This window comes from Larus michahellis, chromosome 2 (assembly GCF_964199755.1).
Source record: "Larus michahellis chromosome 2, bLarMic1.1, whole genome shotgun sequence".
Classification (NCBI taxonomy): domain Eukaryota; kingdom Metazoa; phylum Chordata; class Aves; order Charadriiformes; family Laridae; genus Larus; species Larus michahellis.
The window spans coordinates 146496727-146568815 of NC_133897.1; the positions used below are offsets into that span (position 1 = coordinate 146496727).

Below are 72089 nucleotides of genomic sequence, written 5' to 3' on the forward strand. Positions count from 1 at the left end.
AGCTACAGCCTCACCCCATGATCGAAGAGTCCTCCCGCACCAGCCAGCGCTCACGGGATGACTAATACCCCTAAAATGCCCCCTCTCATCTCCAAAGCAAATCTACACCTCTGAAATAGTTCATTCTGCTTCAAGCGCCCATTTAAAGACGGCTGGGCTTTGCACCCGCTGAAGCTCCGTGTCAGCCCTGCTGAGGAGAGGGTAGAAGATAACTCGACCCACAACTCCAACAACTAAAGACAGCGCAAAGTGCCAACTCCAGTAAAATCACGCCAACCCGAGGTGGATCTCCCACCCGGAGCCCAAATCAGGAGAGCAGCCTCAGCTTTTCTGCTTCCAGCTGGAAGCTGAATTACACAAAGTCTTTGTTTGGAGCACTTTCCTGTCACTCATCTGTCAAAAGCAGAGCTTGGGGACAGCAAGGTACAATGTAAAAAACACAGAATTGAGCTTCGTTTTCTGGATTTGTATTGTCTTGTCATGAGTGTTCCTGAATTTTTTAAAAAGCAGGTAGTTGTTATGGCAATTTGCACTTGGCAGGTTTAAGATGAATTTTTTTTTTCTTTGGTATTTCAGACTAGGCTACAAGAGGACACAAAAAGAAAAAGAATCCTTAAAGCAAATGGTTTTGTTAGATTAAAACAGAAGAATAGACGAATCAAGCAACCTTTACTGTATAATTCGTAACCTCAAGAGTGGAAACGCATGCTCGGGTCTTACTCGTCACAACTAGCAGCTCCTACTACTACAGCTAAGGGTGAGTTAAGCAAAAAATTCTTTTCAGTTATTTCCACCAGATTAATGCAAGGCCTTTGATTACAGCTCAAAGGCTACAGCGACTGTTTAGAATAGTTCTCACTTTCAACAGGTTCCTTGCCTGCGTTTTGAGGCACCTTAACGCCGCATCAGCAGCAAATTCCCCTCTTTGAAAGGGTACTTCGAGTAACCGTTTTCAGAAAGGCCGGGATTCCCCATCTTCCAACAACTTTTAACTGCACCTTGGAAGAAAATAAAGCTACTTACCATAAAAAAATCCCAAGAGAGAATTGGGAACAGAGGCTAAATCTTGGACTTCCAATACATTTTCTTATCCATATGGCTGTCCTTCCTTCCCTCCTCCGTTCAGAATCTGGAAGTATCAGCCCGCTGGGTTCTTGCTGAGATGTAAGTTACTGGAAATAAGGAAGCAGACCCAGTCACGCGCTGCCAGCTGCACGGGCGGCTTACCGAGGGAAGGCGTCGCTAACTGAGCCCCCTGACTTCCAAAAGGACCCGAAGCAAAAGGCAAGGTGAGTAAAAGGTAGGTGCTTCTGCAGCGTCTCAAACTCACATCTGTAGTTTCTCCGTGCCCACGTCGTCACTCTGGAAGTCTTCCCCTCCAGGAGCACAAGGCTGAGGTGGGTGCTGGGCTGCCCGCAGGGCGGCACGCGGTTCAGTTTAAACAGCCCCAACCTCTCCCACTGTTCTGCCCCTTCAGCCTGCGCTGGCTAGTCCATGGGTCTGTAAGCACTATGCAATTCCGCATTGCAAATGGGCACAGTGCTACGACTGCACTAAAGGCTCAAAGAATTCCAGGCCCCATGAGCCTTTTCTGCTCAGCAAAGCAGGAGGCTACACCACAGAACGGGATATGCAGCGTGCGTGAAGCAACACTGCCACGTTTTAGGAAGGTCTTCAATGTCAAAACAATGACTAAAAATACATTAAAATATGCTTGTAGTAAGAGGATGTTGATCATGCAATACAGGAAATTTTTTTCATGATCAAACACTGTACATCACTCTAGTGGAGGAATGGAGGAAATGTAGACTTAGCGGTGAACCTTCCGTGATATTTAAGAGATCAGCTTAGGTACTGAAATAAGAGAAGGCTTCCTTAAAAAACCAAAATGAAAATACACCAAAAAAATCCAATGACCCCCTATGTAAAGATACCATCTTATTTTGTGTTTAAAGGCATGAGAGTAAAGTATTTCTTCTGCTATATTCCACTGGTCCTCATTTGATTATGTGCTTTTTAATTTTCAGTATACCTTGATTTCTCCACGTACATGGAGTAACTATACAGAACCCTATTAAATCAAAACTTTCATAAACAGTTAGATAAAGGCTTAAAAAAAAAAAAAAAGGCATTTTCAGGTCACGTTATTTCATATAGCTTACATTTAAATGCTTAGAGTAAAGCGGTTCACCATGCAAGTTTAAAGTCAAATCCTTTCAGTAAGGGAAGCAGGCAACATCTTCATTAAAGCCTTTCCGAGACAGAACTCACATTTGCTATAGGGTGAGCTATGGTCTTTCCTTTCTAAAAGTGGATCCGATATCCCCAAAGGAATTTTTTAGTCATGGTCTGCCAACTTGCCTTGTCGCTTCCAGACTGGAATGTAGCCCTTTGTTTTGTAAATGTATTTGATTACTGCTTTTTCCTTTTGACAAGTGCTTTCATGTATTGAAGTAGTCATTGTTACTTTTTTCAGTGGTAATTGAGAGATACACTAAGTTCTCCCTTAGAAAGCCTCATTAACCTTTGCCCTCCATATTCTTCCCTCTTCTCTGTTCTTAATCAGATTTAATTTCTATTACCTATTATAACAGATTATTAACTTTCCATTCTAGGAATGGTGACTAGTGTCCCTAACTACTTTTTTAAGGTTTAAGATTATCCTACCCACTTTTTCTACCAATCTTGATCATTAAATTCTGGGACAAACATCTCACCTGCTTCTAGAAATGGAGCATCACATTCTGAATCCAATGATCATATGTATTTTAACCCCTTTTTTTTTTTTTTTTAAATACAAGAAAAAGCCTATACTGAACTTCTAAAATGTCAGACCTGTAAGTTGCTCAGGTCAACTGCATATGCAAGAGGGTAAAGCAATGGAGTTCACATTCAGTGACTTTGTTCATCTTATTATTCCAGGTATCAGATTAACCTGGTGACACCAAGATTAACTTTTCACCCAAATAAAAGATATCTAAAACGAAGAAATAGTTACACTCTGCTTACAGGTGCAGCTCAATCAAGAAAAAGGCTACTCAAGCTTCCTTTATGTTGACTACATAAATACAATGAGACTATTTTAATACAGTTCAATTATTTTCCAAGAGTCAGTACTTGACAGAGATGTGATACTGTTTGAAGTTAGTCTCAATTTCCCTGAAATCCTTTCAGTTTCAAACCAAATTCCTACAAATGTCATAGTCATTCTGTGACTACCATCAGTGGGGATGAGGAAAGGAATCACAGAATCACAGAGAGTCACAGGATGTTAGGGGTTGGAAGGGACCTCTGGAGATCATCTAGTCCAACCCCCTGCCAGAGCAGGGTCACCCAGAGCAGGTTGCACAGGAACGCGTCCAGGCAGGTTTTGAATGTCTCCAGGGACGGAGACTCCTCTGGGGAGCCCTTCCACAAACTGAGCTGCAGTGACTGAACCCCCTGAACTCTATGGAGGCTCCCGCTCAGTGCTCTTTTACAGCAAGCTATGGGTTTCCACATAACTAGACCTATTCCAAAGGTCAGCTCTTTAAGAACGTATGCCTTTTGCCATAAGTCTGGGGACCGTATGTTTGTTAAGGTATCTCCAGAGTACTAGCTGGACAGTCAGAAAGCTGTAGGCATCTAAAAGCTGTAAATTAATTAATTAGAGCAACCGTAAAATCAGATGTGAAACATTCTATCTTGACTTCCCTGAAATTAACTAAATGCCTACATGTGTATTAAGATTTTCCATAACAAAAATACTTCCATATTAAATTTGTGTATAATACTGCCATTGCTGTAAACAGTGTGGGAAGACAGATCACATGAAATCTACAAAGGTAGTTGAAAAGTCCATTCATAAAACTTTTATTCCACTTACATCAACTTAATACACATGTTCTGAACAGTTATGCTTGGATTGTTCATGAAAATTTCATAAGACATTAAACAAAGCTAGCCATCATCTCAAGTTATTTCCCTGTTAACTATTTTTACAGCACATGCATGTTAGGCAAGTATCAAAAAAAAAATCACAAAAGCAAAAAACCTAAAAAAGTTAAATACATGGGTTTTTGTTTTACTGCTGTGCTCGATATACAGTGTCATTATGGATATCAAGCAATTCATTTTTTACTGCATCTTTACTTGTACATTTGTTCTTAGGTTGCTTAAACCATTTAAATACAAATAAAATGTGTAGCAAAAATAATGAAAGCAACAGCAGGTAACTTTACAAATAATGGAATGTGAACCGTTTCTCTGTCCTTCTCTAGAGAAAGTTGACTGGGTTATCAAACTGTCTTAAGGAACACTTCAGCTGCAATCAAAGATGTACACTTGATCGGTATATTCCACAGATTTCACATGTTGACTTGACATGCAATATCTATGGGACATCAGTTTATTCACAGCCCTGCGTGCTCCAGCTGGGATACTCATGCTAACTACACCTGTGGCTGCAACTGATTATCCCTTTTTTTTTTTTTCCATCGTGACAGACCAATATGCAAGCAGTTGTCTTTGCTTGACATAGAAAGCTGTTTAAACACTGGCCTTGTGGGAAGCCACAATGTACCAAAAGTACTATGCCAAACATGTAAAACTTGTATAAAAATTTCACAACCCTATATTGGCCACCTCAGATGAAAACAGATAAGTTCCCCAAATGTTAACTGGCTCTATTCCCCTAATATTAAACAAAACCACATGGGAAATATAGAAATCCAAATAGAAGTAACATAAACCTGTCAAATCGTAAACAAAAACTATTTGTGGGACAGCATGGATGACAAATGGTCTACTGTGTAAATTTCAGAATGAGGCAGACGGAAGTTGGAAGGCTGGTTAATTCTCCCCTCCTTCTCCTGCTTCGGCTTCATCTCCTTGGGTATCCGATGTCCACAACTGTTCAGAAAAGAAAACAGAGTAAAACATGTCAGACATTAACTTTTATGACTAATAATTAATAAGGAATTACTAGAAAGAAAGCCTACTTCTTAAAAAAGAATTTTGTAAGAGGTCCTACTAAGCACCATGCGGAAAAAAGCACACATTAACATGAATATATTTCTGGGCTATTACTTCTACACAAGACAAAATGGGAATCTAGTCCTAGGTGCCCCAACCCTACGCTGCATTTAATGAGGAAGTTCATGAACAGGCAAAACCAGAGGCTCATATCCACAAGGCTCACTAAAAGCAGGCAAGAATCAAACCTACAGAAGAGATACAAGAGAATCAGGAACTAAGAATACTTGGTTTCCTGTGGATTTATACCTTCTCCTCAAGTGAGCTTTACACATCGTTCTGAAGGAAGAGCCTCAGTAAAGGTCTCTCTCCACATCCAGCATTAGAGTGAATGCTACCTTTTCTTCAAAAAAAGGCAGCTGAAGTTTATTTTTGTTTTTTAAAAACAAAAGCATTTCACCAAAATCTCTACCCCCTTGGCTCTGTTCAGTCAGTTGTGCTCCCCTTCAGCTCCCAAACTTGGAGGGCAGGGCAAGGAGGGAAGAAAATCAGGCTAAACATGCAGTATGCACATAATCTTGTTTTCAGCTCCCTAAAAATCATACTAAGGAGCCATATATCAAGATTAAGTACAACTAAGGAAACTAAGCATCGGTTCCAGAGCAACACCCAGGGCAAAGAAGTTATTTTGTGAACCAAGTGTGTCACCGCGCTGGTTACTTCCAAACTATTACCAGCCCAGTATGATTTGTAATCTCTCGCTTTATGGAGTTATAGCAGCATTAACCGAATCCTTCATGCTCTATAGCATAAGGTGGTAAAACCCACATACAACTAATTCTCTCTGCTACACTAAAGTCTCACAAGACACTATAATAAATGAATAAATTTTAAAAATCCATCATCAGAAACATTTTATCCTTTCCAGGAGTATAAGACAATAAAGAAACTTGCACAAGACCAGTAGCCTTGTTCTTGCTCGGAACGTAATACATGATATCTGCACTAAATGTTCCTTGCAGAAGGCATTAAGCAACAAGTTTGTTTACTGGAGACAACAGCATATTCGTCAGTGCCCAGCCCCTGCATTACATCCTGTGCTACGCTACATTATTAGAATACTGTGTTATTCTCAACTTCAGTACTATTCTTGTGAGGAACTGTTAGTAAGAACAGTTTTATTAGAATTTTATCAGAGCCTTCTATCCTAAATCCTCACCTCTAGAGTACGTACAGATATATACGTATATATATTTTTATTCATTAAATAAAAAGGGCCTGACTGGTATGAAGGGAGAATTACCAATTGAAAGTATAGTTTAACAAATCTGCTGGGGAAAAAAAAAACCCTTAGGGCTTTTATTTTTTTTAAAAGAAAAAACAATTCAATAAAAGAGCAAAGAAGGAATTATCTAGCAATCCCAGTAAAACAGATTTTGACTTGATATATTGAACAACCCTCTGAGCACTTCTCTGCCTTCAGTCCCTGCTGAGAATAAACACAGACTCTTCTTCAGCCATACAAGGCTCAACGTAAAACGAATCAACAACTGAGGAAACTGCTCCTGCACAGAACTGATCAACATGCTGAACCACTGTCTAAAGCCTTTGTAACAGACTTGCGTAACCGGCAAAACAGACCTTTTTTACATTTATGAAATTCATTGCAGTCTTTCTCAGTCACACATACATCGAAACCTATTTTTCTACCTCAAGAAGCTGTAGAAAAACATGGAATCCATGCACTTGTACAGGTCACGCTAAGCGTTTAAAGCAAGTCATATCATCCATTCAAGAATACGGAATCCTGCAGCTGTCCACAGCTTTCTCCCTTATAATGGAAAGCTCACATCAATTATCAGGCCTACTTCCATAACTCACACACTATGGCAGCTCAGTCCAACTTCTGCTCTTGTATGAAACAATTTGCTTTCCAACTGCTATGACAAGCTTTACATTATTTTCACTGGGAAGCTAGCAATTAAAGTCAGCTTCTATTATCTATTTCAATACTGCCATTCAAAGGACAGCTCTTGAGCAATCTCACACAAGGGGACAGCACACAGAGACACTGAGAGCAATGCCAACCCTGTATCTGTCTCCATTACAGAGTTTGAGAAATCTCTTCCATTTGTTTTGTAAGCAACAGCTGGAACAATCACAAGTAGTTTTTTTCAGTAGTGTTAAGTTGCCATTCTAGTGGAAAAGGTTCCAAGGAACAGAGAAATAAAGTGTTAGAAACAAAAGCAGAAAATACGGCAACTCCAATTTTACAGACCTGTACAACTTTACTTCTAGTTATGTTAAAAGAGGCCCAGCTACTTTGTAAATGTCTCTGATATCAGATGCACAGAATGTGAACAAGGGGTTACATCTGGCAACAAGAAGTGCTTATTTTTTCAGTTCTGGCTTGCAGCTCTCCCTCCCCCAGCCTCAAAGACCGGGGAGTGAACTATGCCATTAATTACACTATTGCATGTTTGCTTACATTTACTGTTTCATTTGCTTTAGATGTTTATCTTTGCCAGTTTTAAAGTTCAAAGCAGGTTAAAAAAACCCCACACACAAGATGAAGATTTTGATTACTCTGACAGAGCAACACAATCTTCATCTATAACTTACACCACAGACAGCTGTAAGTCCAAGGAAAGAAATAATTAAGACAGTTGTTCTACAACTGCCACGGAAATAGCCTGGCTAGCACCGATTCCAATTTCAGCTTTACCAAAATTAAAGCCAAACAAAAATCTCCTAAACAGCTAGTAAGTCCATTTAAAGGCCTGTTATGTTTGTAGTTTTCAGTAGGATCTATTCCTTGCACATGCAATCACACAGAAAAAGCTATATGCAATTTGACATAAGTTTTGACGAGGCAAATGTGACTGTATTCTCAAATGCTGTTTAACAAAAGACAATAGCTTTGCTAGTCACAGTCCAAACTACGTCACTTACTTAAACAAGCTTAATTTCTTGAATAAAAAAAACAACTGAAAAGTTTGGTCAATTTGTCATGTCAGAAAACTGTGTTAATTAGCATGCAGACAAGAGAGACTAGGCAAGAGAAAAAGATGTAGCTCAGAAAGATGGTGTACCTGTAAACTCATCTGTAAGTAAATGACAGGCACAGTTCCACAGCTGAGAATGAACAGGACAGCTCTGGGTGCCACAAAGACCAATCCCATTATTAACAATACGCAAACTTTAATAATACTCACTGTCAAGTTGTCTCTCAGTAACTGCATTATTAGCGTGCTGTCTTTGTATGACTCTTCACTTAATGTATCAAGTTCAGCAATTGCTTCATCAAAAGCCTAGTGTTATAAAAATAAACAACAACTCCATTGGCCATGCGACAAAAGGTTATGAAAATAATATAAACGGATTTTCCCCCCTCCTTAGACTTACCGTTTTTGCAAGGGAACAGGCTTTCTCCGGGGAATTAAGAATCTCATAATAAAACACGGAGAAGTTTAGAGCCAGACCTAATCTGATAGGATGTGTTGGCTGCATCTCCTTTTTACTGATTTCAAAAGCTTCTTGATATGCTTGTTGTGATTGCTCCACTATCCCTTTGGGGAAAAAACAAACACACACAAAACCCACAACAAGTAAGTAATTCACATACTGTTTTCAGACATACAATCAGAACTGTGTTCACGCTTGCATGAACAAAGTATGTTAAGACCAAACGCCAGCGAGTGAGCACTTTACCTAACAAGTTCCTATTTTATGAAGATTTTACTAAATTACATTTTTAAAATATTCAAAAAGCCAAAGTTGTCACTGACTAAATCACAGGTTTGAGTCTCTCCCTGACACCCTGTGACTACTTGTATTTACGAATGTTTGCAGCAGTTTTGCAGCACCTAAGGAATATAAACCCCACCACCTACATGAAAAGGTAAAAAAAAAAAAAAAACAAAACCACAAAACCAAAAAACCAAAAATGGAAGTTTTAACTACACATAGGTTTGATATAGTACCACAATTTCAATGCCTTTAAATGCTGCAAAGCATTACAGATCCACGTTTTAGTCACAGAAAACAAAGGTGACCTTTGCCTATAATGCTGAACCCTTTCAGTAACAGCCATCTATGAATTCCCATTCAAATTGCTTAGCACAGACATTGTGGCATATCTCAACCCGAATTAAATATATTTATTTTTAAAAAGCTTCCAACATAGTTCCATTTCCAATGCAGATATAGAAAGCATTTTTACCTAACTTTAATGTTCTAGTACCTACAAATTTTGAAGGAGAAAAATTAACAATTGGTCTCCTTTTCTAGAGATTAATCGTTTTCCATTCTCTTAATTGATTCAATTGTACAAGTTATAAACGTTTGGTGGAAAAAAACAGCTCTGTGGTGTACTCTAAGATTGAAGAGCTCAACAGCTTCCGTTCTCGCTGAATGCACTTGAACTTATGATCAGACTATGCCTGCACAAGTCCGAGATCCTGGCCCAGCACAGCCCACAAGCTGGACGATGCCCTTGATGACTGCAGGAGGCAAGAGATGCACTAGACGCTGAGCAGAAAGGGACCATTGCTCCTGCACCCTCCAAGGCTGTTAATAGCATCTGAGAAAAAGGTGGGCACGAAGTCATTCAATTCAGATGCAAAAGGATCCCAACCCTAATGTTTCTGGAGCAGACCAGAAACATATCCAGCATCTCTGCAACAGCAGCAGTCACACATATTCAAAAATAAAGGAAGGAATTTTAGGCTAAGGACTTAAAAAGACATCACTGTTTAAGTCAGAATTACTCAAAGTCCGAGAATAACCGAATACCAATATTAAGGATGTCTACCTCTATTTGTTCACCTTTATGTATTCACAAAAGTTAAAGCATTGTATTTTTCTCTTCAACATGGGAGGACACTCACTGCACAATTATTCTACTCTTTGTCCTTTCTACACTCATCACTAATAATGGAGTGCTTCAGAAAAATCAGACAACTTCCTAATACCTTGGAAGTGACCAGAAGTTGGTATATTATGGTTGAGAAGAACCAGATTTACTCTAAGTTCAATTTAGAAATAGTGAGAAGTGTTTCGCTGTTCCCATAATGGAAAAGCTTTAGAAAATGGCACTGTTCAGGAAAGGCAAAACAAGCAAGGTGAAAAATAAGTAACTTCAAGGAATGAAGCCGAGCATTTTATTTTTTAATCATTTTTCTTTAACATACATAATTTCCAAAAGAAAAAAAATGGTCTATTTTTTCCTCATTTGAGAAAATACAGTTACCTTTTGAGCAGTGATTTGGGGAACTTAGTGCACAATTGCATGTATTCTGTTAATTTTTAAATCAGTCAGTATAGAAAAAGTTGCAAGATTTTTAACCTTGAATTCTTTAGAAAGCGTTGTACAGTTCCAAAGTTCAAGGCTAAAGTAGTAGGGTGAAGCACCTGCTTGACATTCCTGTCCATCAGATTGCTGTACGAAACCTCAATTGATAAAATAAACAATGTGGTTTGTGAAGATAAAAATCCAATTCCTACAGTTGGGAGCTTTATACTGTTGCTGTATTTACTGCAAAAGGCTGAAAGAGTACTGTCCACCTAAATTGGCTGTTATTTCCTGAACAATAATTATCAACGGCTCTTCTTCAAGGTCACAGACAACATACAGGAAAAGCCTGTGAGCTGAAATGCCTGGGGGGGGCGAAATCTTAAATTCAGGAGCCATAGCAACTATGAGCTAGATGGGCTTTCAATACATTTTCTTCATCTGGAAACACACTAAAAACTGCTCTGCCAGGAGACTGGGTTACATAAAAATGAACTTCAAAACCACTTTAAACAAAGATTTTCGCAATCTAATTTTAGAGTCTGTAACTTAATCCTCAACAGAAAAAGAAACTTCGGGACTCAAAATATTGTGCCTCCTATGCATGTGAATAGAGATTACTAAAAGGAAAATATAATTACTCTCTGTACAGTACCAGATCTAAAACACTAGTTACACAGACAATTCTGCCACCACCAAGACTGGGTCAGTTTGTATGGAGTATCAAGCATCACAAGTCAAATCAAGCCTTATTATACTAAGTATCTTTATGCAACTCCCTATTATTCAGCATACTGGGGAAACTAGGCTACCCTGTGTACCGTGGATGTAACACATATGCCACAAAGCTACAGCAGACACATCTATGCCCTTGAAATTATTCCAAGTCTGTTTCACCTCTATACCAAGTTTCTGTGAAGTCGCACAGAGGTCTTTCTGTATCATAGTGAGAGAGCAGCACAAGGTCACAGGGGCACCACAACTTCAACAGCACCGCATGGAACCTGTAAGTCCTACAAAAGGTCAGAGTGCTAACAGGCATAAACCACACAGCTGAATGGCTCCCCAATAATCCCTGAAGTTCCAAGTCCATGCATCCAGACTGCCTGCACACTCCCAAGCATCCCATGCACATGGGCTAGCAGAAGCTACCAGACTGGGCTCTGTGCTGCCCTTCAGGGCTGCTCTTCAGGGCATGCCACCACCAGTCCTAAACTGACTCGAGGAAACAGCTTAACAGCTCATTGCAAACAGTGCTATCTAAACATGATGTGTCATTTTGAATTTTGAAGGGTGTTCTCTTCAACTACAGCAGTTAAGCCACCTAATATATTCAGTGCTGTATATTAACTTTTCTAACTAAATTTAGGTGAAGGCAACTTACCTGCAATTATGACAAGCTGCTTACAAGATGATAAAAAAAATTTGAGGAAATAAAAAAAAACATTTGGACATTAAAACTACCATGGTTATGGAAGAAATTTTCCTAACAGTAAGATTAGTTTTATTAATCCTTTTCTTCTCCAGGTGGTTTCTAGTCTCTTTGCTCACTGAACCTATGCAGACTTTTTGTATTCTGTAGAAACGCAGGAGAAACAGCATGAATAAGACTTCAAAAAGCTACAAGACTTTGTTCCCCTGCAAAGAGGTAAAAACCCAATACTCATCCGGGCAGAAGATGCATAAACCTACACTTCAGTGATAAATCAGATGCACGCACACACACATAAGTTGGAGTGGATTTCAAGAGTTTGTGACTGAACATCTGCTCCCTGCTTGCAATGGCAGAGGTACATGGAGATTTTTATAACTCATTTGAAAGCCAATGACCAATGATTTTTCTTCCAAAACCAGAAAGCCTATTACCAAAGAAATGTACATCTAAATCAGAATTATTCTAAAGTCAGTCATGTCACCACCCCACCAAAAGCAATCTAATCTGACAATATTTATCCACAAGCTAACATACAATACCTTTCTTGTCATCTCCAGCAGCAACCTCAGCCAAGTAACGGTAGTAGTCTCCTTTCATTTTCAAATAGAAAACTTTACTTTCTGCTTGTGAAGCATTAGGGATCAAGAACTTTTCCAACAGAGACTAAAAGAGAAAAAAGAACATAGTGTTTTGAACATACATACTTTTACAGAGCACTGAACCAACAATTCAATTATACTACAATCTATTTCAAACTCAAGACAGCTTTACTTTTTGCTTATTTTCTTCACATCCTACATAGCATATTCAACTAAGGAGAACATATTCTGGATCACAATTCCAGCTACAAAAAGGAATGCTGCATGCTGTGACTCGACAGGAGGAAGACTGTGTTAATTTAGCAGATGAGACTTGTATGACCAAAGCAAGGGTTTCTATAAACTGTTGTACAGTACCCTGACAAAAACAAGGTAATCCAAATTGTCTTGGCAGAGGGTACACAATGGAAGAAAGTCTGCATTCACAGAAGATAGTAAAAGGATCTGAAGTATCAGCTGCCAAATCAGAGACCCAAATATCTTACATACACAGGCAATAAATAGGCCTCATTAACCTAGTTCCCATTAACTGGAACACTGTACTGGCATCACCAGCAAGAAACTGCAAGGTGAACCTGGATTCTTGCATTTCCAGACACCCGACAGCCTGACAGTCAGTTGTGTGGCACTGAAAAGGATCATCTATTTGACTTTATGTGCTGCCCTAACAGGTGTTTCCTATATCTTCTGAAACAAGGGTTGCTCTCTGGAGTCACTCCACCAAATCCTCCCTGTGGGCTGCCTGTTAAGACCAGGTTTTTCTAGATTATTCTAACTGCTTATTAAATTAACATAGCAAGTTCCCAGCTGAGGCAGTCATGTAATTTAGCAAGAGTTCCATTATGATGAAAAGAAAAAAGGAAAAAAAATAAATCACCGACTCCAACACATTTAGTCAAATTAAGGTACAAGCTTGTCAAACTTCTTGATATAGAGTGCTTTAAGTCAGACTTTGAAAGAAAAGCCAGTTATTTAAAAGCCAGAAAAAGTGCAGAAGTGCTCTTGAATACTCAAAATTAAATGAGAAGCTGTTACACATACAAGGCTACATAGCAAATAATTTTTTAAAAGAAGTTTTAGTAAGAATTTTTGCATGTCTTTCTTCCCCTGTAGATTAGATGACTGACGTTTCAGTTTTGTCTCACTGTTTTTAACTCATATTTCCAAGGACACCACAGAAATGGACAATCTAATTCAGTTCCAACCCACAGGACGATGGCTGCTTTACAGTACTTTAATCTAGATAGCACCCTGCAGGCTGTGTATCTTACACGACGTACTCCTGGGGCAGGCATACCCTGAATACAGTAAGCTGTAACCACTGTACCGTGACAGAGGTACCTGTGGTACCTGCTCTGCTTAACAGGCCAAATGACATAAAGCTACAGAAAACTATATTCAGTTTTCAGAGAAAATTCAGAGAAAGAGCAAGAAGAACGAACAGGTTTGGTTGGTTGTTTTGTTTTTAATTAAAATACTGCTAATTCATTTTATATAAATCATGAATATTTAGCCTGGTAGCCTCAGCCTTGTGTGAGACCCTTCAAAATGAAGTGACCTGTTGTGACAGCTCTCTCTCATTCCTGTCTCAGCAGATAGGGTAATGCAGAAGTTTGGCTGACAGAAACCAAAATCAAACAAGGTTCGGCCATGCCCATGCTCCAAAGAGATAAAAACCTGTTAATGGACTCTATTAGTTTCAACATAATGGAATGTATTTATTCAATCATCTTTACTATTAGATATTTTCAGTATTGTGGGGGTTGGTATATAGCTTCATTTTATGCAGGGAGACATGGAAAAATACTCAGTGTCCTTGCTTCTTCCCATCTGAACAACAGCAGAGACAATCCTTTGGCAACAAAGAAAACACAACACAAGCATGTCGGCAGCAGCAGCATTTTTATGGATCCTATCAAAAGGGCTGATGAGCTGCCTCACGTGAAGGGCACCCTTCTGGAGGACGTACCATTATGCAAGAAGGGTTCAGAGCCACCTCTGCCCCAGTGTGGCTGGAACGAAGCAGAAGGCCGTAAGGTATATGGGTCACGCACTTCAGCTCTCCGTAACTACTTACACACTCTGTTCTCACCATTAGAGAACTTCAAGATTCACAGCTATGACATTTTTCATCAGTGCCAAGAAACTCTGACTTCAATGTCAAATGAAGGTTCCCAGCTACTGAGAATAAGGCTCCTTATTAGTTTTTCTCTGTAGGGCTGCAATTAAGTCAGGTGTGTCAGTCTGCACCTACCCTTCTGGCACCACGGGGAGTCGCCCTCCTTCTGTCCCCTCCATTAATTGGTCAGACGAAAATATTGTCAGTGATTCTAGAAACTGAAGTCATTCATCATCCACATAGAAGGTTGTTCAATTAAGAAGTACAGCTCTGCTCGTTCCCATAGCGGCAACCAAACTTCCAGACTTAAAACTTCACTTAGGCAACAAATGAGGTGAAGTTCTTTGCAAAACACCTAACTGAATGGGTGAATTGGACCAGCAGACAGAGAAGAGGAAAGACTACCAAATGAGATAGTCTTTCTAATCAGATAGATACTAACAGGGCAACAGCAGCTCGGACAGTGCGTAAACCTTGTATTGAAAAAAAGTTTTAAACCCATACCTAATTTAGGAGACGGACAAACTAAGAAAATCCTGTTGAACAGCTATTCATAGAATATAGCCTATGCAAAGAGGCTCTGACTCTGAGACTGCGCTGGTAGCTTGCTCATATCTGGATGAAAGGCTCTATTCTATACAAACAACACGTAGGACTGGTAGGCCACATATCTTTGGAAGAATTTTATTTATGCCAAATACTTCATAAATAGCAACAACAAAACCTGAAAGCAGATTAACATTTAAAAGCTAGCATGTGAAATTACTGAAAGGAGATCTCTCCCCTATTATTTATCTAGTACTATATATTCAGTTTCTGCTGTTTGTACCAGTCTTTTTAGTTCAGGATATATTTTCTTTTACTGGCGTAAGCAAGCATAAAACACTCCTTTGAAGTTAGCCTGAAGATTCAGGGTACTCTGATTTATCCTAGAGATTGGCTGTGAAAGCTGCAGTCTGTATGGAGGTGGTGTGGCTACAGAAAGGCATACAGATGAGACCAATAAAACTACTGACCTTTTGGAGTTCAGTTACAGAAGATAACGTAAAATGCTAGGCATAATGAAAGGCATAACCAATCTAACACTTTGTTATCTTATGGGGAATATCTTTTTTTTTTTTTTTAAATAGCTTTAACCGCAAGGCTCCTCTGGAAGACACAATTTTTTCCACATGGAAGACTATCTTTAAGACTATATTTAAGTCCTATTGATGGCTTCTGTTTGTCCAAAGCAGAATAAACAGAAACAAGAACGGTTCCGATAGTACCACTAATATATGCCTACCTTCTCTCTCCATTACCAGTTGATATGACAATGATTATCAGTACAGAGCTGATAACCATATGGCCCACTAAAGTGCTAACAGCTAGTCCAAGATTGTACCAATAAGCTGATCTGTAATGACTAAGTTTGTTGGGTGATCTGCATCACTGCGATGCATACAACACCCTGACAACTGGAGTCCACTCAGCACGGGTATATTATAGCTACATGGTATGTAGCTAAGCCCTCATGCTCATTCATGACATTCCTGCTATCGTGCCAGATTCCCGTCCATTTTTGATATATACTAATACGCACTAACTACAATTCCATGGGCAGTAATTACAGTGCCTCAATCAGAATCTAGTAGAAACAGCTTTTTAAACAAAATCAAAACACCGCTCCCTGCCCCCAAAACCCCACAACTACTCAGCCGTAACTGTCAGAGCTTTTAATTTGACAGCAAGAATCTAACTGCTGTGAAACAAACCATAGCATTGTAGTCAATTAGGCAGATGCAGCAGCATCTCAGAGCACTTTTCAGCCAAAATCTGTAACAGCTTGTACGACTGCTTCTAATACTTTTCATAGCAAAGTCATACACAGTCTTTCCAGAAAGACTTAATGGAAAATTATTACTTTAAACACCCCCCCACACACACACACACGCATGTACTAAATTTGAATACCAACTCTTACTAATATGTTGGCCGTTAAAAGATCAGGCTTCAACACTTCACATCTGCCAATTGTGATTACGACTAAGTTAACAGCTTTCTGGTACCCTGAACTGGGAGAGACAGCACATTCGAACTCAGGAGATGTCACCTATGCTCACACATACCTAGATAAGAAATCTCATAGATTTGGTATGGTCCCCCATCCCCAGCAAGTATGCACTAGAGAAAAGTCTTTGTCTCCAAAAACATAACAGAGGTTGCATGCACACAGCTTCGTTATTCTACTGGCAAACTTCAGTCCTGGCTTATTTTAAACACTGAACTGGTACGAGATTTACTTTCATCATTCTTACACACGTTCTTTTGCCAGAGCAGGACACAGTCAAGAGATGGCAACATTAAGCACACTGCATTTGGTGCCTATTTTGATGAAAGGCCCTATGGACTTGTTCCTGTGGTTTTGCAAGATGAAGTCTGAAAGCTAAAGTCAAACTCAGTTAGGAGCGTGAAGGAAGCACAACAAGCAGTAATTCTGTGTTACAAAAAAAAAAAAAAAAAAAAAAAAATCAAACCCCAACACCCAACCCTCTACAAAAAGTCTGCCTGCTTCTTACTACAAGTAGACATGCTTCAGTTTGTCACGTTGTGGTGACAACTTCAGTTGAAGACAGGAAGCCAACCCACAAAGACTTGAATAGTCCTTTCCTGACACTTGAAGCCTACAACTACCCTTCTTTTAAAAGCATTTGCTTACATCTTTGGCAAATGAATTGTGTGGGTCAGAACACTATTCCCAAATTCATAAGAGCATTAAAATCAATGCCTCAGTTTTGCCTTGTTGCTTATAGTTCTGTGCGTATTTCCCTTTATTAAAGGCTCAGCCTCAGCACATGTTATTATTGCCTGGGAACTTTAGATAATTATTAATAGACTTGAGGATTGCAACAGCGCCAATTTTCTATTTAAGATATTTCTCTCCTGACAAACAGGAGAATAAGAATAAATTCACCAGATTCTAGAAAGATGTAGTTTTAAATAAGCAGGTATATATGGTTAAAGTACTGAAAGCAAGAAACTTTGTTTTTAAATACCAAAAATTGATTATTAAGATACATTTTTGAGTAAAAACTCTAGAACTATCGAAGAAACAAAACGATATTGCTCTTGCACGGAAGAGCCAAGCCGCAGAATGGCAAAAATCTAGAAGAATACACTGATAAACATTAGGTAGTTTAAACAGTATCAGTTTTGCTCAGAGCTAACAAGGCAGGCCTTATGTTTTCATGCAGTAACATAGTTACGATGTTATTTCTAGTTTTGAAAATAAGTTACACAGGAGTATTAGCTGAACTTTAATTTACATGTCATCCATCTCTAGTATATCGCATGGGGATGAAGATGGCATGGAAGAACTCTTTGTGTTTTAAATTAATGGAAAACATGAAAGAAACGTTTTTGTTTTTTTTTAACTCAACCTGAAATCTATTTCACGCTAACTGACGACGGCCTAATATTTTCATGAGTTAAGCAGCATGCCACTATCTTTCTCCAACATATTACAAGAATACAGGACAGATTGTACTGGCTGACAGGACTCTTCTGTCTACTAACCTACCTGCAACACTTGCCCAAAAGAGGATACCATTGGAAAAATACATGAAGAAAGCAAGAAAATGTCATGCTCCTCTTAGCCTCCATCAATGCCTAAGGACTTCCTGAGCCAGATGTGTTTTCTCTGAATGTAGTAACCTTCAACAGGCTTCTCATCCACATTCCACGCACTTGTCCAAACTCCCCTTACATCAACATAACCCTAATACCCACAATACACTATGGAGAAGAAGCTGGAGACACTTGACTACCTGCACAGGAGAAAGTGGTACTGTTGTCTTAAACCTACTTCCCAGTTTCATTAAAAAAGAAATTTAGCTTATAAAAGCACTGGTATTCAAGTCTGCATTTGTTTTGAAAGACTACCAGATAATCTCAGGCTATTTGAAGAGTTTCAGTACCATTCCCAAATAGGAATCCAAAGCCCCTGCTTTTGATTCACACCATCCAGGTAGCTATTTACTTTATTCTTTACAAAGGAAGAAGGTGAGCAGAGGAGGAGGGAAAGGAAAATAAGAAAAGTGTGATGGATATTAAGAAAAAGGACATCCAGCTGAAGCCCTGTGTTAGAACAAGCAATAAAATTACAGTCTATTGAATCTTAAGATTCAGCTTTCCAGATACATCAAGATACATCTACCAACAAGGAGCATGAGTATTTTAAAGAATTACACATATGTAACTATCAAGTGTACTTAGGTAGGCATTCAAAAATATTGATTCAGATCAGTGTTTCCAGGTACACACTTTGGAGGAAAAGCTACATGTACTTGCTTTCACCAAGTGGAACTCGCTAACCAACCAGCACAGTAACTGCAGCACACCTTTGTTAAAATGTTCTTTTACAGACTTCTATTTTGATGACGAAGTTATCAAAGTAGGCCACCTGTGTTGGACAAGTTCAAGATGCCTATCACTCCCATAAAAAGCTAGTGTGTCATTTTCCAGGTATGTGTTCTGTGCCTCAGCACCACAGTTAGGAAAGTTACTTGGGCTATAAAACAATACATGCAATCAGCTGTACTGTAGACTGGCACACATGCTACAAAGAGTTTAATTAAGCTATCTGTGGACAGTAGAAATTTTATTTACACACATCTATCTGAATTGTTGGAGGGAAGTGACAAATATTTGTATTTTTAAGGGGAGTATTTTTAGACAATTCCTTCCCAAACCCAGGCTGTTTTGAGACAGGCTCATTATGCTGCTTCTGATTACAGTTCTATGCAGATCAGGGCTCTGCAACTGCTGCCTCATGGGTGACCTCCAACCCTCTTGGTGGAAAACCAAAAGGACTGTTCTACTGTCAGCCTTATACTCCAGCCAAAAGCAAAGCCTCTTGTTTAAAGTTAGCTACAGGTTTCTATGTATTCATTTGCTCACTAGAACAGGAATACAATAAAATCTGTCAAATACTAGTGGCTGCTGTGGTACCGGAGATCTCTCTGGTAAAACATCTGCTGAAGAAGGAAACAAGCCTGCTGCCTGTTCTCAGTAGCAGTTATTCACTCTTCCCATCAAATTGGCTGCCCACAGAAACAGACAGCAGCAGAAGTTTGAAAAAGGTGAGAAGGCTGGCTGGAAGAGATGAGGTAAGAACGATTCCTCCTCTTAGCAGGGGAGGAATTCAGAATTTGGGACAAAGGACTTTCACTGGCAGGAAGGAATTTGATTGTGGAGTTCAAACAACACTGGGAAGATGTGACATGCACGGGGACACCCAGGATTGACAAGAGCAGGGAAAAGGTACACTTGATCAGACATTTTGCTGTAGTCTATCTGGTAAAGACCTAGAAAGGGAAAAAAAATGGAGGATATGAGGCTTAAGTAATAAGAGAGTAATTGAAAAAAGAACTAAAGGAGAAAAGGGAATCCTGTATAACAGGAAGAATGGCAAGAAATTTTAGCTTATGAAAAAAAGTACTATTAAAACAGTCTGAATGTGTTTCTTTAGAAAAGGGAAAAAAAAGCAGTATCACATATGGACAAGCAAACATGGAAGAAGTAGGACACTCAGAAAAAATTATCTTCATGCTGACACGTATGCTGGGGGATAGAACTAAGTCAGTAAGAAGTAGGTGTATGCACTAAAACACCTACAGGGTGCTTAGAGGGAAGATATGGCACTTAAGGACAGACATACTACTGGTCTGCATAAAAAGAAAAGGATTGGAACTGAGACAACGAGGAGCAGTATCTCAGTTCACGTTTTTACAGCCACACACGTAGCTCTCCTTGCAGATCTACCCTCCCCAGCTTAGACTATCACGCCCTTTACTAGCTTATTGCTCCTACCACTCTGCTTTCCAATTAGTATTCATGGCAAGGGAAGCAAATGTGCTTAATATCAGGATACACTCTTTGAGATAACTCAAAGATTTTATAAGTCCTTCATCCCAATCATCACAGGTTTTTAACAAAGTATGCTTAGCAAACACATGACAGTGAAGGAATCAGATTCTGAAACATAGGCAAAAATACCTCTCTGGTTTAGTAACCAACTCTGAGTAAACTCATACGAAAGGCAGCAGCCAACAAGACACTTAACAAAAAAAATAATTAGGATTAAAGTATTTAATTTGTTGAGGCATCACTATAGACATTAATATACAAACCAGTCTCTGCTGAGGATCAAAGCCAATGTGCAATTTTTAACTTTTTTTTTTTGCATCACCTCATTAATTTATTTCTTGACTATTGGGGACTTGCAACAAAATGGAACGGTGCCAAATGCATCTATCATTATTCTTTGAAGAAACAGAGTATCTGCTGAGAAACTTGAGATAATACAAAATTGAAACCAAATAAGTTGGATGAGAAATTCTGCTAGACAGGTAGGTCTAAGCGACAGCTGTTGTGTCTGTACTTGAATCAGAACACGTTCTAGCTGTCTTAAGATGCTACAGGTCTGGTCTCTGAAGAAACACCAATAAAAACCCCCACAAACATGATGTAATCCTTTTTATCCTTGGTAAGAAACAGAAATAGGAACCATTTTTCTTTAGCAGCTTGCACTCTGAGAAGATCTGAAACCTCCTGAAGTAGACTATATATCTATTAGGAGTTCATTATAGCATAGAATTGTTAATTAACAAAAATGCCATTTTGTCAATGTAAGCCTGCCTTGCACTAGGAGAATCTGATCAGTTAGAGATCAGATTCCTGCTGTTATATTTTGTCACCTGCATAATCACAAAGGGTATCAACACCCAGAAAAAAACCCCAACAAAACAACAACATACAACTGCTAACTCATTTGAGCTGCATTAAATCTGATAAAAAAAATAAAATGTTTACGGTTCATCTCAGCAGCAGCACTACTTATTATTTCTTATTAGAAGAGGCATTGCTGTCAGATTTCAAGAAAAATAAACAACTACACAAGAGCTGACGTTCAGTAAAAAACAAGTTTAAAAAATAATCACAATCTTAATGGTCTCCAACCAGCTTTAATAGCACAAGCTTTCTCAAACTATTTTGAAATAGTAGTCAACTACTGCCTGAATGGATGACCAACTCAAGTTCAGGGCCAGGAATCGCTGTGTCTGCCTACAGCAAAGAACGAGTAAAGCATTTGAAAACCTGTTTCGGAAACATGTATTTCTGTCAAATGCACGATAACAAGACAGAAGTTTCCAGAGAAAACCAGAGATGGTGTGGCATCTGTTTATACAGATGTACAGAGATAATACACTAACTGTTCATATTCTGAATTTTGTATTTCTACCACTTACAGTTTTCACAGGCACAGTAAAAGCTGGTATCTTAACAATACAGCATTTCTACTCTTAGTCTTCTAAGTAACCAACCAGCGAAAAAACACAGCAGCTTCACAAAATTACAAGTACACGCAATGAAGTTCTTGCTTCAACAGCACAGAAGGAGACTGTCACAGGTGACTAAACTTACTTTATTTTGCTGCTTAGAACTGCATATCAGCAGTAAGTGCTTAAAGTACTTGAACACTGAAGGTTGCTGTCAAATTAAGCAAGTTGTTCCTTGCATGCTTTTGAACAGTGTAAGCACTATGTACTTTTTTCTTTTTAAATCAAAGCCAATTACTGAACATTAATGCCAAGTGAAATTAATACAGCAGACTATTTGTTATAGTAAAGATTTGTTCTACTTCCAATAAATGCAAGAGGACATAGACATATGTATATATGTGTATAAACATGCGTGTGCATAGCTAATAGAAGTATAAAAGGTAACAGCATGTTTACATATTTTTTTGCATTTATGCAGAGCACCTTAGCTGATTTTATGATAAACGGGTACAAACACACCTATCAACATTACAGATGCACTTCTTGCTAAGATTAATAAGTACTAGCTCACCTTTGCTCATGCACCCCAACCACCAATAAATTACTTCTATACGCTGCAATCTAAAATCCTTTCAAACATGAGCTGAAGTTTCATATATTTACGAACAATTACATGAACAATGTAGAATAAATAAAAACCAACACAAGTCATCTCATATTTGAACTGATCCGTGAATGACATTTTAATTCTCCAGCAAGATTCAACAGTTTTTCAAGTTTAATTTGCTTAAAAAAGATAGAACATTTGCTCAAAAAAAAAAAAAAAAAAAAAAAAGGAAATTGCTCTAGTTTAGGCAGTGCTTTCAGTGCGGGGGGGGGGGGGGGGGGGAAGCCAAAACCAAAAAAAACTCCCATAAAAATCCAACAGCCAAAAAAAAACAACCCCAAAACCCCGAAGGAGTGTAGCTACAACCAGGAAAGTGATTAAAGGATTAACAAAGTGAAATCATGAGGTTGATGCGGATTGCCTCAGCCTCCTACCTTCAATAGATGTGAGCAATTACACCAGCCAAACCTTAACTGAAAAAGCTAGACTCAAGAGTTAATCAGAAGCTTAAAGTATAACCATCCTTGGAAGTTAGTAAACCCTGGCTACATTTTGCTCTGTGATATTAAAAAATCCATGCAAAGAAGCATTTGTGAACCAGAGGTACTCACATATTTTCAAATACACCACTAGCGCATTACCAATTACCATCTTTTAATAAAAATTTTAACAACATAAGATGACATCTTGAGTTCTATGTCCAGGTTTGGGCTCCACAGTACAAGAGATACATGGATATACTGGAGTCCAGGGAAGGCCACCAGCATCATTACGGGGCTGGAGCACATGATGTACAAGGCAAGACTAAGAGAGCTGGGTTTCTTCAGCCTGGAGAAGAGAAGACCAGCAGATCTTACTCCTGTACACAGCTGCCTAGAGAAGATGGAGCCCAACTCTTCCTGAAGGTCTACAGTCACATGATGAGAGGCAGCAGACAAATTGTAACATGAGAATTCTGATTACATACAAAGATTATTTTTTTTTTCTTAACCGTAAGTATGATCAAATATTATGACAGGCTGTCCAGAGAGGTTGTGGAATCTCCATCCTTAAAGATATTCAAAATTTGACTGACAAGGCCTTGAGCAATGCAGTCTAACTGGATCTATTCTGAGCAGAGTTGAACTAAATGACCTCCCTTCCAACCAAAATTAGTCAACCAAAACAACTTAAAATAATCAGGACTAATTGTTTCAAAACAAAGATTTTGGGCAACTAACTCCTAGATTTCAAGAAATTAACCACCCCTCTTCTGCAATCAACATTCTGCAAATAGAGGCTTCTACAAATACCTTCCCTTCTTTTCCAAAAACATCAAAAAAAGGACACAGATCTCAAAGACAGAAACAAAGTGCAGTCAAAAATAAAAAAAATCAAGCATGCCTGAAGGAGTCACAGAACTAAAGGTAGCAATTTTCAGTCAGAACATTGAATTTTTTGTTAGTATTGGGTATCTTCATAGCACAGAAGGTTGTGTAGTATAATCAGTCACACGAGCTCATAAGCAATCTACTTGTTAGCACCACTCAGTAGGTTAGTTGTGCTCTTTGACCATGAGGAGGACACACTGAACATACAAAGGTTGACAAAATGCTCACACGTGCATGTCAAAAAGCATATGGCTTTCTATAGGACAGAGGACTACATTTCCTAATCCTGTCATTAAGAATTAGTGCAGAAACAGGTTTTATAGATGTTAGCATAGTAACCTATTAGATGTTTGCAGGCAAGTAGAAAATAGTCCCACAGTAATTTGAGTATGACTGCAATAGGCAATAATTCTGTGGTATGTTCTTTAAAAAGCCATTTAGATGCATTCTAAATGGCATTATGCTCCCTTCCCCCCAGTGAACTGCAGCCCCACGACAGGTTACTAAACCTTCTCCTACTCCCCCCCAAAACAACATACATAGGAAAGAATTGCAAACATAGTCACTTAGCTGGCATTTAACTGCACCTTCTCTTCTCACAACAACTACCACTTCTAAAAAATGAAATATCCATAACAAGCGCAAAGAAAACTGAACAGTGTAAGTACACAAGGAGTACCATTTTACACTTCTGAGCATGAAGTTAGGAAGAAGTAACATGGCGAAGCAAGCAAAAAATTCATATTATTGAGAGGTCCTGAACAGCACCATTACCCATATTCTGACAGGGAGGGAGTGGGAAAAAAGTACTATGTAGCAGTACCTATGTGTGACAGTAACTCTGGAAGGCTGAAGGGCAGCCAAGGTTTCAGGAAGCTCTCTAGACCTTAAAGGGGAACAACTGAAACGGAAAACAGTGAAACAGAGCACTCGGGCACTGCAAGCAGAGATTTACTTCAGGTATGACTGTGGGGAAACCTGTCAGGAGGAAGAGATATCACCCAGAAGACTGGGCATGGGGGAAGAACATGGGAACTCTCACACAGGGTTCACTTCGGGGACTATTGCTGTACGGCACAACCTAGGGAAGAAAGTGTAACTGTCTTGAATTACATTCATACTAAAATAAAGATAGCCATTCGTGTTTTAAATGATTAGTTTTGCATTTAGCTCATGTCAGAAACTGCCTGAAAGCTACTAGTATAAAGCTCCTGAGAACTTCTAACATGCAAGCAGTATCAGGTGTTAGCTATTCAGAGACCTCTCCATAAATTCTTCTCTGTACTTCAGAATCCTCATTATCTGAAAAATTCATCTTACTACAGATTTGGACCACTTCAGCTAGAGCTCTGTTTCCAATTAACTGCAAAAAGCGTTTTGAAGAAAATCCACACCTGTTACATTAATAACAATTTTTATTATGGAAATGACAAATAAAAGATCATTATACTGGTATTTTAGACAGACCTTCCTTTCTATTATAGAAAGTGAAACAGGATGTGAAGCACACAAGTAGCTAGCATGAGGAAAAGTACTTAACAAAAACCTTAATTTCCTGTATCAATATGAAATTTCTGAGGCTGGAAGTTTTCCATAATATGCAAGTACATTTAAGATGCTCGTGTATGGCAATGTATGTCCTTCCCCCCCACTCCCCCATTATTCGTGAAGGATTTGGAAATTCAGTCTTTATTGTTACAATGCAAGGAACTCATACTATGCACAACGTGTCACAACTATTTGCAGTTTATCAGCACCACCAGACCAACTCCAAACTGGAGATGGTTATACTACACCTGAAAATACTCCAGTGTATACCTGACAGAACTGGTGCTAGACCAAGAGATTTGAGGTATCTCCTCTTTGTACAGCAGCACAGAAAAGGACAAGTTCAGGATGTAGATGCTGGCTTTTCCTGCTACAAGGTCAGCGTAAAAGAGAAAAATAAACCATTGGACCTGATCCACATAACCGCTAAAATTTTTATCACTGAGTCAAATAGTTACGAAGTGAGAAAAAAGTCCAGCATTAATTGCCCTTATTCACTCTGTAAGTTAGTGGAACAGCTGGGAACAGAAGCCAGGCAGAGTTTGTATACTCTGTGTCTACTGGATTAGAGGAGCTATTTCTTCCATTCCATAGTAATTTGATTCCAACAATCGAGGGAAGAGAGCGAGAAGCTGCAGAAGAGCCAGCTTTGGCTACATTCTGCTAGTCACAAACACGTTCTCTTAATTGGTTTACTCCCTTCAACACTGAAGTTTGGACACCAGTTACTTCCAGGCTCAGCTGTGATGCAGCACCCCAGGGTATTAAATATTACTTAAGAGCCTAGCAGGCAATTGAAGACACAACAGCTCAAACAGACTCACAGTCTTAATAAAAGATACAAAAGTTTTGGAGATGCTTTTGTACTGTAATTGATAAGGCTCCTGACTGAAAGCTTTGAAAGTCTGTTAACACTTCAGGTCCTATTAATGACATACTTCACACCAACCAAGATTTGGTAAGCCTTGTTTTTTCACTTCTGTGAAGAGTTATAGACTAGATTATGCTGTACAAAAACTACAGAGGATCTTGTGGGGGGAAAAAAAAAGCCACCCTAGTTCTATGTTTGCACTTAGCATTGTGCAGACTCCTGTTCATAAAAATCAATTAAATATGTTACCACAGTTCTTTTTTCTCTGTTAAACCATAGTGGCTATCAAATAAAGCAATACAGTCAGTCATGTTTCTAGGTTAGTAAGAATGCATGTGAACAGAATATTCCAACAAAGAAAACAAGAATATGTTTTAAAATATAAACCTAATTTTTTAATGTAATTAGCAATGTCAAAGGTGGTACATGCCACCTGAAAGCATTTTTAAATCCTATCCCTTGAATAAAAAAAAAATAAAGTTTTTTTTTTTCCTTTTGAACTTAAGTCTAAAAAAGTAGTTTAATTACTACTAATCACTGCCTAAGGCATTGTTTTTTTTATGGATAGTAGTTTTTCCTTAATCTATTAAGAAAAATTGGAGTGGCAACACTGAAGATTAGTAAGACATTAGCTTCCTAAAAGTAGTAACATGTCAAAGAATAGTAACTTCTTTGAATAATGTACATATCTCTCATTAAACACAGAGAGAAGTTCAAGTCCATTTTGAGATTCAGAAGATTTAACAAGATTCCCTCTCGTGTTGCCCCCATCCTAGATACTTTAGCTGCTGCAGCAAATTGAAAAACTGGGGTTTTTAGTTTTTGTATTTAGCATGCACAACAAAAGCTAGTTTCACCTCAATCTGGTTTCCATTATCAGAAAAAAAAATTAATTGGAAACACTAAGTTCTTCTAAAAGGGTGTTTTTAAGCCCAATGACTTAATTAAAATGATTTCTTAAACCCAAACGTAGTTTACAAAAGAATTTCAGATCGCTCTGAACTGAAAACATCCACCCCTGAGGACTTTCACACTAATAAAGTAAATTAATTAATTTTAAAAAGAAATAATAATAAATTAGAACGCCAGATTTGGATCCTTATTTCCCTGGCTTAAATAGATGAGCCACCACTTAACAACACAAGAACTAGTAAATCAGTTCTTTCCTATGTACGAGTTGGGCATTTCCATTTTCATAGTGGAAGTTTAAGAGTTATCCTTACACAAGATAACAAGACATACGAAACTGGGTGTGTTACAATAACCATGGAAGCCAGCCTAAACTGGAAGCCAGGACTCAGAGTTATCCATGCCGACTTTTACACACCCTTGGAGAACCAGTCTTCTAGAAGCAATCATCACCCATGTCATTTAGTTATCTTACAAAGCAAGCAAAATTTATGCTACTCATTGATCTTAATTTTTGTTTGACATCAGATCTTCAAGCACATACTTAGCTATTTAACACTTCCCTCATATCACATGTCATTCTGCCACCTCCAGGTACGTGATCCCTCATCACATATGGGATGACACACCAGCAGGGTCCACAGTGGACAATTCTATTGCTGACAGTAACATCTACCTCACAAGTGGCTGCAGGACTGGATATCCCTTAGTTCTGTGCTCACTGAAGCACCACAGGTGTATGCAGTTGAAAAAACCCTGACAATCTGGAATAAGCATTTGGAAGAGGTTTGGATTTCATAAACAAGTCTCCTAATGAAAATATAGGGTTGTTTGCCAGGTATACGCACATTTTAACATAACTACAAGCCACAGAAAATGTCTAACTTGAACACCCTTGTACTTTGCTATTAAAAATTTAAAGTTTAAGAGGGTATCACAGCATTTCTACTGCCTCTTCCTGCAGACGATTTTCTGCATGGCTGAGTCATAACTAACATTACATCATCTTACCCAGGGAGGGGCACAATTTCCGTAGAGTAAGAACTACCTCTTACAACTAGAGCAGCATATAAAAGTTGCAGAAATCAAAGCGATCTAGGACACAAATACTGCACTGAGGGGGGAGGGCAGGGGAAAAAACCGCAAACTAAACCTATATCTAGTTCAGTCTCAAAGAAATATGTTGACTTTTCATACCTATTACTTTATATACAATAATGTTTCATCATGTCTCCAAATTCACTAGCATTCATAACTATGATGATTTGTATATAAATAATCAATATACTAGAAGGAAAGAAAAGCCAAGACTTTTTAAACCTTGTCCTTCAGAAACAGCATAGGAGACCATAGCTTTACTAACAGACTAGAAGTAGTCCCAGAGAGCCCAGCACCATTTACCCTGCAACTCGAAGTAAAAATGCATCAACAGTTTCATTATTTCTCACCAGCACATCATTGCAGATGTCTCTTAGCTCAGTCTCAATTTTCTCTCTGTATTCTCGAGCCATCTGCTGTTTTTTCTCAGCGCCTTCCGTCTTTTGTTCAATACTTGAGACGACTCTCCAAGATGACCTGCGGGCTCCTACAACATTTTTATAGGCAACAGAGAGAAGATTCCTCTCTTCGTTGGACAACTCGGCTCCTTGCTCAGTCACAGACTTCATGCAACTTGCCATGTCATCATATCTTTCAGCCTGCTCAGCCAGTTTGGCCTTCTGCACCAGCTCATTTTTATCCATGCTGATATTTCTGAAGAGGAAAAATAGCGAGGCATTATTCAGACATTGACCAAGGACAAAGGTGTTTTAACTTCATATGCAGAGCAACCATTCTCTAAGTAGTTCGGAACTGTAAAGCTACAACAGAAATCCAGAACACAAGGCAAAGAAACACTCAATGCTCTAACACATGAATATGTGGATTGAAGACTTAGTCACTGCTTCCTCCTGAAGAATTGTTAACTTTAAAAAATATGTTATTATTTTAATAAATGCAAACAAAAGCATCCAAAGGTGAACCGAAAGCAAATCATTCCCATCTTATGTGCATAAACGATTCTAGTCCTTTGCCATTGTTCTCTCTTAAGACTACTTTCAAGCTGCAGCATGAACTGCATCCAATTATCAATATAACAAAGTCGACAAAGAAAATATCCAATAGTAAGTTTTTCACAGGAACAGACCAAATAAAGTGCAGACAAACAGTACCAGGCAACTCTCTATGCCTTAACAGAATCTTACAGTTACATGCAGAAAGACTTGGCACAGGCAAATCAAATCCCACACTGGATGTTACAGTCATCATCCACCAAATATCTAAATTTCAAGGTGTACACCCTTCAGCAATGTTAACTTCCTCTCCCAAAATGGGATACAGCAGATGTTCTGAGCAAGGTAGTGCTCTCAGCCTGAATGGCTATGCTTTCAGAGACAAAAGGAAATTTCACTATTTAAAAATATTACTTTGACATCAGTATTTGAGATAGCACAACCTGTCTGAGATGCTTCATAACCTGCATCTTATCAGCACTTTAAAAAAATAAAATCAAGCTCTGCTGAACTGAGATAATGGGATTTTTTTTTTTTGGTACATCAGGAAAGAATACTCTCCCGTTACACCCCCATCCTTTTCTGTATCTTGACTCGATCATTTTGAAACCCTGGTAATGTGCTTTGGGATATATGATCCTTTAAAGTCTGACTAGCTTATTAAAGCAAGAACCAATTTTGGTTATGTATGCTTTATGTATTTCTGTACATTCCATACACAACAATCCTGCATCTTAAGCTTTAACCATTAACCTTTTTGTCGTTTCATATGAAGTTGCCGCAAACAATAGCAGCACTATCTTCCATTTAGGAACAAATTAAGCACGTCTTAACGTTCCAGCCACCTGAAAGGGAAAGTTTTAGCAGCTCCTACCCCCAACACGGGGGTACAGCCTCAGCGGCTCCGCAGCGTTCGCAAAGGCGCGTTGAGAACTTGACCGCACCGCGAACGGCGGGTTAAGGAGCCATTTTAAGGCAAGGTTTTGGCTTACGGTTATTTACCACCCGGCGTGATCTGGGCGAGGGTGGTTAAAACACCGGCCCCAACGCCGGTGTACCGGGTCGCCCGCAGGCTGCTACGGCAGCATCTTTCTCCGGTAGCCACGCCGCCCGTGTCCTTCCCGGTGGCCGAGGGCGACCGCCCCGCAGGCGCGGCGAGGGCTGGGCGCTGCCCGCAGTTCCCCCGCCGGCGAGGTGACAGCAGAAAATGGAGCGGCCCGGGGGAGGGAGGGGAGGGGAGGGGCGGGCGGGGCGGCGCGGCCCCCCGGGGCTCAGGCGGATCGGCCCCGGGCCGCCCCTCCCCGCGCCGCCGCATCCGCCCGCCGCGGGGACACCGAGCGCCTCGCCGGCCGCCTTTGTCATGGCGGATCGGCGCCGCAGCCCAGCCCACTTTCAGCGCGCGTTAATCCCGCTCACCTCCGCCCAGCGCCGGGGGCGGCGGCGGAGGAGGATGCCGCGTCCCCGCCTAGGCAGCGGCCGGACGAGGGGAAGCCCGCGGGCCAAGCCCCGCGGGACCAGGGGGTGTGGGGGGGCGGTAGAACGAGGGGGCGGCGGAGGAGGAGGAGCCCCTACCCCCGTCCCGGGGGAGCCGCCGCTATCCCCAGACCCCTCGGGGGGGTGCGAGAGGGAGGATGGGCGGAGGCGAGCGGGGGCGGGGGGGAAGGGAAGCGCTCCCGACCGAGGGGCGGCCGCTGCGGCTCTTCCGCGCCCGGGCAGCGCTCCCGGCGGGAGACCACACCCAGCGGCGGCCGCCCGCGCCCCGGCCCCCCGCCCCCGCCCGGCGGAGGCGGCGCAGCCCCCCTCCTCCCCCATTCCTTCCTCCCTCCCCAGGGGCGCGGGGTCGCCCCCGCCCGCCGCCCCACGGGCGGGGCCCTCACCTGCCGCCCCCTCCCCCGCCCCGCCGCCCACCGGCGGCTCTCCCCCTCCCCCGCTTTTCCTTCCTCCTCGCCGGCGGGGAGGGGCGGCCGCGGCCTCACCTGCGCGGCCCCCACAACGGCCCCCACCGCCCCGCTCCCTCCTCGCGGAGCCGCCCTACCGCCGCCGCCGAGGCCGGAGAACGAGGAGGGCGCGGGGGGGGGAGATCGGCGCTGCCCGCCGGCCGCCTCGTTCGGCCCCCACACCCCCGCCGAGCCCCCGGGGGCAGGGTGGCGGGGCGGCGGCGCGGCCGGGCCCCGTTACCTGTGGGCGGCGGGAGCGCGGCGGCGGGTGTCTCGGGGCGAGCGGGCGGGCGGCCGGCGCGGACTGTGCCTGTCTGGCGGCTCGCTGCGCTGCAGCCTCTCTCCCAGCGCCACACACGGCGTCTCCGCCAATCAGCGCGCTGCAGCGGCACGGGCAGCGCACCGCCCGTGACGTCAAGCCGGGGCCATGGCAACGGCGGAGGCGCGAGCGCCGAGCCCGCGCAGCCCCCCCTCTCCTGTCGTCCCCCTCCCGCCGCGCGCCGCAAGGGCGGAGGCCCCGCCAACCGCCGCGGGCGCCGGCGGCGCGCGGGATGGGCGGGACACGCCCTGGAACCGGCGGGCGCGCGCCTTCCCCCCCCGCTTCGCCCTCACCGACTGCGGAGCCGAGCCGGGGGGGGCCCGGGGCTGCCGCAGGCTCGGGGCGGGGCGGGCCGGGGCGAAGCGGCGACCCGCCCCCTCAGCCCCGGCCTCTGACACTCCGCCAGCCGCCTCGCCCTACCCGGCCCGGCGGGGAGCCGCCTTCGCCTTCCCCTGCCTTCGCCGCTGGCCGGCTGAGGAGATCGGCGGCGGCGGAGCTGTCGCCAGGCCTGCGGCACAGGCCGCCGTGTGGAAACGCGGAGGTGGGCGGCACCGCCTCATGTGGCCGTGGGTTATGTGTGGGTGTCACCCCCGCCTCCCCCGTTTACCGCACAGCCCAAGAGACCTGTCCTGGCTTTGGGTTTTCCATGAGGGCCGAGTTTTTCCAATCAGTCCCCCTTTTCTGACCCCCCCCGGGGCCTTGCTGAGCAGCCGGCACTGTTCCCATTGCAGGGCCACGATGTGGGGTGCCAGAGGCCAGGTCCGTGGGTGAGCCCCGGGGTACCGAGGGGATGGGGAGTGTCCTGGTGGCACGGGTTTTCTTGAGGGCCTGCGTGTGCTGAGCGAGGCGTCAAACTGCCCACCAGGAACTTCATGGTCCACGCCAGGAGCCTAATGGCCCCTAGGCCCAGAGCGGGAAGGAGGTTGTGGGTTGGAAAGGAAAGGCCCAGAGAGGAGGGCGCAGGGAGCCTGGCAGTGAGGGCACTGCGTGCTCGGAGGGACTCTGCCGGGCCCTGGCTGGGTGGACATGCAGCCGGGCTCTGCAGATGCAAACTGCCCTTTCGCAAGCCTCTCCCTTGAAAAAGCAAACAGGCATTTCGGCCAGCACCAAACAAACATCGATGAGAATGTGCTGACAGGAGTAGGAAGAGTGTTAAAATAATAAATATTGCTGTTGTTGGAAATGCTTTTTTTTTTGGAAAAAAAAAGAGTGTTTCCCAAAGGTGTTCAAAGCCTGCACTCACTTGTCCCCTTTTTGAGGAGCTTGCCCCAGCTTGATTCCCTGACTCAAGTCTGCGGTGTCCCAACATCTCATGCTTTCTTCTGGGCTCTGGGATCAGTGCTATCTCACAGAATTAGAAATAAGATGGAGAATAATGAGATGGAGAAAGCACCTTGATATTTTTTTTGAAAATGGTCAAGTAGGATAGAGGGGGTAGGGAGATTTTCTCCTCTGGACTCACATCGAATCTGGCAATGCCACAGAACAGGGCCATCTCCAGCGGGAGAGGGAGATTCTCCCCCAGGGGCTTGCTCCAGGCTCTAGTGCCTGTGGGAGACCCTGGTGAGCACTCCACCCTGTCCCTTTTCATTGACAGGTGTCCCATAAAACCTCGGGCTCTGCTCACGTGCTGGGTTATCGTATCCCAGCTGTGGAGCCGTAACTGGGAATCAAGCAGCAGCGGCTTTCTGAGCGACTCCTGCTCGGGTCACAAATACTTGCTTGACTGATTGTTCAAAACAGCTTGTGCAGAAATAGCCACAGTGCAGGATGGACATGTATTTATGTAGACAGAGTCATAAAAATCTGTTGGTAGGGCAGTATCTGGGAATAGCATAGGATGAGTGAGGTGCTTGCTTCTCAGAAAGCTAGAGGAAGTTATGAAAGTATTTGTTTTCTTGACAAGTGACTGTCTGGGCCTGGATTGGTACAGTACCAGAGAAAGTGGCATCAACAGATTCTTCTGCAGATGTGTTGCCTTCTGCCTTGTGCCTCCTAGTCTTGCCTGCATGCCCCTCCATCTTTTCCAAGTGCTTCTGGGGTAGCTTTTTGGCATGTTCCTTGTCTTCCTTCTGCCTTGGACTGGTGAAGTGACTGTAGACCTGATAGTGCAATGAAATGACCGGAATGGGGGTTTTGTTTCTAAATCTTCCAAACAACCATCCTGTGTTTTGACTGAATATCAGAAAGGTGCTATTTTAAGCTCCGCATGACAAAGTTGTCTTTTTAAGAATAGAGCTTTTTTTCATTTACCCTTAAAATTGTATCATATAAAGAACGGTTAAGCTTTCTGTGGTGGCATTTTACCTATAGGATTTGTTTATGGATCTCTTACTACCCTTTCTCAGGGCCTAAGATGTATGTTGGGGTTCGTCATAAAGTATATTTTTGTCCGTGTAAGCTTTGCTCAGCAACTTCTGTTATCTTAGACAATGATTTAGCAGTGGGGTATTATTTTTTGATTTCTCATCAGTTCTAGTGCCTTCCATTTGCTCCAAGGTTTAATGAATTTCACTCACGTTCCTGTGGAATGTTGCTGGAACGCTTGTGAAGAGAGCTAAAAAAAAGCAAAGTGGGCAATACCGGGTAGAGCAAAGCTCACCAGAATTTACTAGCTGTGTCAGGTGAGAACATCACTGTTGCTTAATTTAAATGTGAAGAATATAACCTTCCTTTTTAGCTCCCCAGTGATGCTTTGTTGGGGTATACAGATACAGAGGAGTTCATTTTTGAAACAAGCATTGTAATGCTCAGGTTCATAATGTATTCCAATACACAATGCTTCTTCATCTTATCTGTTTTTATTTTTTATCATTATTTTCCACTTTAGGAAGCAATAGGAGGAGAGCTTGAGAGCTGTACTTGAACACAGATGGTATGATGGCACAGCATTTGCTGCAACTTGCTTCAAGTTATGTTACAGAGTTCATTTTTAACATAAGCTTTAAACCTTTATTTTGTAGAAAAGTCTCATTGAAATGGCAACCACCCAAATATAGACTATACATTTTCAGAGGTGCTTGAATATTTTGCGGTAGCATGATGAAAAATTAACTGATACAGGCAAAATAATAATCCTTACAAGTGTGTAAAGAATCCAGATTGGAGCAAATGTTAGGTGAAGCATAGGTATGTATTGTTTTTTTGATAACTCCGGGAAATACAGGATAACCCCTTGTGAAGTAGGCTGCGATACTGTAGGCAGTGTTAATAGTTTTGTGGAAGGAAAACATCAGCCTTTCCATTCACTTCTTGCCATTATTTCTGGTTTTGGAGTGAATGGAACAACCTTAATTGCCACAAACCGTAGTTTTTGTTTGCTAACAGCCCCGTATGTCAATAGACTCTGCACTCCTTCCCCTTTAAGTGGGCTATTTTTGCCAAACACCATTTCCACTCCTCTGGATTTTGTGAACGCTGCCATTTGAAACAGATCCAAGGAATTAGACATTACTCACCTTTGCATATGCCGTCTCTCGAACAGATACTCTCCTGCTGTCTTCTATTCTTATATTTCCTGCATTTCCCCCAATGTGGAATGTTTTATTTTGTCTTGCCTATTGCAGTTTTGACCAGGGAACTTTGTCTCTTAAAAAGATAGGCTTTAATCAGTTTCCCTTTTCTTCAAATGCATTTTCCCTGCTGCTCTCCTCACAGCTTTTTGTTCAATGACTTGCACTTTCACTATCTCAGACTGTCAGGCGTACTTGTCGGCAGTGAGGAGCAAAAACTCATTTGTAGAGTTAGACACATTTGCATATAAAAGTACATATATGTATGTTTATTTACAGTGATTCTTACTTTACTTTCTTACATGAGAGGAAGAAATTGAAGGGGGGGGGGGAAACGACTCCAGATATCTTGTATTCTCCCTCTAACACAGCATTTAGTTCTTTCTTCTTCCCTCTTTATTCTTCTCCCTCTTGTAAGTGCTTAGTTACTGTTCCATGTGCTTAACTATATTTAATTAAAAGCGGTTGGTAGCAAGGCAGGGTTATCTATGTACTAGAAGAGGATGGCAGTTTTGGGGGGGTTACCCTCACATGGGCCAGGGAAGTCAGTCCAGGAAGTCTGTAGGAATACCTCCTAGAAGATGGCAAATGCCATCAGGACTGGAAGGTGCAGCAGTGGTTCCTTTCGGTGCTAACCAGCCTGCTGCTAGAAAATGGAGATGTTCTGATTGACATTTTGTTTTTCCTGGGAACAGAAAAATGAGGAAAGGCAGCCTAGCAAAGGGCATTTCTCCGGAGACCAGGAGATGATTCTGCAAATCTATGGCCTGCGGGGGGAAAAAAGAAGAGTAGCAGCTCTATCGTGTGCTCTCCTGCTGTCAGGAACTACTTCTCTGAAAGCTGCTTGCTTAAAATCCTGACTGTTGTGGCTTTGTTACATACGTACCTTTCTGTGCTGATTCTCAGGCTACATGATTATCCCGTATAAAGGAGTATTCTTATGCAGCCTTTGTGTGCTTCTGTAGGGCTTTGAGCTTCTTGCGTCACACTTAGCAAAAGCAAGATTGTCAAAGTATTACCATCTTTCTGTAATAAAACATTTATTAACATTCTTAGGAATATGCCCTAGCTGTCTTTATTTCTTTCTTTGTCCACAGCCTGTGATTTACAAGCCAAACTTGAAGCTTTGCACAAGGGAATGAGATCTTCCGTTCCTCTCCTTTATAGTCTGATTGTACTTTTGGATCAGCTGGCACCCTTTGTCCTCAGGACACTCTTGTAGGTTGACCCAACTGAGAAACTAGAGAAGGCTGGATGCATTTTAGGCTTTTCTTTTCTTTTTGTTTCTCCCCGCCCCTCCCCCCCGTGGTCTAAAATGAGTCAGATTCTGACTCTCTGTCAAGTGCCAGTGAGGAAACATATAAATTGTGGATAAAGCTGCTATTTTCCATCCCTGAGTGGAAAGTAGTTAGAGCTGCTGGATCTCGCATGGCCTTTCCCTCTGCCTCTTTGAAGATGTCCTGAGAACCTCCTCGAACCTCCTCCCCTGCCTGTCCATAGTCTAGTTTTATAAAAAATGACACATTTAGCTGAAAATCAAAGTACCAGTGAGTCTCACTTAAGTAATTCTGTACCTTGGATTAAAATCCTGAAATGATTTTGGATGTGGACTAGTGTAAATATATATATTAGAGAGTTAGTGCATGATTGGAAGTGTTCCCAGGATGATTCCTCAGACTTGGCCATCAATAAAATGCAAAGGTCATTTTCACAAAAATAATTTAAAAATGTTTGCAAACATCTTGTCACCAAAGTGACAGGAATCCACGAAGGATGTCAGGATACCCACCAAATAAATGGCATACAAGTGATGAATTGTAAGTTACCATGTTCCCTGATTCTGGAAAAAAAAGTGATGTAAAATGGCAACATCTTTCACAGAACTTGTCACCAAATGACAAAGATAAATCAGCACTGCTGTATACTTCCTACTGACCTTTCTGAGAAAGGAAGCTAAATGCTGTTTTTCCATGTTTACAAAAAGCTCCTGAAAGGTATGGAAGACTGTAAGTTTGCACAGGTGTCACAAAAAAGCTGAATTTAATCTAAAGAACTTTTATTTCTGACATTTAGTGTATGAGATGAGGGAGGACGTCAGGATCTGGCCACACTTGAAGGGCTGCAATAACTTCCAGTAACCAGTTAGCTGGAAGGAGGGTTTGAGAGGTCTGGGTGGCGAAGTTGTGATGTACAAAATGTAGGTCCATATTGAGATCTCATTGGTTCCTTTCACTGTAGTGTTTGAGTGCGTTGGTGGCATCTGAGCGCCTACATGTTGAATGTAAAAGTGTGCAAATTCTTGAATTGCTGAGAGCTCGTTTTGAAAACAGGCAACCTGGCATTGCTTCGGGTTTATCTACTTTGCCATGGAAAATTCAGGTTGTTTTTGTGTTGTACCTGAGTTGATTTTACAATATTAGGTGCAAACTCAAAAGCTGCACAGAAGAACAAAGTTCATTGCTCTTGAAAAAGGTTGATTAATCAGACTATTTTGAGATGCAGCTAAGGAGCATTTTAGGGATGCTGTTGCAGTCATCAGAACTGTGAAGAAATCAAATGAAATATCCCCAACCATCAGCAATAAAAAGGAGATTTAACGCAAGTGTTTGAAAACACTAGGCTGGATATAGGCCTGCAAGTGGAATATATATGGTTTATATATTATGATTTTATTATATTCTCATTCCTAACTGATTGCGCAATGCTGAGGTATTTGTGTGTCTTCCAAAGATGTCTTGAAAGAGCTTATCACATGTGTTTTCTTCTCCGTTTCTCCCTGCAGGAAGCAAGATGAATGGTGCCAAAGTGGGCGTACTTTGCCCTGGGATGCAGGAAGGCGGTTGGCCACCCCCTCTGCAGGGAGCACCAGCTGAACCTGTCTCCTCCAGGGCTGGAAGTACAAGTTGGAGTGAATTTAATACTGTGTTGATAAATTAACTGTGCATCGGTCTTATTCTGGGCCTCCACACAGGACTGAATTACACCCTAAATTATTAAATCCTGAGTAATTCTTTTGGTTTATAGATGAAAACAGTACTTTTCTTTTTGCAAACAATGGCCATTGGGATTTGGGAACTTGGAACTCTTTTTAGCTTGTATTCATTTCCGTTATGTGTAACTGCTCTTGAGTGAGCAAGATAATGCTTAAAAAGTATTACCAGAAAAGACAGGATGTCTTGAAGCAAACTTGAGACTAACATCATTCTATTATACCTACTTTGATTTATTTTTGGACTTATTTTTTATTTATTTGCGCATACTAGCTAATGTTATTTTAATGTTGATTGTCAGGAAAAAGGCTCCCTAATATCTTGTTTCCAATCAGTTCTGACACTTAATTTCAGAGCTTCTTGTCTTGTATGCATTTATCCTGAGTTTGTCTCTTATTTTTTAAATAATAAATTATTTACCTTCTTTACTTTCTTTAGAAAGATACCATAGGTGTTAGAGTTGAAGGCATCGTAAAAAATGCCAAGGTGCCAGTTACTAGTCTCACAGGGTATGCGCTGAGGTTTTCTGGAGGACCTCAAAAACAAAATAGCGTAGCTGCTATAGGATACATGCAAACTCTCACTATAAACATTTGTCATTAAAAGGATCAATCGGTAACGTATTGAACCTACATTTTTAAAAGGTAATCCAAGGAACAATTAATACAGTAAATTGTGTATTAGATGATCATTTGAAGTTCTACTTAAAAATGGAGTGATACAGCACTTCAAAAGGTCATTTTATGAGATGGTCTAACAAATGACAATTTCTAGAGTAGAAAAATCTGTCTCATTAATCTCTTACTGGTATCTGAATGATTCGATAGAGGTATGGATGACTGAGAACTTACTAACATATTCTATCAGATTTTCACAAGCCCTTGTTAAAATTATCACAACAGGCTACTAAATAAATACAGGATGTAGTTTTACAAGGGAAAGTTAGGCCCCTAAATATGTATTTAAGTAACTTTATTAAAGTTATAGGCATTAATAGCATTTCTAACCTTGAAGGTTTTCTTAATGCAGTAGGTACTTAAATTTTCGACTGGTAAAAATGCTCAGTTCCCTTGTTTTTGCTGCTGAGCATGTGCAAAACCATCTTGACAGCTCCAGGCTGCTAAGCCCCAAAGAAATACATAAAATAAGCATTTTCTTGCAAGTTTCCTCTCAACTGCCTGTCAACTTCAGTTTTGCATCCCAGCAACCAATTTCAACTCATTTTATTTTATACTGACTACATTTATCACAATTTATTTTATATTCTTGATAGGATATTGAAAGAGGCTCTCAGGGCCACAGATTGCTGCTGAAATGTTAGACAACATTTGGCATGAACAGGATCAGAAATTAAAAACTGGCATTTTTTAGCCTGGTTGCCTTTGAAATGAGGTTTATGAGATTGTGTTGTTTATCTCTCTGTACATTCAGCAATTCCCCTTAAAAACTTTGGGACCCAATTTCAACTAAATGTGAAAGATGATCTGAAATCTCAAGATAAATAAGGTCTGTGAAGAACTGCAGCTGTACAGAGGACAAAGCGTGTAATTAAATGCCTGGGCTGTGGCAAAGGCAGGTGGAAGCCAGCCTTTATATAGCGGTTGAGAGCCGCCAGCCTGCCCAAATATGCTCAAAGATTTTTGATTGAGCATAGCATGTGCCCTATATGGAGAGTGGGTTTCAGAAGGGAACCCAAGGTTGCTATGATAGAGGAGATTTTAGGAGGCAAAGAACTTAAGTTCATAAAAACAATCAATCAAACTCTGCCTTGTTTGTTTTATTTCTTGCAGAGCAACTCGATTCTCTTGCCCTGCCTCTTCTTCCTCATTCCCACCCTGAACACCTTTTTCTCTCCCAGAATCTCCAGAGCCTGTTACTATCTTTGTATTCCCCTTGCTCTCCTGGCTCAGCATCAATTCCTGTAACTTAACCGGCCTAAGAATTCTGTCTGATTTAGTAATGAGGTCTCAGATACACTCTGGTGGGAGCCAGTTAATGGCTGTTTGTTCATCCAAAAAGTTCAACCAGGCTGTTAGGATGTTCTCATGTCAATAGCTGTAACAAAACTAATTGGTACTGACCCCTTTCCATCCTGACTGGAGAATCTCCTGCTTTGGTATTTATTCTCATCAAACTTTTGTGGGTTGTTATTGTGCCCCCCTGCCAGCTACCTGACATTTTAAAACCCAGCTGTTGTGTGGTGGAACTAGCGAATCTACTTTAAAAGAAACTAACTAGAAGTAAGCAAATTATTATTTTTTTTAAAAAATCTACACACACATTTCAAACAGTATATCCAACCCAACATCATGTTGTATTTAGAATATTTCTATAAGGAATGAAAGCTTACAACTGTCCCGCAGGATCTGTATTGCTCTAAAAACCCGTGTAAGCGCTGTATATTTTACGAATTATCTTAGCTGGAGAAACGAATTAAAAATGCCTTGTCTCCTTTTTGTCTTTTCTGTCAGGTCCTTCCTCAAGATGGATACCTTATCTAGCATGGAAAGTTTTTGTAGCTCTTCTCTGGTCAATTATCTAAACAGGACACAATTGAGCTGATGTCAAAACAAAGAATAGACACATACATAGTACTGGGCTGTGATAAAAGCTGCTCTTCTGCACAACTTCCCAGCTTGTGAAACCTGTCTGGTTTTGCATAATAGATAAGCCCCAGGAAGTATAAAATTAGTGGGAGTGCTTGCAGTGTGGCCAAGTTACAGTTTTACAGTCGTTTAAAGGTCAGTAGCAAATTGACATCTACACCCAGTCCTGCAGGATAAGGCTCTGTAGGGACAAAGCTCTCAGGCAAACCTCTGCATGATTTGCCTGTGGCCATATGGAAAACCTGAGGCCAAAGAAGGGGTTGAGATGTCACTTGCAAGCTGGGGCCAGAGTTACCAAGCCAATTTTTCTTGTCATTTATCTAGGGCAGACTTTGAAACCTAGGCTTCGAGGAAGAATTTTTGAAGCAAAAACTCCAGCCTAAGGTCTCACAGGGCAGGTACTCTTTTTTTCCCCCAACTTCTGGATTCTCTGTTTCATAGTACTTAACTTGAAAATGAGGTTTTGATGAGAAGAAGGTTAAACTGCTGAAGGAGACTAACAAGATTATGGATGTTATTATCTCTCAAATAGTTAATGTCTCACTTCTCAGTTAAACATTTATTTTTTTCAAACCTCTCAGGCTTCTGGCTAGGCTAATTAAGAGTGCAACTAGGCTGTAACCAAATGATCTCTATGATAGATAAGCAGTATGCGAGCAGGAGTAATAGCAGTAGACTAACTTCAAAATGCTGTGAGTTCCTCTGAGCTTCACCAACAGATTTGTTGATCAGCTCCAGATTTTACAATGTAATTTTTCTCCTTCTTCTTTAACAGAAAAATTGTCACTAGAACTGCTTACAGCTCAAGCCTGAAAATGCAAAAAGTTGTGTGGAGACAGCAGCGCACAGGCAGACTTGGTAGGCCATGGATTCAGATGCTCACCAGTGCCAATTTCAGAGAAGATGCGTTGCACAAGGAAAGATCGGAACTCAAAAGCAGAGACTGGGTGCTCTCCTATGGAGAATCTGGACGTTTTTGCCAACGTGCAATGATAGGTGAGGGACAAGATTTGGGCAAGAAAAACTAACACACACACATCCCCAAAAATAGCGTAGAAAATGTTCCACCTGCTGTGAAAACAAAAAGGAAGGGTGGTATTAAAAGAAGTCTGAGGAGTATCTAGTTTCAGAATTTGGCTGAAGAAAAAAAAGCAATAAAAATCACTACTACAGATGAAATCCATAGATGGTCTTAAAGGACGGAAAGATGTACTGCATCCTGCAACTGTCGGAAAGCACATGGGGAGGGGAGGTGTTAGTGAGCAGATTTAAGACAAGGTGGAGATTGGGAAGTGTCCAGCTACAGCTATGGCTGATGTTCAGGGAGAAAGTTCTCCAAATGTCCTGAGCTCTAGAGAACATGCTTAAATCCACAAGGCAGTGCTGTATAAGCTACAGCTACTCAGCGCTAAACAAGAAGCTCTCCAAACTATTTGTTTTCTCTGTCTGATGTAGATTACTCGTGATGAGACTAACACGGTTGGGAGTTCTCTTACTGATGAAACTTTTAAGCTCTTGGTGCACAGGTACTTGGTCTGCAATACCAAACCTGCCCCTCAAACAGCTGGACGCAAATTTGGGGAAGACCTTTCCTGCAGGTTGTCAGGTAAGAAGCTAGGCTGACATACCTGTACCTCAGCTGTAAAGGATGCCGCTCCTGGCATTCGTGCAGCATGCCACTCCCAGGACGATTTGCGATTTTGTTAGGCATGTCCTGCCCCTGGCTCACGTGGTCCCTGGCACCGCTCCAACATTCACAGAACAATTTACATCTCCAGCATATCACCTCTCCAAGTAAATAAGGCATAACAGCTCAAAGGATGTTCAGAGGGCTCTTCAATACATTCACTTGGATATACATGGCATTAAAGTGCTCTTTTTCTGTGCCTCGGTGCTTTGCCACCAGCCAAAAATTCTTCCCTCCCTCCCTGCCATGATCTTCCTCCCACAGACCAGCCTTGCTGGTGATTTTGGCCTGCTCCTCCCTTCCCCAGCACTCCCCAGCAAGCTTCTTGCTCTGACAGATTTTCCCTTGGCAACAATAGCTCCTGCTGGGTTCCTCCCAGTCTGTGGTCATGGCTACTGGGGTGTGAAGTGTTCTGCCCACCTGAGTCAGAAATGCTCTGCTGACAGCCTAACAAAGAGCAAGTCATCAGCTGAATGGTACCCAGCCACCGGGACTGTCTCAGCGGAAAGGGCTGGATGTGAGAATACCTGGCCCGAACATTGCAGTCTCTCAAATTATTTTTTCAGCTCTAACAGCCTTCAAACGGCTCCAAATTTATGAATCCATCCTGCACATTATTTAAAAGCGCATTTTCGTCAGAGAAAAAATAAATTGCAAAAATAAAAATGTTCCTCTGCCTAAAACCAAGCCTGTGTTATGTTTTGGGAGTGGAAAAGAATCCCCAAACTAGATTACAAAAATACACAGTAGATTATTTTGATTACAGTTGTTCTAACTGAATATTTTTACAGATCTGAAAATGTTCAAAAGCATTTAAAAGTAAAGGAGGCACTTTTTTTTTTTTTTGTCCTAGGGCTTTAAAATTTAAATTCTGCCTCCATGTTTGCTAGAGATCCTCTTCTCTGCTTCTTTTGTACAGAGCTTCCTGAGTAAGATACTGTTTTTCTTCGTTTTTTTGGGGGGAGTGTCTTAATTTAATTGAATGAACCACTTCCAGAGAAGGCTGGCTGCTGAGCCCACGCTATTGATACTGCAAACCCAGTGCTGGTGAGAGGTGCGGTACCAGTGGGGCCTTGTTCTGTAACCTAGTGGGGGGCATCTTTGCTGGACCAAGTGCATGCGCTCTTTTCCTGTCACACCTGTTGCGTCTTCCTTACAGCATATGTTTGTTACTGTCAAGTTAATGACCCTGCGCAGTTGGCTGCCTGCAGTGCTGAAGGGAATCTCTTTTATCAGGTTGGGGGGTATTAACATGCAGTTTCCGTGTGGAGATGAAAATGGCAGATTTCTGCACATGTTTGTTTCTTCCTGTCTTTTTTTTATGATGAAGTAAGTCAAGGTCTGATTTTTTTATCTATAGGGTGGTTTCGGTCTTTCACCATACTGCTTACTGCTGCAAGGAAGGTGCTGGGGAACCCTGATACTCCTTAGAAAGGTAATCTGAGTTTATTTATTTTACACAGTAATAATCACTGAATAAGGCACAGAAATAGTTGTTAGGGCACAGAGCAGAACCAGATTTCCTCGCCTTTGGCTGCGAGCTCTGGCCACCAGACCAGCAGGATCAATGTTCTGTCATTAATTTTTGGATAAGTATGACAAATTTTTATCAGGAGCTAAAGGTCCCCTTGAGGAGCCTGAAGAGTGTGCCTGAAGTAATGGGTTTGTCTTCTCTCTGACGCAGGAGTGAATTGAATCTGGGTCCCCCATGTCCTGGGCAAATGCTCTTCCCACTGAAGTGCTGGGTTAAGGTGATGGGTAAGAGAAAGTAGACAATTTTGTTCACTGTTTGAAAGGAAAACATAGAATCATAGAACGGTCTGGGTTGGAAGGGACCTTAAAGATCATCTAGTTCCAACCCCCCTGCCACGGGCAGGGACACCTCCTACTAGACCAGGCTGCCCAAAGCCCCATCCAGCCTGGCCTGTCCCAAGGATGGGACATCCCCAGATTATCTGGGCAACATGGGACGGTGTCTCACCACCCTCACAGTAAAGAAATTTTTCCTGATATCTAATCTAAATCTCCTCTCTTTCAGTTTAAAACCGTTACCCCTCATCCTATCACTATACTCCCTGATAAAGAGTCTCTCTCCATCTCTCCTGTAGGCCCCCTTTAGGTACTGGAAGGGGCTATAAGGTCTCCTAGGAGCCTTCTCTCAGCCTGTCTTCATTGGAGAGGAGCTCCAGCCCTCTGATCATCTTTGTGTCCTCTGGACCCGTTCCAACAGGTCCATCTCCTTCCTGTGCTGAGAAACATAGAATCATAGAATCTTCATGGTTGGAATGGACCTTTGAGATCATCGAGTTCAACCATACTCGCACAAAAAAAACCCCTACAATCTCTGCCACGTGGTACCTGCTTGCTCTTCTTCCAGCTCCATCTTCAGAAGAAGCACCTGGCTCTCACCCCCTGATGAAGAGAGATCCTTCCCTGCGACCTGGCTGTGGGCACAATGCAGAAGATGCACCACTGGATGCCTCTCCGTAGGCACAGAGCCTGTCCTCTGGGAAGTACCAAAATCTTACCAGAACTTGATATGAGGTGGGTGGGGAGGAACGGGAGGTTTCCATGTTTTACACTGAAACAACACGTGTATTGACAAGCCTCCATGTTCGCAGTCTTTCTTCCTGTGTTCCATATAAACAGGAGTCAGTCCCAGTTAGAAGACAGCTGCGTATGGGATGGGCTGTGGGTTGTTATTGTTATTCCCATAACACTCGTGTGTAAAGATGTCAACCTGTGCTGAGACCCAGTTAGGTTATAAACACAGCAAGCTGGAATCCCTTGGAGAAACAGAAAGATAGATGACTTGCCTGCAGTCAAACATAAGTCAGTGGCAAAAATAGTACCTGGTCTCTGGACTGAAAAACCAACGTGGAATCAGCCTGGTTTGTCTTCTGCTTTCTGCAGCTCACAGGCGGATGTGAATATGTTGGGCTGAATTGGGATCTGTTAGATCTAATTGAGCCTTAATTATAATACATTAAACAATTAAAATAATGGAGATCAGGCACAATCAAATTTCAAAACAAAGAGATTTAGCAAGATTAGACTGTTAAAACCGTACAGATGATGCCATTAATTTTGGAGGAGGTCCAACATAAACGATACAATATCTAGCCAGCTGGGAAGACAGCAAACTGGAGGTAATATCAGGTTCCCAGCATGAAGCGTCAGGGGGTAGACGGATTTTCTCCTTACATTTTACAGCTTTATTTTTAGACAAGAGCAAAATACTGAACATATCAAAACCTGTATATGTGTGGCATGCACATATAGCATAGGTGTGATGCCTCTAAGTCATACAAATTTGTGGACTTCAAGGAGGCAGGGAGTTCACAGCTTGAAATGCTTGGTGAATTATATACACTACTGTACTTCCCATTTATGTTTTTAAGAGTTATTCTGTTATTTATAGTAACTTTAGCACTGAGGAAGCTGGCTTTGACTGACAGCTCCAGGAGCAGAAGTTGTTCTTTGTCCATAAAACAGGTACAGCACTTCAGGAGATGAGAGGGGGCTTTGGGCCCCACGCTCGTTCCTTTCCTGGCCTCTCCAGGGGTCTCATCATCACTGTTATCAACAGTAATGCATTTATGACACTTCGTCATTTGTGAGAAGAACCTGCTGTGTTGTTCACATGAAGCCAGGCTCCCCCCCAGGAAACCCAGAGCTGGTGGAAGGTCCTGGAGCCCGGACACAAAGCTATGGGGGGGGGAAGTGCTGCAAAACACCCCGAAGCTGTTTGTTGGAGGCAGAGCGTGGGGAAGGACAATATGTAACAGCTGATAATGGAAAAGTAGGTAAATGTGACCAAAAGCCTGGCCTGCAGTTCACAGGTAAAATGATTTTACCAGAAAAGGAAATTATTTTTAAAGAGCCAAAGAACAAAGACATTTGAGGCCTCCTCTGGGAAATAAGGATGAGCAATCTAAACTGTGGGTTTTCTTTGTATAATCGAACACTGTATTCCTGGAGGGATCTTTTTATTTGGTTCTTTGGTCTCTCTGATTCCTCTCGACAATGTACACAAGCAGCAGTACAGAAAATAGAGATAGTCAGAGAGAGATAACACTGTACCGAGAGAATTTAATTAATAAGTCCTTGTGGGACTGTGGGGGACTGTGGAAAGAATGGAGGAAGATGAGCAAAAAGAAATCTTCCTAATGTCTAAATGTATTAAATATTTAATTGAAAGAAAGCAGAAGAGGCACCAAAAGGAGTTTATAATTCTTGGAAAACCTAAAAAAGAATATTAGGCAATATATTCTCTTTTCTCCTTCAATTTTGCTTTAAACAAACTTAGTACTGCAACACTTTCAAGGAGGAGAATTTGGGTTTAGGATTTAGCAACAGACATCTGAAGACCTCAAAAAAAGCAAGGGACTGGGTAAACAGAACCAAAGGAGAGACTCACTCTCTTTTTCAACAACCACCACCTTTTACAGCTCTTCAGGATCCACATGTGAAGTCCTGCATGGCCGGATGCCACACACACCGAGACGCAAATGCTGGACACCCATTGCTGCGCAGCAGGCAGCAGATAGACAACAGCAATGCTGCTGAATTTCAGGCTGACCCAGGAATGAAGGATTTTTGGCATACTGATCTTGACCTCTGTCTTCTGTCCTGTCAGCTGTTACTTCCCAGTGCCCTTGGGCTGGCTGAATTTGCTCTTGCTGATGGCCTTTATATAGTTCCCTGCCTTGGTACCCATGTTGAAGCTGGGCTTTTAGGTCTTTGGGTAGATCTTGGAATTGCAAATTAAAATCACATATCCCTGCTTTTATTAGAAGCTTTGCTGATGTCCAGAAGTTGCTGGAAGCCCGATATTCTCCACCATTTACTGGCTGTGAGCTATGTAGATACTCATATTTTTAATTTCCTTTCATTTAGATGTGTGTGCAGGACCTCTGTCATGATCAGCAGGGAACTCTCCCCTGGGTACAGAGAGGCAATTCGGCATCTGTGCCAACCCTGGCTTGTAAAAGCCTGGCAGCTCTCGACAAACAAAGCCTAGAAATGTTGCTATTAAAAGCATTTATTGAATAAATCCATATGCGACAAAATGATAGCTGCAAAAAGCAGTGGAATTGTTTTTTAATGGATAAATCTTATTTGAAAGGTAAAGCTGAGCTGCAAAAGCTCAGAGAACAGTCACCTGAGGATAGAGCTTTGAGCAATGTGGGAAAAATTAGAACCACTATGAACAATATAGAGGATAATAGATTTGAGAACATGTCTGCTTTGAGTGGGAGCTTTTATGTAAAGAAAAGAGAGGATAAGCCTGGATTTAACTTCGGCATTTGAACACTCTCATAAATAGAGATAGAAGAACAAACCCTCATTCCCTTTAGCAAGCCTGCAGCAGGCAGAAACGAGAGGAGACCTGTTGTTCCACGTAGGGGTCGGCAGACTGCAAAGGGGGATGGTGGGCAAGATCTGACCTCCCAGCGAGCCACACAACTGAGCTGCAAGGTGCCCCCGTCGCACCTTGGCTGCGTGTCCCACCAGCTCGGTGTCCTGTGCACAGCCTGTGTGTTTCAAGGGAGGCAGGGTGCTGAGCTTGGCTGGTTGATGTCTCCCTTGGCGGGGGGAGCAGAGGAGCAGCGGTTGTGTAAAGGCTGTTGCAACAACTGAAGAGCAGCTCTGCTGGAAATTCAAAATTGCCATGGGAGAGGATCCTGGTTTTGTGTCTCTCTGCTTAAAGTGTCTCTGCTTTGGCCTTGCTTGGGTGATCAGAACTGACTCTAGACAGCAAAAAAGGAAGAAGAAAAAAGAAAAAAGTCATTCCTTAAAAAGAGGCATCTGGGCAGTATTTAGCTATAAAAATAAACCAGCATTTGCTATCTGAATTGTTTCTTAGGACGCTGAAAAGAATCTGTTATGACGGGCTTCAGGCAGGTGATCGCTGGGGGCAGATATTTCCTGGTGAGGGATGGGGAGCCCTTTGTTGGAACTGGCAGAGGCAGATGTGGTGACCTAGAGGTGCAAAATAGCCTCTCCTGGAATGAGAGGTCTCCGGCAAGGACAGACAGCTCCCGTGGCTGCTGCTGACATACCTGAATGCAGTATGGGAACAATCAAATGAAGTCAGGAATTTCTTGGCACACATAATGTCCACATTAGAGAAATGTTTTACATTATTTGAGGGATGGTCTGTCTTGTCCAGCCTCTTCAAAGAGATTATTGGAGAAACTATGAAAACCACATATCAGGATTGTAAAAGTTTACTGGGAGATCAGATAGATAGAAATGAAAGGGAGGACAGAAAAATGTTATGGAACAATGAAAACAAATAACATCTGAAAACATAACATCGGAACTGATCCTGCAGAGAACTCCAAGACATGCAGACTCATATTTAAGAAGATATTTGGGAGATAATGAATTCAATCTAGCAAGGAACAGATTTTTCAAAATCAGACATAGGAAAACAGTCAGAAGCACCTACTATGTTGGGAATATTACACATGCAGGTGCAAGTGCTCGATTTAGAAATTAGTCTCTGACATTCCTGCTCACAGTCTAGGAGGAAGTGAATGTTTGTGTGGACCTATTGCTGTAAATCAGTCTCATCACCTATGAATATCTTGCTTTTGGAAATGTCAATATTTTCTGGGGAAAAAAAAAAAGTTCTCTCTTCAGTTTCTTCCCAAAATAGGATGCCTAATGTTGGTAAAGTTGTAGACCTTGTATTTCAAGATAGATCTACACTGGCTTTTCTGTAATAGCAGTTTCCCCATCTACTTCTTCCCAAAGTGTTTGTGGTAGAGCTGTGATATATCATCAAAGAATGTCAGGTGCTCCGTGCTTGTAAACCATCTTCTTGTTAGAAAACATCTTACTGAAAAATGAACCGTTTTCCAAAATTGAGGCTATTTGAACTTTCAGAAGTGTCTGGGATCCTTAATTTCTACCTTATTCTTAAAAAAAAAGACGACTAAAAGAAAAAAACATAGTTCAACAGCTTATCCAGGGGAGAATAGGTAGAAAACGGAGAACAGAAGCACATCGCATTTAATTCACATGTAAAATCCCCCCTTGCATTACAAGTGAGACAGAGTACCACTGCTATATTCCAGCCCCCAGCTAAAAGTAGCTGGAATTCCATGTAAGTAAAGCCCAGCTTTGCTGTCTTGTCTTCTTTCCTCCTTTGTCTGATGCTCTGCTCCCTGCCAACCCCAGCCACCCCATGATGGTTTATTTCTCTGGAGGAGGGGCCTGAACTCCAGACATCTTGCAAAATGCTTGCTGTGTGGGTTACCAGCACTGGGAAGAGTAAGATGGCTGTGTGATAGAATAGAATTAGAATAGAATAGAATAGTTCAGTTGTAAAGGACCTACAATGGTCATCTAGTCCAATTAGATATTAGATATTAGCCAAGCCTTCTGCAAGGGACCGGTCTCACAGCTGCAGCATCTGGCAGAGGAGCACAGATAGCCAGAGCAGCAGTTGCTCTTAGGGGTGAAGGGAGGGCCCCATCCTGCAACAGCACTTCTGTCTTCACCCTTCCTATCTCCGCAGTAGAGGCAGCGGTAACAAGCCTGGTTTTCCGTCACAGTGCTGCCCTTCCTTCCCCTTTCCTGCGGCAGGAGCAACCCAGCCCTGGCCCCTTGTCCTCAGGATGGCAATATTCAGTGCCACCGGCTCTTCTGAGGAGCCGTTGGCTGGCTCTGCCTTGAGTTCCCCATAGCAGAGGGCTACAGTTGAAGCTGGGGTCTCACAGCAGTCCGTGGGTCTAAGGCAGTCCACAGGAAAGGTATGAATGTGTCCCTCATGTGAGTTCTTAGGGAAAAGTCAGATGCTTCAGCTAAATTAGGATTCAGAGCTTGCAATCAGGTTTCGCGCCAGCAGAATAGCCTGACGGTTAAGGCAAGGTCAGTGAATCCGGAGAGCTCGCCCATCTCAGCCTGCAGGGATTTGGATGCACACATCCTTTGGGAATATCGTAACCACCAAACTGCGCTGCCGCCCATCTAACAAAACCGGACGTCTTCACTGCAGGACTTGCTGAGGAGCTGCTGCCTCATCCTCGCGGCCCTTCGCTGCATCTTTCTGAGGGAATTTCAGCAATTTGCTCCAGCCTTGAACCTGTACTATGAACTAGAGAAAGCACTGGACTCGGATGCCTTTGAAATCACTTTGAGCCTTGCATTGCTCTATTTCTCCCAACAATTCCCATTTGTATACTGTGACATTTAAGTCTCCCAGCCCCTCGGAGCAGAACGGCTGGGCAATTATAAACCACATTTGTTGTTCAGCTTGCGCCCCCCTCCCGTGAACTGAACCGTGAAAACGGAGCTCAGGCCAGCTCTGCTCTTGTGACCAGGCAGCACCATTTATAAAGCTCCGGGATGAGACTTTATGGCTCATCCACAGTGATGGATGCAGAACTCCTGCAGGTGGATAAGGCTTGATATTCAAACAGTCGAGCTGATCTCCAGATTCTTCCTTCCACAAGGCCGAAAAAGCCTCTCAACAGAGAAGGGCTGAGCTGAATTTCCCATCCAAAAATCCTGCTTGGATCTTTGTGTGCAGACTCACTTTCTTCTTGGCCTCTTCACAATGGAGGGCGCCGTATAAACGTTATTTATCAAACTCCTTGGGAATGGAGTGTGACCAGTTATAATAATCCCTTGTATTTCTTAAACACCTTATACCTGATTTCCTAGCCCTTGGCAAATGTTATGACTTCAGCCTCATGGTGTCTGAAGGTAAGTGCTGTTTTCCATGGATAATGGGTGGGAAACTGAGGCGCAAAGGTTTTAAATGGCCACTGGGATCTCTAACTGTCGTGTGAAGTGGATCCAGATGCGAGGCATTCCCAGCCTCAGGTCTGTGCCAGCCCTCTAATAACAGGGCCAGCAGGAAGAGATGAGTATGAAGGATTCTGCCATCCCCATATTAGCACAATTTGCCAGCTTTTTTCCATGGATACAGGGAGCTCTAAACAGGACTGATGGGTTGCGGGGGCTTGAGCCTCTATCACCTTCCAGCACTGTTGCTCTGGGGCAGTGGCTGCTGGCAGAGCTGGGTGCTCAGGTAGGGACAAACGATACAAACAACCATCGCAGAATTGCCCAATGTTGTCTGTCAAGAGGCCTCGACATGACCCAGAAGATGCACTTCTGACAGAGCCAATTCCTTTTCAACCACAAAGGCATCCTTCCTTCCCCGTGCCTCTCTGTTGCTTGTTTCGATAGCTGTGGTATGTTTCCAACATGAAATAAACACACATAATATAATTTCCCCCCGCCCAGCTCTTGAGTTTATCTAACCCAAACATTTTTAGGAGCTGGATAATAGAGCAGAATGCCAGCCTCAAAATCATAACTTTTAAAGTTGGGTGAAAAATTAAAACAAATTAAAAATAGATATTAAATTTGAGAGAGGCTGAAAAAGTTCTGTTGGAACTTGGAGGAGTTTCAATGTTATTTTTAACCGTAGACATTTAGCTCTTATGGGAAACAAAACTTAGAAGGACAGATATAATTAGGTCAGATATTGAGAAACTTATTATGCTTTGCTACAGATGATCCCAGGAGAATGTAACTTAAGCCCTCTTTTTGTATTAAGATTCAATCATGGTTCTTCACTTTTTAATGTAAAATAAAGTAGGATAGAAATATGCTTTGTATTACTAACTGCTTCAGCATGTGAAGCAATGAATGTTTGACAAGAAATCTGAAGACAGAAGGCAAGTTTTTTATTTCATTTTGTACCAAAATACATAACATTATGCTAGCATCTGTGCCTGCTTTTGTTCACTGTGTAGATACAGTTGATTTACTGACGATACCGGTGTCTCCTGGGATTATCTGATGCTTGGCATCTCCGAAGCACCACTGTGCAAATATTAACTGTGCCTTGCAGCATGATTGCAGCATAGACATTATTCATATTACAAGTGGGGAAACTGAGGCAAAGAGCGCCAGTTGCTAGATCAGCACCGAGTCTGTTTCACAGCCACAGTCAGGACTCAAGAACTCCTGCCTTCTGCTCCCACTGCCTCTGCAGAGAGATCCACCTTCACACGAGGAGTGTGCATTTCATACATAACCAGAGGAGAAAAGCCTTTATCAAAAGAAGAAATGAGCCAGTAGGTGGCTGATAGAGAGTACTGTTAACACATGGATCTGTCATTACTCATAGCATTTATCATGTCTGTTACTGCGAGGCACACTGTTCTTTAAAGTAGGTGTCTAATTTGAGGGATACTAGTTTTCCTAGCAGCTACAGCGATCTGGGGAGGGAGACTTGGTGAGTTGCCTGAAGTGGGATTTTGCACACCATTCATTGTAAAGGCTGCTCAGAGAGAGGTGGAAGTGGACTGGAGTCATGCTGGGCAGGTCCTGGATACCAAGTTTTCCTGGCACAGCCCCACTGGCTCAGGAGTAGGAAAAACAATATTCTCACTGACAAAGATTTGCCGGCACCTCTCCTGGAACCCACAGCCAAAGGAGACACAAGACATACAGGCTATATCTAGCCTTTTGGCTAGATAGCTTGAATTTTTCAGGGAGATGTTTTAACTGTATCAGCAACAGGTCTTCATTGCCAGTATAAAATGCTTCCCTAGCCCGCAGGGGATTTGTGGGTGTCAGCAAAACTTATATAGAGTAGGATCAAAATGCAAATTTTTACAATGACTGGAGTATGCGCATTTGAAGTTTGGGTCAGACCCTTCATTATAGTTGAATGAAATAGGAGGAGTCTCTTCTTGCTGCTAGGCCAGGAGCGGTGGTAAATCTGAAGAACAGATTTATCTTGAATTCATCTTGAATGTGAAGCGAAGATTAGCCAGACGCAGTGGCAGGACCATCTAGACCTAAGCACATTCAAGACAAGTTAATCCAACTGGTGTTAACATGGAGCAAGACTCCATAACTGACATGGCGCTGGAGGAACATAAGATAAGCCAGGAAACAGAATACATTAATATTTCTCATAATATGTTTGAGAAGCGTAGCGGAAAGGAGAGCACATAAGTTCATATGGTAAGGAAAAAACTCATGCTTGGCCTATAAGAAATCTTGATCAAGACAAAGTGGTGGAAGGTAACTGGCTCCTGTTCTGCCTTGGAAAGCGTGTATTTGTGGCAATGTGAGAGTGTCATCCATCCCACTGTTGCCAATATTCAGAAGGTTACTCGCTTTCTATACTTGTAGATGGTTGAGATTGCAGTCAAAGATTCCCTGTTTACCACAGGAGGTGTTAAGGTTGATGAGGTGTTCATAATTATTGCTAATGACTACAAGGTAGTAATATTGCTCTTCACCTTCAATGTAATAAGTGTCATCAAGCTATGGCAATAATTTCCTGGAATAAACACTGTACTCTTACTTTCTAATGTAAATTGCACTCTTATTGATGCAATAAACTGCAACTGTTTCTTCAGGCTGTGGAACACTTCCAGTAAGTGATAAAAGCCTCGGTCGTGTAATTCTGTTGGGTGCGAGTTCCTCACAGTGCTTTCTTGCTGAGCTTGCAATAGGGGCTGTGTAAAAGAAACATATTCCCTGTCTGTAGCATATGAAATGCACAGGAAGTTCGTGTTTTTCCATGTGGTTCAAGTAGAGTTTGGTTGTTGTCTTTCAAACATGCCACTTCCTACATGCAATGGCAGAATCTCACTGCCCTGAGAAACTCAAATCAGCTGAGTTGTAACTCAAGGCCCAGAGGTAGCCAAGATAGGGAACTATCTTGGATAGCCTGTTAGGGATAACGCTTCTTGGTAGTGTCCAGACAATAAATTGACTTGCATTAAAGCTTATTAAGATTATTACTGTCTGAGGATACCTGTGCGTTCCTATGCTGAGTAACTCTGCAGCCACATTTCTACAGTTCTTTCTTACCCGCTGCTTCTCCGCATTTCTGTTAAAGTCTCAGTCATCTGTCAAGTCTGTCTCAAGCCCTGTCAAGCCTTGTAAAGTTCTCCTGAGAGAGTAAATTTCCTTACTTAAGGTACATTGGCTAAAGAAGTTTGGTTGGGGTTTTTTTGTTTGATTTGGGCTTGTTTTATTTTTTTGCTGAGGGAGCTAGTTTAACTTTTCTCGGTCTAAAAAAACCTATCCCAACAAAATTACTTTTTTGTTTCTGTACCGAGTCAACTTTTCCCAGCATACAAATATAATTTGGATGTGTAATGTTGCACAGTAACAACTGGTGTAGCAGTAACAGCTCTCTCCTGACACAATGGCCGAGCTCTGAATTTGACATTTGAGTGTTCCCTGCTGTAGGCAATAGCACCTGCATCTCTAGAGTAGCGGCACGGGAGCAGGCTATGCAGAAAGTAAACCCTGCTTTGGATTTTTAGGATGCTCAGCTAAAAGATATTACCAGGCAAACATGGAACTTCATCCCCAGGCTTTGGGAGGTGAAACTGTGAATTCCTTTTAATCCTTGAAACATCATATTTCTCTGTTAGTATTCGAGGCAACCAGTAGGATGGCTACTTGCCTTTTCTATTTTTCGGAGGAAAGCAAAACCAAATTCTTCCTGGTTTGATACCAGAGAGACACTGTCTACTTGAAACAGAGCCAGCTTTTGAAAATGAGTTAAAAGTCATCTCCTTGCCAATTTTTGTGGGTGTTCATCCTGCTTGGGTAGCAAGAAAAATCCTGCAGGGAATCTCATGAATGTCAGTGCAAGCAGGTAATGAAGAGCTAAGCCCCTGCTAAATTTCTTTCTTCCTTCCTTTGAGGAGGAGGAGGAGAGGGGAAGGCAGATGGTAATTCTTCACTGGAGCACTGTGCGTATGTCTGTTTTTGAAGCTTTACCTCTATAGAATTGATGTATTTGACTAAAGAATTATATCCTTGCTGCAGAAAACAGGAGCAAGACATCCAGCATGTTCCCTGACTGCATTCCTCTGAGCCAGGGAAAAAGTACTATGGGAAGCAGGGAGAGGAGTGGGTGGGAGCCGCTCACTGCAGAGAGCACTCCCAGCTAGAGGAGAAAATGTCAGGACCGCTGCCAACATGCCAAGTGAAAGGTGTTGGGGAGACTTGTTCACATTTACCAAATTGATGTGATTTATTGTGCTTTTCCTTCTTCCCCCTCTAAAGAAGTTACATCTATTCAAATACATTTTTTACTTTATTGCTTACAGTTGGAGGTATTTCACACAATAAGGCCCAGGTAATATAGTGCAGTTTCCCAGCTTTTTCCATGGAAGCTCAAAATAATGCTCAAGTGCTTTTTTTGCAAAGACCCTCTAAAAATTGAACCCAACCCCTGCTTCATCAGTCCAGTTTGTGGCAGAACAGTGGGAAAGCCTGTCTCAACTGGGACTTTACAGCTATACTAAAATACATTTTTTTCACAATAAAGACATAGCCTAAGACTATGGCTTCTCAGGGGAAAAAAAAAGTGTTTAAACCACTGTTAAAGTAATTTTTGTACATTAGTCTCTTATCTCGTTCCAGGGAAGACAAAGCAGTGCATCCTCTTAAGTCCCAGGGAAATATTTCCAAAATTTGGGGGGCATAAAGTATTTCTAGTTCAGCCAGCTGGGGAGTTTGGAGTCCACCACACTGTGGGGAGGAGAGGATGTTAAAAACATATTTAATTCTATGTTGAATGCACTGAATTGTGTTCATTTCAGCAGTCACCTTTCTGAAAATATTTTATTCCAACACGTTCAAAATAAAACCTTTGTTTTTTCACGTCGAAGAGCCTTTTCCCATGTTTAATTCAGTAAAAATCAGCCTATCCCCCCAAATAAAACATAACCCCTTTTGCCCTCGTGCCTTTGGTTCCCATATTTTGTTTCTTTGCTGGTTTTCCACTTCAGACAAAGGGTCAACAAGATCCAATCCAATCCACAGGTGTTACAGATCTTTATTTTGTCAGGTGAATGTGAAATACTGTTAATTTGTGAAGTTGAGCAAAATGGAGGATTTTTGCCTGTACCGGCCTGGCAACACCACTGTCCTCACCAGGACAAGTTCTCTGGAGCAGAAAGCTTGCAGTCAGGGGTGGACTCAGGAAGCCCTAATTAGCACCTGAGCTGGGTGCTGGTTAATTGGGTTATTTGGCAATCTGAGCTTTGAAGCACAGGGCTGGCCCTGAGAGCGAGGCCTGGTGCGGCACAGGTGGGTCCAGCCACCATTGCTGCCCAAGGACAGGAGGGAGGGCAGGGCCCCACCGCCATCTTAGGGCAGTGCCAGTGGGTGCCAGGACATGGCAGGCTGGGCTGGTGACCGAAGTGGCTCCTCTTGGCAAGGGGAGAAGTTCCTGGAGGGGGAGGAGGTGGCAGCCGTCCTGTTTCTGGGAGGAGAAAGGCACCGAGCAGCATGGATCGACACAGCTGGGCTGAGGGAGGCGAGAAGCCTCAGGGTTTTTTTAGCGCAAGCAGGAAGGACCTGGTGGTGAGGAACAATGGCTGCGGGGGTCAGAGGCCTCTGGGGGGCAGAGGCAAGTGTCTGTCTTGCTTGTTTAAATGGCCTTGGCACGTGCGTGAGGACCTCTCCTTCGCAACTCCTCATAGGTATGGGAGCAAGAAGTAAAACAACTGTTTTTGAATTTCTGACATGCACACAGAGAAAATCAGTTAAAATGCTAGCAGGATGCTGCTTCTTCCTCCTCTCCTCTGCCTCGTGGAGAGGCAGGCGTTATGTTTACATGGTAGGAACATGCAGAGGCTGTAACAAACCCATGGGCTATTCCCATCACCTCTGCCCCTCACACGTTCCTGCCCCTAAGGCCTGTTCATCACCCGTGGCACTGGGTTAATGGAAAATAATGCCAGCGGGTGTCACTTCCATGGGATGCTCCATGAACGTGCAGCAGAACCATGGCATGCGCACTAAGGAGAATTTTATCCTAAGTAAGCAAACAGGAGTTTAATGAAGAGCACGATCATTACGTGGAAGGTGTCCCTGCCCATGGCACGGACGTTGGAACTAGATGATCTTTAAGGTCCCTTCCAACTCTAACCATTCTATGATGATACTTGGGTGCTATTGTTGTCAGGTGAGGTGTATTAGTGAGTGTCTAACAGTCCAGACAATCACCAGAATCTGATTTCAGAAAAGATCTGATGCTTACCACTGCAGAAGATATACATGGCACTGGAAAAAGGTGGGCAGACAATGCCTTCAAGGTGGGGTTTGTGTCAGTTCGACTGCCCTGCTTCTGTCCTGCAGCAGACAGCCAGGAGGGATGGAGGTGGAGGCCAAAGGTACACTACTGCCAGGCTGTTCGAGGAAATGGTCGACATGAAGTTTCGATTAAAGGCCATAGAGAATAACCTTTCTTTGTATCCCTGGTGCTTAAGTATAATGTAGAATACTTGAGTGAAATTTGGCTAAACCAATACCAGGCAACATTTGTCTTTAGAATCATAGAATCATAGAATGTGTTGGGTTGGAAGGGACCTTTAAAGGTCATCTAGTCCAACCCCCCTGCAGTAAGCAGGGACATCTTCAACTAGATCAGGTTGCTCAGAGCCTCATCAAGCCTGGCCTGGAATGACTCTAGGGACGGGGCCTCCACCACCTCTCTGGGCAACCTGTTCTAGTGTCTCACCACCCTTCTTGTAAAGAACTTCTTCCTAATGTCTAATCTAAACCCACCCTGCTCTAGTTTAAAACCATTGCCCCTTGTCCTATCGCTACATACCCTTGCAAACAGCCCCTCCCCAGCTTTCCTGTAGGCCCCCTTCAGGTACTGGAAGGCTGCTATAAGGTCTCCCTGGAGCCTTCTCTTCTCCAGGCTGAAGAACCCCAACTCTCTCAGCCTGTCCTCAGAGGAGAGGTGCTCCAGCCCTCTGATCATCTTCGTGACCCTCCTCTGGACCCACTCCAACAGGCAGAGAGAGGGGGAAGAAGCACTACAAGTTTTTATGTCATTTTGGACAAAGATAAGCCATACATTGAGATCTACTGGTGAAACTAGATTGCATCTGTGCTGGTGTGGAAAATTACGTAGATGTTTCTGGGCTGGGAACCATCTCCTTTGAACTACCCTGCACCACATTATGCCTTTCAGGTGGTGGAGAGCACCCGTGAGCTTCCCAGCCCCTGTGCTGGAGCCAGGCATGGTGCAGCTGAAGGGGACACAGGCAGGGTTGAGCCATCTTTGGTGTGAGACCCAGGAGGAACGAAATGGTTTGAAGCCACCTTTTCATGCACCTTCACCTTGCTCTCTTATTCTACTCTGAGCCAAGGACATGAAAGGTGAAGAAAAGAAGATGTCTCATTGTCTCAGATTTATGAAGTCAAAACAAGAATTATTTAATTCTGACTATTCTGCAATAGTTTACTTCTGCTTTTGTGTGTATTATACTGCATACAAAGTCTGCAAAATCCTTACCTGTTTCTTTCTGTTGGACATAGCTAAAGAAGACCCAGGGAAATCCCAATGAATCAACATGCAGCTACCTTGACCCATTGCTTCCGCTGAGATGTCGGCAACACACGCAGCAGTTGTGGAATGCCTATCCCACTTTACATTCAACCCCTAGCTTATTCTGGAATAACTTTCATGTGTAGACAAGCCAGGGCAAGGCTGCAGTGCTAACCACCCTGTCTTTCTGTCTTCAGGAATTCTCCCATGGGAAGGCAATGCTTTATTTCCTCTTTAAAGCAGCGATTTGTCCCAGGATCTTCCACAGCTGCACAAAACGGGGGAGACAACACAAGGATTTGTGCAAAATGAGACGGGCTGGATTGTGAATAAGCAAAACAAACCCCCTTCGTGTGAAGGTCCCACCTACCATTGTAAGGTGGATCCAAACCAGAACACTGAATGAGGCTCATCTGTAATGCCAGGGAAATTGAAATCCAGGTCCAACTTAGAAACCTAGGAATGAGAGGTGAGGTAACATGACACTTCCCCTTGGGATGGCTGTGCAAAAGAATGCAGGAAAAAGGAAAAATTAACCCTGTCTGCATGCAAAGTCAGCCACGTCCCTCCCTTGCTCAAATCCTGGGGGAAAGGCTCCCTTTGCGTGTTCAAGATTTGAACATTATTCCTATGCCCCAGGCAAGAAAGGGCATGATACAGTTCTAATGACTGGGATCTAGGGGAATGTGGAATTCGTTGAGAATATCACAGACTTTGCAACACTGATTGTGCTGGTGTGGAGGAGGCGTAAAACAATAAACATTTTAGGAATTTCTTCTTCCATTTGATGCAAGAAAGTTAGTTAGCAAATAAGTTGTACTTGATATTTCTTACATTTTTAAAGGTGAGCCTTACCTACACTGGAACATTCAGTCAGTTATGTAGCACTTCTGCAATGAATAAAGATGATCCTAGAACTCAGTACCACTAACACTTGCTTTACTGTCCCTTTTATCATGGTTTCATGGCTCTTACACTGTGACACAGAAGTGGGAAAGTGATTATGGAGGCAAATACAGCAGCTATATAACACTTTCACTCAAATCTTCCATTAAAACCCTTTTTTGGAGAGGGAAGAGATGAAATTTGAAAGAAATGACATTTGAAAAAAGAGCCGAGGGCAATGGCTGATTTCCACTTCAGCAGACATCAGAGATGGGCAAGGGAATCTCATCTATGGTACCGTCCGTAGGCTGATGCTTTTAGTTCAGTAGCACCGAAATGCCACCCACCATCAGCCGAAGTTTTGTTCACTATTTATATAGAGCCAGCACCTGTGATGTTCTGGCCTGGAGGCTACAGGAGCATCAGCTAATGCAAAAAGTTAGCACCTGCTCATGCAAACAGATTCACTACAGATACACACACCTTTTTGCGTGACAGTGTTGTGCTTGCTGACGAAAGGCGGATGTTTAGTCCTGAGTTTGCAGAGGTACTTAGTCAATGCTGAAGAAGTGAAAAGCTCAGGTGGGAAGTGCTTCTGACATTAAAAACGGGACCTTCGTACTGCACGAAACATTCCAATATGGAAGGTTTAAAACATACGGTGACTTTACTTACTCCTACCTTTTGGATCAGTGACTATTGCAGTTAGCTGGAAAAAAAACACAAGGCAGAGCACAGCCAAAACGGTGGAGCCGCATATGGTTTTGACTCAAAACTGTGCAAAAATGCAGCCTTTCAATGGTTTGGGGAGTTGAAACCATAATTCCCTCCTCCCGTGATCTGCTTCATAATTCCCATGGGGACGGATACCCATCAGGAAACTTGGTCGTGCCGCCCCCCCCCCCCCCAGATCCGCCTCAGTTTGCTGAGAAGGGCTGGGGGGCGGTCAGGGGAACTCAGCTGAGACTTTGTGCTGGAACAGTGAACCCTGTAGCCGAACTCTTGAGAGGTCTCAGGTGGTTCTACTTAGAAGCTACAGTTTCTATCAAATTAGTTATAGCCCCCCGTGGGCTTAGATCTAGGCCAGTTTTAAAATGATGGCAGAGGCTATTATGTTTAAATACGTACTCCTCTCACAGCTTGAGTGGTAGTGGTGCAACTTCTAAACCAGGTCGATGACTAATCAAGGGCAGTTTGTACTAAAAAGAAAAAAAAAATTAAATTGTGGCACACGCGTGACTTGTAGATGAGGCCCAGTGTCACACACTCTGCCGATGTGGGGCTCAGCAGCTCCTGGGTCCCAAACTAGTCCTGGGCATTATCCTGGTGACTATTTAAGGTCACTCTGGTATTTTACACAGTTTTAAGTGCTAAAAGGCCACATGGTGTTACAGCTATGACTGTAGGATTAAGGATAGTGTTTATAACATCTTGAGGATGATACTTGCTCATGCACATTGGTATAATGTTACACACGCGAGTGTCTCCATGTGTAGTTGTCTCCACATATTAGTGCCATATATCAAGCCCTTGTGTGAAATTGCCCTGGTTTCTAAAGACGTGATGGGACTGATTTCACCTGACTTCAGTGCTTTCCATGTCTCTTGTCTCAGTTAGGCAACTGGGCTCCCTTTGCAGTCAGAGGGAAAAAGGCACTTAAAAGGTATTTTGCCTGATCTCCTTGAGACATCTGCACAAGGACGAGAGCAATCAGGTTCTGGACATGTTTATTTCTCTACGCTGCCTATCAGAGGAGTCCAGCGCTTTTCTTTGTAGCTGCTGTCTCAGCACCCCAGCCTCCTGCTTCCTGCATCACTCATGTCTCCCTGCATCCCTGACTTACCATTCCACAGGAAGCACACGTGGGCAGCAAACACAGTCAGCCCCACAGTGTAATCCTGGCTGATACACAGAGTGCTGCGAGCAGAGATCCCATCTGAAGGTGGGGTAAGCTGCAAGGTACATCTGTGGGAAAGGAAAAGGCTCAGGTATTCGTTGTGGACAGCCAAGAGACCAGAAACTGAATGACCCTGAATGTTCTTCGTAAACCCAGCAGAGGAACCACCCAATATACTCGTATGCTTGGCTATGATTTCTTCCTGTTTTTACAGGCTTTTTTTTTTTTGTCTTAACTGTTTAGTGCGGCAAATTTCTCTTTCCTCATTCTCTTCAAGCCTTTCAGTCTCCACAGTCTTGTTTATCCCAAGGCATCACCTTTCAAGGTCCTCTCCGCACCCCCAGCCCTGTTAAGGTGGCATCCTGCAGAGCCATTTACAGATGGGGCCAACCCCACCCCACACTTAGTTGACTCTGCCTGGCCATACCAGTCTTTTGCTGGAAGATGACCGGGTCTGCCTCAGCTCCAAGCTGCAGGGAAAGCCAGGACACGAGGGAAGCTGGCCAGCAACCCAAACCTACCCTGGGACTGTGTACAAACAGATCTGGCAACCAGCCTGGCCTCCCAGGAGCTCCCAGGGAGAAATACCACGATCAGCAAATCTAAAATGTGAAGAGGGGAGGGTGAAGGAAACAGCCGAGCTTTTCAGATGATCTGAAGCAGAATCTGGTGGGTGTTTCACTCCTTTCAGTTCCCTCTGAAAACCCGGGCTCGCAGTGACAAGATCACATGGGCGCACAAGCCGGTTATTGCACAGTTTTTGTTCCAGACGGTTTGAGAGGCTGTGCGGTTGTTTTTTAATATACAGTGCCCCCTCTGGCTTTCCTCTCTGCTGCTGCTTTGCTGCCAGGTGCCAGTCTCCTGCAGGAGTGCAAGCAGGAGGGGAGCAGGGCTGCAGAGCACGGGAGAGCGGCATCGTTTTGTGGATCACGTCAGCTTAGGGCACGCTGTATCCTCAGGCAGCATGGGAAGTGGGAAGATGCTGGTCTTAGAAGCTGTCCAGCAAGTGGTGTCATTCTGGAGCACAGGAGATGTAAGAAGATTTTTCTGCCCCCAAGTGCAGTTCGCATTCCTGTAGCTGGCACTGCGTGTTGACAGGGTTCAAATGATTTGACTTTTCCATTTATTTTTGTTTCTTTCGCGGTTTTGCTTAGCAATGATAGCACTTATATAATGTCTAGCAGGCTCTGATATTAACACCTCATTAAAATGAGCAGGGAACAGGATTCACACTGCTACGGCTGCTGTGTTTGCTCAGAGACAGGTGTTCTCTGAGGTGGCTGAACGAAAGTAGATTTTTATGGGGAAAACTATCTTTATAGCAGATAAGGCTAAGAATAGACAAACTCCTTGGCTTGCACCCATCTTTCAAAGAGACATCCAGATGGGAATCCTGAGTCCAGTGAGTCAGACCGTCTGTGGAAGATGAGGGGGCAGAGGGCTCCTTCTTTGCAAAGCTTCTTGCTAGATAAGCAGGATTTGGAGAGCATTTTCACCCCGTGGAAGCTCCCCGTGATCCTCCAGGGTGCTGGGGGCACCCGTGCAGCAGGTTGTGGCTGTGGACAAGACTGCAGCGGTGGTGTTCCTTGAGCAGTGCAGCCATCAGCACATCCCTCACTGGGGGCTGCATGTTGGTCCTTTGCGCACTGAGAAAACTCTTCCAAGAAGGGAAACGTGATGGCCCTGTTCCAGGAGAGGAAATGACGTAGAGATATGCTCAAACGTCTGAGGGAAAGAGCCTGTCCCTCCGATGGGTTCAGAGAGGTTTTTGCTCAAAGAAGAGAAAGGAGAAGGCGGCCCAATCAGGCTGAATTTGTCCCTGTTGTGAGGTTCCCAGTTGCCTCCCCTTGCCGGCAGTTGGAAGGGCAGGCAAAAGCCAGTATTTCTAAAGCAAAAATGGGCAAAGAACGAGGTGATGGGACGACTCTTTGAAGCTGCCTATTTGATACTTTTTCCCACATGACAGGTACTAACCCTTACTTGATTGGATATGCCAAAAATGAACTTTCTCTTGTAAGTATGGTATTTCTGAGCCAGCACAGAAGAGCTGGCCAGATAAACACAACACTGAATTCAGTATTCTTTTTTTTTTTTCCAAACTGTTTTTAAAGAAGTAAGGATCACTGCCTTTGAATTAAGTGATTTTAGGAATCATCCCTCAGGAGGGAACTAGGTCATTCAGAAATGACAGCTGACCACTGCCAGAAACAATTTCTTTTAAAGGCAGTACTTGTATGAGTGAAGTGAGAACATAGAAACCCTCAGTCTTACACCTCCAGATTGACAGGTAAGTGAGATATCTGTTGAAGTTCCATCACTGTGATAAAACGCAGCTCTCTGGGGTACCATCAGCAAACTGGATCTTCATTAACCCCTGTATATATGACTGCACTTGTGTGAATGCCAAATAGGATAAAAGACTGAAATTGCTGAGGGAAAACACAGCCACACTGCAGAAATTTTCTTTAGAGCTGTAAATATAAAAATATATATTTCATATGGATTCACCTACTCTTAAAATCAAAGCCTAAAGGAGTGCCTTTGGTGTTTAAAGAAATGGCACGATATGTACCTTTCCCTCACCGCAGGATGGTAGGTTTCAGTAATGCGAACACTTCTAGAGCACAAAGCTAAATAAAAGGTATTGCATATCTCTTTGTGTGTGGGATTCATTCTCGATTCACATGGCAACTTAATTTATACCGTCTTTGTTATGTGAAACAAATCAGACCAGCTGTTCAGTGTCAGCAACTAGAAAATGCGGCTTCTGAGATTATGGAAACCAGTATTGCTGCTGTAGTATGCCATTACTGGTCCTATGGGAAGATCTTTTCTGTGGTACGGAAAAATAGTACCTATGTGCCCCATTTAGTTTTAATTATTTTACAAGAAATGCTCTAAAAGAAATGTCCATGAAGCAAAGCAGTCATGGAAAGTTGTCCTTGTTTCTTCCTTATTATTATATTCACTAAGGAGGAGAGCAACAGTGGTCCTTCGTCCATTCTTCTGAGGTGGCAGTGTACTTGGCGTACCGTGTATTGGTGAAGGATCATTGCTATTTGTAAAGTGTGTTCTGATGCTCTCAGAGAAATGAGATATTATAGGATAAAGTGTTAATTCTATCTGATCTTGCTCTTATCCCTATAAATCCCAGAGGCAAATAACACTGAACTTAGCAAATCAGTCCCTATCTATTAAGGATGGCATTTCAGGGTTTGATAGAGCAGCAAATTAATACTGCATTCTGTTTGACGGTTGAAGAGGTCTGATCATCTCTTTAGTTTCTCTGCTCATTGATTTTAAATTTTCAGTATTCAAGGCTGCTGACAAACATTGTTTTCCCCAAAGCTACTCCTCTGTAGTGTTGTCTGTATAACCCAGTGCAGTGCCGTGAATACCTCTTTTGCATTCATGACTTTTTCTTTTGCTTACATTCTGTGTTCAGAATGACTAAGGTCCTGATCTACAACGCAGCCTAATACCCGTAGAAATGAATGGAAGTGAGGCATCCGTCTGCTTTGCGGTTCTCGGGATGGTTCCTTAATTTTCTGGCTAGCCTCTTAGAGATCAGCTGCTTGTAGAGGATGGGATGACTGGGTATCTGTCAGGAGCGGTGATACAGGGGAGAGAATCGGTATGGATATGTAAGACAACAGAGTGAAACTTCTGACAGGTATCAGTTTCACAGGAGAATTCAAAAAGAGAAATGTCTACGCTTCCAGCAAAAACAGATACAGATGCTCCCTATTTCAGATTTTCCTCTAACCTTTATAGCTCACTTGTAGCGTGTCAAAGACAAGCTCTTAGACATAAGCACAAACTTGGACCTCGTCAAATGCCACCTAAAAACACTGTGGATACGGGGGCCAGCAGATGGAACATGTTGTTCAGATGTTTCCAGAGGTTCTTGCAGAAGCCTCCCTTGCGCAGAGCTAGCCAGATATTTTTACCAGCTAAAGATACTTCTGACGGAAACCTGTCCAACTGCCAGTAAGTACTGGCATTCACCCGGCGTCAGATCAGGCAAACAAACAGTGCCCGCTCCGCTTCCCCACAGTACGGAGTTGCAGAACAGAGCTGTCGGTAGAAATGGTTCAGGATCCTCTCTGTCAGACTGGAGCTGGAGAACCTCAAACCCAAAATTCACCTGGGTGCCCTGGCCTCTTCGATCTCCCTCTGGTGCTGTCAACGGCAGATGAATATTCCTCCACTTCCCTCTTTATGAGGTTATGATGGGCACTGATAGGAAAACTGAGCCCTTAGCACACGGGACCAGCCGGGCGACGCTCAGGAACAACCTCCCACCCCTGCTTTTGGAGGCCAATACCCCCTGCTCTCCTGCCTGGGTGCAGGGGAAGCACCACCCTCTGATGGATGGACTTCATCTAGCTGTAGCACCTCTTTCTAGAAGCACAGGTCCTTCCTTCAGTTATGCTTTGGAGCAAAGCCATCACCTCTGATCCCGATGCCATATGTCTATGCTATAGGCTCTCCACAACACCCCCCTCACCCATATTTAGAGATACACGCATACTGATACTCTGCAATGTATTTACCAACACCATATTTACACGAAGAGGACATCTTATCCTACCGAGAAGTAGAACCTACACAGCATGAAAGAGCGGAGGAGAGTTTTGATTTACCAATTTCAAAATTGCATTGTGTTCAACCACGAGGAGTGAATGCACTTCCCTACGTAGGTAAGATAATGTTAAAGGACTAAGCACTTTCCTACACGGGAAAGACAATATTAAATGTTAGTAGTTTTCATGGGATCAGCCACATAACTCTTCTAATTCTGTACCTGAGAAATGTGGCCCTAATTGCAAGTACTCTAAACTCTAGCAGAGTAAAGCCCATATCTGGGCTGGCATGTCTGTTTAGATTATGCAGTGAATTATGCTGAGACAAAAACTGTATTAAAAAGCTAAGTGGAACTTGACAAACCATCAAGATACGTTTTATGGGAAGAAAACGTATGAAATGAGTAATATTTATGCATAGTTAAAACATATTTGCCAAATGCTGCGGAAATGAGAAATATTAATTAATAGCGCTTTTTTTACAGCAGAAAATTAATTGAAATTATTCAGAGTCCAATTCTTCTCTCCTTGTGCTGTGACTAATCTAATTGAGATGAATAGGCTACTTGTAGAATAAGAAACTACTCAGCATGACTAACTTTGGTGGAATCAAGCTCTCCGTGAACATTATTAACCAGTTTTGAAATACAGTGCTCATTTTGTGTTCCTCGACTGAAAGACAGGCAATTTTATCCGCTCCTTTAGATTTCCAAGAGGCCCAGAGAGGTGTCGTTTCAAATTGTGCCAAGAAAATAAAAAAAAACTAGTTATGAGATGCGCAAAAGGTATTCCTACAGGTGTAAAATGGCCACTGTATGTATAAGAAGTGAAATCACACTTTCAAACTTCACATTTCGAGAAGGCAGGGCCTCTGCTAGGGTGTTAACTCTGGTGGAGGCTTAGCACCCTCCGTGTCAAAGTGATGTATTGGGTTTTCCAGTGTCAACTGAAGGCAGATAACGTAAAAGCACAGCTCAGGGCCATCCTCTGGATTTCTCGGGGTGCTCATGTTTTGCAGCCATCTGCTGTACAGAGCTGATGCTCTCAGTGGTGTTCGTTATGAGACAGGGTTTTAAAGCATTTAACATAACCACAGTCTGACAGACAGGAAGATGTTTATCCCCTTAGGGAAGATATCAACAAAGGCGCATCTGGATGGAAAGCTAAGCTTTTGGATCCCGTCCTTGTGGCCTGACTCCATAAACGATGAAGTCAAACTTTTTTTGCCTTCAGGAGGACTTTACGCTTTTGATCCAGAGATGTGTTAACAAAGATCAGAGAGTAGAGGTGGCATCCCAGATGGCCCACTGGCAGATCTCTGGATTTCCCTGAAAGGAAATCCTAATACTCTTTCTGAGTCCTGCTTTTTGTTTTCTGGGTCCTGTGCCGGCAGTTCAGCCAGTCTCCATGCAGAGAGGAGACATCTGCCTGACAGGTGCCCAGGCATACTGAGGAGTTGGTGCAGGTTCCAGATAATTACTGAATTTCTCTCTGCATCTGACCTAAGGTAAGAACTTTTTCCTTGGTTCTATTATTACAAGAAAAACAAAATCCTTCTACTACGCGTACTTATTAAGCTATTCTAATTTTTTCAGTTTTGGTCTTTACATAACGAGCTCTTAAAGAAGACTACAGACTTTCTGACAATCCACTCCGCAGCACGTCTGCTAAGGATGCTGTAGATTCATGGGAAGATGGCAAACACAGAACAAGATGTCAAAATGTTCTGTGTTTAATGTCCCATACGTTTTACCACCTGAGTGCTAAAATGTTCTGCATTGCTGGCTAGAACATGACAACCAGTGTGGTGCTGCCTACACTGGTCACCTGCCAGAATCTGGACATTAATCTCATGCTGGCCTTTATGGCACTGCCACCACATGAAAGAAAGGGCCTGAGTTGTAATATAATAGAAGCACGAATTGTCTAAAGTTGTGAGAACCATTTTATAGTTTTAGCCTCCTGTATACATAAGGCCTTAACTAAATGCATCAGGTCTCAGACAAGGTTGTGTTTTCCTCCAAAAGTCCTAGGTCATAAGTATGTGCAAGAAAACAGAGAAAGTAATGTCTTGTCATGCAAGACAGGAATTCATTTCGCCTCCCATCTGAAAAGCAGGCATATAATTTATGCTATGATCTAGGATCCTGTGAACATCCGTGGAGAGGACCACCCTGAGGATGAGTCATCCCACCTACTCTAGGCACCTCACTTAGGAAGGTGGTGAGTCACCCGTGAGAGCGCCCTTCTCTCTCCATTGATGGCAGTGGAGAGGAAGACGGCCAACACACAGGAGCCGCCCAGCTTCTCCCTGATTGGTGTTGGGTGAATTCTGCCTCAGCTGATGGGTGTTTGACTCCACCTTGTCTGTGGTGGTGCGAAGGGAGGAATAACATCTCTGTCCTTCCTTTTTGAGTATGTGCTGAGAAAGGTAGCACTTGTTGCTGGAATGAGGTCCTGAACCACCTTAACTTAGGTAAATTTTGTTCTTTTCAGGCCTCTCTGTCTTTCCTTTGCAGGGAGGGCATGACACTGGCGGTCCCTCAGTTACTACCCCCATCAGAAATGGGTCATTCTGCCTTCAGACCTGGATGGTTGGCATAGTGATTAATGAGATTTGAATTAAATGATAATGCTGAGGCTGAAATAGTTCCTTGGGGAGCCTCTTTTTTATATTTGACTTCTGTTCACAATTTATATATGAATTTGAATCTTTTTACTTCACTGAGCCTGTGCTGTTCATCTTTGAGAACTGGCTGTGGAGGTGTTTGTTGAACTGAAATCATTTACAGGAGAGACCTGCTCTTTATGGGGCCCTCATAAGCCCTTTCTAAATTGCTGATGTCTGCTAAGTACAGGGAGGGTGGCCTTGTTGCTGGGCTCACGGTGCTTTCTTCATCTTGGTTCCCACCACACTCAGTGGGGCTGGCAGGGGACATGTGGCATGTGAACCATGTTGCATTTTTATGCAGACTTTCTCTTTTCATTTATGTGCTACTTCTGTGGCCCCTTCCTAAAGCTAGCATTATGTCCACATGTCTTTACAGAGTCAATGGTTTCATTTAAGATTCTGCAATGTGTAGCAGGCACTGATTTTTTTCCTTTTAGGTTCTTTCTTGGTTTACCTGCATTGCATCTCCTGTGCCTTGTGTTGCCCTTCAGCTGGATTGTTTTAGGTTCTTCAAAACTCTTCACCACTATGGTCACAAATTTACTTATTTGAATAACTTTTTGACATCTGTAGATATTCTTACCTGACCTTCACCTCCCATAGGCCACCAAAAGGCCTATTTTCTTTATAGGGAGCTTTAAGGAAAAAGAGACTGAAACGAACATGTTGCTTTAGCATCCACATCTCAACTTAGGCACACTCATATGTTGACTTGAAGATCATGTTTCACCTTCAAAATCCCTTTCGATAATTGTGCCAGGTTAGAATGTGAAGTCTTGAGCAGAGAAGAACTGAGTCTGGGGAATAACTGCGAAGGACGTTCTAGAGGACTATCCTACCATCTTTTAAACACCCTGACTAATTTCTTGACTCCTCTTGTGGCTAAAGAGTGCTACCAAAGCCACATACCCCATATGGCAGTTTCTCTTTGTGACAAATTATTATCCTTTTAGCTAAACATTAACGTTTGAAGCCTAATTTTTATTCAGAAATGTATTTTTTAAAAAGCAGTTGAAATTCTGAGCTGTTTGTAATCTTACAGTTAATTTAAATAGCTTGTTTGGTTGATGGATGGCATTTGTTTGTTTGCTAGACTGGTAGTTTTCACTGAGCGGAAATCCAGGAATCAGATGGTTAATTATTGCAGTTCTGTGCAAGAATTAATTGGGACACCAGGTGCTTGCTGTGTACATGTTAGGTAGAAGTTCCTGAGAACAAGATGCTTCTGTATGATTGTTGTTCTAGCTTGAAACAGTGTTGAATTCATTAGAGTGGAAAAAGAGTGGTATGGAGAACATCTTGAGAGAGCGAGAAGATTATTAGCCTCTGGGCTGCTGGGTTGTTGTTTTGAGCTTTAAGGATATTTCCCTTTTTTTCTCCCCTGTGTTTAAATACAAGTGAAACATCTGTGAAACATTTTCCCTGATGCACCAGGAGTTTTTAGACAAGTCTTTCACATGTCAAACCTTACTGTGTCCTTTCTGTTGTTTCCTATAAACCTTTCATTGTACATCTCAGCAACTGAATGCTAATTGTATGAAGGGAAGCTACCTGATTCATCATCAAGCCTTTCATTTTCTGACAAGGCTAGCCACTGCTGGCATATTTTCCAATAACCCCCTCATTCCTAATAGTCCGTTAATGGTGTTCATACAGCTTTCAGTGCCCATGAAATCAGGAACTATAAAAAATAACCAGAAATCATGCTAGTATCTGTCACTTGCTATTCTTCTGTTTTACAAGCTTGTCATCCAGTTAGGGAACATAAGATACACTGTGTGACTAGTCCAATACCAGTAACAGACAGCAACTTGTCAAAATGAACACTTGCAGGCAACCCACAGCATAAAAATGTTTTTTTCTGAAGTGTTTGAGAATACTTACAAATAACAATTACATTCAGGAAAGCCTGAGAGTAGCATTCAAACCGACAAAGCCTAAGCTTGTATTTTTGACTCATTGAGTATTATTTCATACTCCGAGTGTGATGTGTGCATGCTTATGTATAGGATTAACCATATGACTTCTTCACCCATTGGTGAAATAAACTAAACCACCAGCCTCTCAAATATCAGTGTTTTTATTATGCATTTTATTTTTGCCGGTTCTCCTGTACTGTAGAATCTGGGGTGGCATTTATATGGGTACATCAGACACACTTTGAACCAACCTCAGGCGCTGAGGCCAACCCGCCTCCCACCCACTAAACTCTCTCAGCCTCCAAAAGAGAACACCTTGTCAGGAAAGGTCCCTGGCCTGTCGTTGGTCTGAACTATGCCCAAAAATTTTTTTGCATGTCCGGGGGCATTCAAGCAGTTTAACAGCAGCGACCATCCGGTTCCAGTGCCTAGGACTTTCCCCAGCATTAGTTCACAAGGCTTGCTGCCTCAAAAGCCTATGGTTTTCCTTACAAATACCCCGGTAAAGAACTTCATGAGGAAAGCCAAGCTCAGAGCAGCCAGACTGCTCTAAGATGTCAGTTCTCTGGCTGGCACAAAAAAAATATATCTAAATCTCCTACTAAAATCTGCCTCTCCATCATCGTGCATTAGCAAGACCTGTACGCCTTGAAGACCAAGCTCTGCCGGTGAATGCTGTGTGCTTGAAAAACCTGACTGCAGATCATTTGCTTAATGTTGTGCACCAAAGACCGGAATGAAAACTACATCTCCAGAAACCCAGCTGAGAGCCAAGGGACACAAGTCTCTTCTTGCAACCCAGCAGTACTGGGGCTCAGCTCAGGACTGAAAGTGAATCGTGCTGATGGAATTACAGAAGGACTGCTGAAATTATGTACAGACATGAGGATTAACATGAGAAAAAATGGTGAAATTTCAGTCCCCAGGTGGTCAGCCGTCTTGAAAAGGAGCTGAAGGAGGAGAAAATGGGCTCCCTGCAATCCTGGCAGCAATGCAGAACCCGAAGTCAAGGCCTTGAGGTGCTGGTGCAGGCTCAGCTGAGTGAACGCTGCAAAAAGGGATGTGGCATCTCTGCAGGTCTGAACTTGGTGTCCTGTATGAAATCCCACATCCTGAACTCACAGCGCTTCTTTACAATTCTCTGCTTTTCCTGCTCACCTTCTATCATGCTGGCACAGCCTGCATGGCAGGGTCTGCAGCGCTGTGCTGAGGTGATTGCCCCTGCGGGGCCCAGCGTGGAGCACTGACCCTCTGAGTGGGCTGTGTGTTGTGTAGGGGTTGTGTGGGGCACAGGGACCAGACACCAGCAGGCCAAGTGGAATGGAGTTTACTTTGCCTTGCTGGAGGCAGGCTGCGCTCACTTGGGTGAAGGTGCAGCACCAACAGCCCCTTCGCTCCATTCATACCTCCAGCTGGGAAGCTATGGAGAGTCTTGGTGGCAGACCACGGAGCTCCAACATCAGCTGCAGCCAAGGCTGGGCACTCTGCCTCTTACTGGACTCTAACATATGCACTACAGACCACTGGCAGCATGGAGGGAAGAAATCCCCCAAGCAGGATCCCCACAGCAAGTGTGCTGAGCAGGGAGCCCCCAAAGGTGGCCAACAGGACACGTGTGAGACAGCTCTTGGGGCTGTGTCCTGCCC

At 42.7% G+C, this 72089-nt stretch overlaps 1 protein-coding gene across 2 annotated transcripts; it reads right to left on the bottom strand.

Annotated features, from left to right (window-relative positions):
- Nucleotides 1–3836: 3836 nt before the first annotated feature.
- On the bottom strand, nucleotides 3837–31559 carry YWHAZ (tyrosine 3-monooxygenase/tryptophan 5-monooxygenase activation protein zeta). 2 transcript variants are annotated; one of them, XM_074577541.1, is made up of 6 exons: nucleotides 31256–31559; nucleotides 28475–28778; nucleotides 12221–12344; nucleotides 8359–8522; nucleotides 8169–8264; nucleotides 3837–4890 (listed from the first exon to the last, which is right to left on the bottom strand). In XM_074577541.1, exons 2-6 carry the CDS (start codon nucleotides 28766–28768, stop codon nucleotides 4831–4833), a joined length of 738 nt encoding a protein of 245 aa, XP_074433642.1. In that variant the 5' UTR covers nucleotides 28769–28778; nucleotides 31256–31559; the 3' UTR covers nucleotides 3837–4830. The 2 variants fall into 2 exon arrangements, with proteins under 2 accessions (XP_074433642.1, XP_074433643.1); XM_074577542.1 differs by lacking the exon at nucleotides 31256–31559 and adding an exon at nucleotides 30070–30308.
- Between the last annotated feature and the right edge of the window lie 40530 nt (nucleotides 31560–72089).

What these genes read in the sequence shown, in the direction of transcription:
- YWHAZ (XM_074577541.1), bottom strand. Translation starts at nt 28,768, where the DNA reads ATGGATAAAAATGAGCTGGTGCAGAAGGCCAAACTGGCTGAGCAGGCT. An exon ending in CCTGTTCCCTTGCAAAAACG is followed by an intron (nt 8,265 to 8,358) that starts GTAAGTCTAAGG and finishes TTATAACACTAG; the next exon opens with GCTTTTGATGAAGCAATTGC. An exon ending in TACTGAGAGACAACTTGACA is followed by an intron (nt 4,891 to 8,168) that starts GTGAGTATTATT and finishes TTTTCTGAACAG; the next exon opens with TTGTGGACATCGGATACCCA.